The following is a 72,089-nucleotide window of genomic DNA, read 5'->3' as shown; positions in this document are numbered from 1 at the left end:
AAGAATTGCATTGTGGTTCCACTCTTCTCTGCTCGCTTAACATCATACCATGCCCCTACCTGCTCACTTTCACAAGAACTTGAGCTCTACTCATTGCTTTGTGCTCACTGCTCTTGGCTCGCTTTTTGACCACCCCCTCGCCTGAGAATTCTCTTTTTAATCCCTTCTCACACCATCTCACACCATAGGACTATGCCATAAAATTAACAAAGTATCCATCATTGAAAAAAACTCGCCATCAAGCTAGCCCATGGACCCTCACGCACACCGCATGTTTTATGTATTTAAATGCATCCCTAGGTGTGTATGTATTACATAGATACAACGTCATTTTGATCATCGATCTCGAAATTCACCATTTCGATCTCATCGATCCTAAACTTCACTATTTTGTGATTGTAGATCCCAAGTCTCATATCGTCATACTTTCAAATCCGCCGACCTTAACATCATCTCATTATTTTTATTGACGATCCTGGCTCACTAATTTGGATAACCGATCCTGTTTTCAAATCATCTCATTTTCATATCATCTCGCTTTTGGATCGTCCGAGTCGCAGATCATACGACGATGAAAGGGAACGAGGCCCTTGATTTTATTGATGAACTTAATAATAAAAATTACTTTAATTATCACAAGTTGGGAGGACAAGACCCCAAAGGCTCTTGCAAAGATCCTAGGGATGCAAGAAAAGACACTAAAGAAGGGGACAGGAACCACCCTATTAGCTTAAGTGAGGGAGTGATTGAGCTAGAGCGGAGAGGAGCTTCCTAGCTTAACCATCACCTTTTGGAAGATTGAGAGCAGAGAAAGGGCTCAAACAAGAGGGATTAACACACCTCTTGGCCTCTTTTGCCTAATCTCCTATTGGGACTTCCATGATCCAAGGTAAGTGGTTTGGCCACTATCACTATGATTTCTTGCAAGAGGGCAAGAAGGTTCTTGACATGAACAAGGGAGGCTTGTAAGGCTTCTTCTCCAGAAGATTTGGTGCACATCCCTTGGGTTCTTTCTCTGAGAATTCGTCATTCAAGGTCATCTCCCTTATCTTTAGGCTTATGGCTTTGAAACAAGGCAAAGGCCTCATATGCCTCATCCACAGAGATGTCATGTGGGTAAGACACATGGATGGTCTAAATGGTGGCTTTACCGGCAAGGGCCTATTTGAGGTAAGAGTAGACTATATGATATAGTCAAAAGTTGCCCAACGGGTTCCACTAATTATTGGGCATGTTACAAAGGTAGTGAAAAGTAAACCTAACTGCTCGGCAAACAAGGGTTTTCATGGCTATCATGGCTGAGTGAATTGAGTTTGCAGGTATGGGGAAGTTGTGGCGACCGACTTGTGCCGTGAGGTCAAAGAAATGATCTTCCTTGATAAAGAGTGCGGAATTCATGAACAAGTAGAGCAGTGTAGTGCCATGAAAGAGATGGTGAGGGTGGGTAGCAACACGATGTTGATGTGGTCTAAGATGGTGTAGGTGGGGGTGAAAATGGGTTCGATAAAAAAGATATTGAATTGAATCAAAAGTAGGGTCGGGTGTAGTTGAGGAGAACGATATCCACGAGAGATTGGCTCATGGTTGGAAAAGTGTCGAGGTCTATAGCCCGTGAGAGAAGCATGTCTAGCTTCTTTTGGTCTCGCCCTTCTCATCTAAGGCAAGGGTCCCCATTTTATGAATTTTAGCATTGCAATGATGAGGGTTTCTTTGTGGAGGAGGAGGCAGTATAACCATGTAGCCACTTTGCTCACTGTATGGTTATACTCCTCTTGGAAACCAGTGAGAGCTTTTGTGGCCTCATGTATTATAGCGAGGAAAGTACCACACTCCTTGGAAAATTAGTTAGCTGCACAAACCATTTAGGCCTCTTTGGCTTTAGCTGGCCTTGAGCTCATCTAGGAGTTATTCTCTTTGGGTTTCATGTGCCTAGGTGTTATGGCAGGTTAACATGAACCCTAATTGATTGCAACAAGATTAAATATCATTTATAAATAGAATAAATAATTACTCAAGACACAAGATTAGGTCCAATTTTTCCCCACACAAGAGTGAGCCTACGCTTCCTCTTGGTGTACTTAAATATATTCTTTGAGATAGCTTTTGGGGCTCAAAATGGTGTACTTTACAAATATGTCGACTTCTTTAAGAATAGCTTACTTTAAAAATAGCTTTCTTGAGCGTGCAAGCTAAACTATTTCAAAAATTGTGTCTAAAACCATATAAAGGTGTACATATCTTGAAGAATTAAATATGCATAAAGGAGCTTTCACATGTTCCAAATAATATATACATTTTTAATAAATATGGATGGTGCCCAAAATGAATTAATGGCACTTGTTATCACAAAATTGAATATTATTTATTGATACTCAAAATTAATTATCTCAAAATATTCATGACCACCACCCACTTGCCTCCATTATCCAATCCGATAATCTACATTTACGTCAACTAAGACAATCAATTAATAAATCAATTGATTAAAAATATAGACAACCATTCAAAACTCATAACATCAAGTCGATGCAACTAATACTCTCATGCATGTATAGATTCACCCGTGTATGTGTAAAGTAACCTACGATCATGCCCGGATTTAGAAAAGTGTCCCAATCTAAACCCATCTAGGAGAATTCATAAAAGTACAAACCGTGGGAATAGATATTCCATGGATTAACTCGAATCCATAAATAATAGAAAATTTGGGAATGTATACTCCATGAATTAACTCCTCAAAACATGCCCTCGGAGTGATAAGCAAGTGTTCTCAGTTTGTCAAAAAATCATAAGTAATCATCATGGGCTAGGTATTGTAAGATGCAATCAAGGTGGTGGAGGCATGATTAGGTAGCCATTGAGAATCTTCCATGGGGTGTCCTTTATACTTGACTAAAAATCGATGATAAGAAATTCCATTTCTTGTTGTTATTTGCTCACGGTCTAGAATAATTTCTGGTTTTCGAGGATCTCTAATATTAGAGGATCATCATAGACTGGATATGTAAAATTTTACATTTTCTCTTGCATAGGAACCTCTCCTTATACACACACACACACACACACACACACATAAAATTGAGGAGACGTCAACACCTTGCTGACCCACCCTCGAGGCTATTCTTCTCGTCATTTTTCTCCATTACCCATGTTGTGCGGCTTTCTCCCTCTCCTGCTTGTCTCTTCTCCCACTAGCCCCACCAGGCCATTGACTTCTTCTTCTTCTCCTCTCTCTCTCTCTCTCTCTCTCTCTCTCTCTCTCTCTCTCATGCACATGCATACCAGTCCTCCCACCTTCTCCCCTATTTAAACCCCCTCTTTAGTCTCTTCCACAAGAACCCCTCATGCCTCTTTCTCCAACTCTCTCATAGCCTCTAGAGTGAACCCCTCTCCTCTCAACGCACCCCCCTTCTCTATAGCCCCTCCCTCTCTTGTGACTCTCCCTCACCCTCTCACTCCCCGTAGATCAGCCCCCCCTCTCTCTCTCATCCTCTTATCAACCCCCTCTTGTAACCCCCTTTGTAACTCTCTCCGTTCACTCCCTCACCACCTACTCTCTGCCACCCACTTCCTCACCACCCTCTCTCTCATTCCCTCACTAGCCACTCGCTCACCAACCCCTTCCCAGTCACCCCCTCACCACCCTTTCTCACTCCATTGCTAGCCACCCCCTCACCACCCTCTCTCTCTCACTCCCTCGCGCGACCCCCACCCTTACCATCCTCACTCTCTGTCCCTCACCACCCACTTCCTCACCCGCCTTCTCTCACACTCATAGCCTCCCCCTCACTTGCCCTCTCATTCCCTCTCCCCAACTGTCTTCTCTCACTCCCTCTTCTTGTCTCATTCTCTCTCTCGCTCTCTCTCTTCCACACTCCTCCTCTACTGGGTTTTTCTCCCTCCCTCTCCCTCATGAGATGCGATTCGTATCACTACAGTAGCTCTTGGTAGTAATGGCTTCTTCATCTTTTCCTAGGTTGCCGCTCTCATGGAGGTGCTACTAGAAATTTACGCCCATGGTAGCTGTCACGTGTTGCCTTCTCATTGCACACATGCCCACTTAAGAGAGTCTCTTGCACACCCACATGAGATGGCTTCATGGCAAGCTATCTCAAAAGGTAATAATTTCAAGTACCCCTATCTAGATGAATTAAACTATGGATCGCTTTAACCCTGAGGACACTCGAACGTTCCAATAGCACTACAATGAGTTTCTTGACTATTTCATTGATACTCAAGGTCTTGTATTCTTGGTGATCCGTGGAGAGTCATCATGTGGAGGGATAGGTGATGATGATGATGATGACTACCTGGTAGGAGAACTAAGAAGAGGAGAATTGACATTACTAGTATAAGTACAAGATGGGTTGATGTGAAAACACGAGGTAAGAGGTAGACTATGTCAAGGAAACATACAATGTGAATGTAAATTGCCAACTACTACTTGCATTCAGGTTAGATGTCTTCATTTCTATTCGGAACTACGAGTAAGTCAATCTTATCTCAAAATCTTTTTATTCACTACTTGGGATCATAGTTTAAATTGATTTTATTTTTGAAAAGTAAGCTAAGTGATTTTTTTTTGGTGAGGACTTGAGTTGACTAATGAAATAATACAAAAATGAGATTTCTGTTAGGTGAATCATCTTGGATTGTGACCAAATTTTCCATAGTTGGCATGCCCATCATCACTCACAGGATAAAACCTGATTTCTTATGGGGGGGTTAAATTATACTTAAGTCTATGTGATTTTCTAAGACCTAGGATTTCTCTTGAGAATACCAGTGTTCCTATCTTTGTCTCTACATGACTTGAGTACTAGGACAAGATCTTAATTATTAGTCATTGATTAAAAATTAGAATTATTTATTACATATTATAGAAAAGTGATTGTCCTTTTTATAGGTGGTTGTCTTATATGGGATTGTTTATTTTAGTTTCATAAAGATGGTTGACAAACATGGTCTCAAAGTGTGAATGATGATGATGATGAATTTGTAAACTAGGAGATTTTCCTTAGGGTAACCATTCCGACAAGATCGATTTGGGACAACCATTCTGATGTGATCTGTTTAGTGATCAATATGGGACAACTGGGTACTCCCCACCTAGCGAAACCGACTCTAGAAATACTTGGAATAGAGGTCGAGGAAATTACCTTCATTGGGTAACCCACCACAGTGCAAAGTCGAGGGTTCTTTCTAGTAAGTTAATAAGCCTAAGTTGGAAAGGTCTTCCATAGCAAGAAGAGGATGAAGGGAAACTTCTCATTCTACTATGTGAGTGATTTTTTGCCATGATGGTTGTAAGCTCTATACTATTTTGTGACTCGGATGTAGCTCCTTGAGCCGAGGGATTGGAGATGGATGTAGCTCCTTGAACCGAGGGATTGGAGATGGATGTAACTCGGGATGCTGAGGGTTTAAAATTATGGTTGTTCTTAAGATGAATTTCTTTCTGTGTGTGGAATGAATTGATTAGAAAAGAATGTATTCATCAAGGAAAGGACCTATGCACAAGAATAAATAAATGAATTGTGTTGTAACTTGCATCGGTGGAAGAATTATGTTGTAACTTGTATTCATTCAGGGATAAAGGAACCTCTACACAAGAATGTATTCATTAAGGGATAAATGATTTGATTTGTAACATGAATTAGTGAAAACAATGTGCTTAGTAACTTAGGAGAAACCTCATAGATGAGTGGTTCTAAATCATTGGAAAAAGCAGGTGGTTGGGTGGACCTAATGAGTCAGGTGTTTCTTTAGAAGAGACTAGAAACCAAAATGAGATATTTTGACATATTAGATAGGACCCCCAATAGGATCATCTAAAAGAGGCACCGGATGAGATAGCTCTCACAATGGGTTGGGATTGATATTGTCAAGTGGGGTGTCCCCCTATCCCTAGCGATGGATGAGTATCTTACAGGTAGTATTGGAGCTTTGGTTTGTGGGAGTAAGGACTCTTAAATTTATAGTTTTGAATTGATGAGTACGGCCTTATACTAGCATTGGTGATCACATTGGTATAGTTTAAAGGGATCTTTGACCATTTGGCAGTCAGCCAATTGTTGAATGAAAGGCCTAGGCAAAATACTTATTGGACCATTACAACCATTGTCTTAGTAACTAGAATGAAATTTTTATTATCCCCATCTACTCGTTAATATAAGTAGGGTTAGGAACTTAGATGCTAAAATATACATGCTACGCGTCTTAGAAAAAAATAAGGGTTTTAAAATACTTTATATGGTATTGTAGTCCTCATAATGGATGAGACCTTAGAGGCAATTGAAAAACCAACCCATGACTACTTTTCACAACACGATGGCATGGGTTGGTTAGAATTAAATAATGCCAGCCTCAATTATGAGACTGGAAAATTCTCAAGAAGTAGTAACCTCAGGGAGGGAGAACTGGCAGATCTAAGTCATAGTTGATAAAAGCAGACAAATTGTAAAAAGGCCTTAGGAGAAATCAAAGGGTGTTCATAGTTAAACTCATCAAAGTCAATGATGATACTAAAAAGAGAGACCCAAACTAACAACAAGAGTTTGAGAATATCTTCCTAGAAGACCTTACTCCAGATGCCATCCACATAGGGAAATTGACTATGTGATAGGGCTTATTCAAGGAGCACGAACAAGCATATAAAATGTCGGTGCTTGAGTGCATAGAACTCAAAGAATATTCTAACAAATGGGGAAGCAAGGATTCATCATGAATGAGTGTATCACCTTAGGGAATTCGGACCCTATTTTAGAAGAAGAAGGACATAACCTTCTAGTTATGCAGTGTCTATAGGGGTCTAAATCAACTCATTTTGTGAAAATAAGTATACAGTTACTAGGATGGACGAACTCCTAGATTGACTTCACAGATCCAAAGTCCTCACAAAGATTGGTTTGAAGTCTGCTTGCTATTAGAATAGAGTCAAGGAGGAAGACATCCTAATGATAGTATTCAACTCTAGATATACGCGCATGAATACACCGGGATGCCATTTCTGTTGATTAATGCCCCAGTAACTTCCAGCAAGCTCATGCACGATATATTCAGGAAGCAACTAGAAAATCATGTCTTGGTGTTATTTGATGATATTCTGGTCTACTGTAAGGATGTGAAAGAGCACAAAGCCCAAGTTAGAGAAGTTCTAGAAATCCTAAGGGAGAACCAACTCTTTGCTAAAAAGAGTGAGTGTACCTTCTTTGTAGAAAAATTTAAATATTTGGGATTCATTTTCTCCAAAGATAGAATTTTAATAGATCCAACAAAGGTATAAGATATAGTGACATGGCCTCAACACTGATGCTAGTGGACTGGCTATCGGGCAGAGTCCTCTCATAAGAAGGGAAACCAATAGCTTACACTTCAAGGAAACTCAAGGATTATCACAGAAACTATGCTACTCATGATCTAGAACTTTTAGTTGTAATTCATGCCCTTAAGCTATAACAACACTACCTACTAGGTAGAAAGTTCATACTTACCAAACCATAAGAGTTTAAAGTGGATTTTTACCTAGCCAGATCTCAACATGGAGGTAAAGGCGCTGGATAGAGATCTTATCATAATTTAATTTTGAAATCAGTTATAGACAGGGAAAGATAATATAGTTGCAAATGCATTCAATAAGAAGTCCTTGTGCATACCAAACATTAAAGAGCTAAAAGATTGAGTCCTCCATGAAGCTCATGATGCAATATCATGAGCTTCATTAAAGAGCATACCAAATATTAAATAGCAATAAGAAGTCCTTTGTGCATACCAAACACTAAAGGGCTAAAATATTGAGTCCTCCCTAAAGCTCGTGATGCAATATCAACCACCACAGACATCCACGATATGTGATGATGCTGAATGTTCTATAAAAGAGTTTATTTTTTTCCAGAATTGAAGAATGATGTACTCATGTATGGCAACACATAGAAGAGGAATGGTTGGAATTCAAGGACAAGCCATGTCACTTTTACGACTTGGATTGGGTATGGATGAATTCAATCCATTTTGTCTCGAATCGACATCATCGAGCACATGGCCATCTCCCACCTTAGAAGTCAATAAAGAAGGATCATGTGATGCTAGCTCTTATTGTGCCAAGAAAGCACAAGGTCAAGAACATGAATGTGTACCTTGAACCTTTGATCGACAAGCTTGAAACACTATGGCAAGGCATCCAAGTGCATGATGTGTCTCGATCGCTTACATAATGTAGCATAGAGGTGAATGCAATTTTAATGTGGACAATGCATGACTTTCTGGGATAAGGAGAATGCTCTGGTATGTTTCTATGCTCAATCGCCTTCCTATGATTTGAATCATCAAATATAAGTTGTCTCTAAATATAAATTATTTGACCATTGTGCAAAATTAGGACTCACAACATCCTGTCACAATGCTTGTCCAATTTGTGGACCATTGTGACCATTAGGACTCACAACATCCTGTCACAATGCTTGTCCAATTTGTGGACCATCGCTTGTTACATCATAGCTGAAGCATCTCAAGAAGGTTGTATATGAATACCATCACTGTAATGATGTGGGAGGCCAGACACATGTAAATATAATAATCATAGGCTATGGACCAGATGAAGAGGACAAGGCCATGGGTAAATGTCTTGGGACAAGGCCAGGTGTGGGGAGAGGGGCCAAAGGCTTAAGTGAGTATGAACATGGGGCTTGGTATAAAGGATAATTTTGTAAGTTACTAATCATTATTAATCAATACTAATCACAATTATAGCTTTTCAAGATTTCATGGTTGTATTGGCCTCCCTTTTCGCAAGGATGGTAACCTATACCCATGCCTACTCCATGCCCTGAGTAGCCCTTCTCTTGTAGTGGTATTAAAGCTTGCTCTTGATCCATTTTTTGCCAAAATTTACCCAAAATTTTTGCACATTTTCATGAATTTTCAGCCCTTATTTTGTGCTTGGAAACCCTAAAAATACATCACCTAATGCCTCCATCTTCACACATATGCTAATTAGGGCAACCAATGCTTAATCAAGTGGATGATTTAGCAACATAGTCACTATGTCCATAAAAGCCCATGTTAGAGAGAGAAATCTCACATTGGTCTTTGATGGAAAGATGGAATGAGCATAGTAAAGATGAAGCTTTGATAGCTTATCCAGTATTCTAATTTCTACATGTAATGTACAAATGTGAACTCTCTCTAGCTTTATAGGAAGTATGGGATCCTCAGGCATAATACATGGTTTACCCTTGACTTTGGTTGTTTTTGTTGACTTTCCCTTGCTCCTGGTCTTGGAGTTTCCTTTAGCCTTGGTTTGGTCTTCATCACTAATTACTTTCTTTGTCTTGTCTTTAAATGGAGGCTTCGTACAATCAATTTTGAGGTTGTACCATTCCAGACAGTTCATGCCTGCCATGCAATAGAGGCATGGGTATGCTGATCTAAGAGCACCACACACCCCATACATGCACTTCAATGCTTTCAAGTCAGCATTCATGTGCCACTTAACTGTAAAGCAAGCTTACAATCGCTTCTCTCAAGTGATTGAATTTTTTCTTGCATTTCTTGGTGGTTTACCTTGCATTTTGGTGGTGAATGCAGGGCTACAAAAAGCTGCAAATGAGGCATCATGCTTTTCATCACAAGAGACTTGAATCTTTGCCTCCTTCAAGCATTGGAGATTTCTAAGTACCATTGGTGAGTTTCTCTCCCTCATTGGAGAATTGAATTCTTGTAAGTTCTCATGGAGATTTAGGGTTTGACTCATAAAACCCTAATTTCTTACCATTGGAGACTATTGATCATTTTTTCATGAGATTGGCATGCTATTAGAGCCATTCCACAAGATATTGATGGTGTTATGCAAGTCTTTTCTCTCACATAAGCCATTGACCAAACCCTAGGTGAATATTTTGGGGATTTTGATAAATGCCAATCAATTTCATGCATTCAAGAACTTCTATGGCTACATACATGCTATTGATGATGCCACATACTTGATTTCATGTCATTTGGATGCCCTAGTTGCCATTCATAGCCATCCACATGTTATGGAATGACATATGACATGCATATGTGATGGCAAGAGATGGAATGAGCACATGTACTTGATTCACACGCTTGTGGGATGCAGTTTTTGATGTGTTGGGACTATAGAGCATGAGTTCATGCTAGTTGATACATGTTACGATGGTATTGGCATGAGTTCATGCAAGTCATTTGAGTCTCTTACTCCTTTCTATATAATTGATCTTTTGTAATTTCATCAAGAAAATTAGAATCTATTATGGGAAGAGGGTACCCTTAGCATGCCAAGGAGGAACCTTTTATGTCGTAAGTGCTGTAGTAAAGCAGTACAAAAGGGGATTAGGTACCCAAAGTGAAGAAATGGTCCCAACTCTTTCCTTGGAGTGAAACTCGATAAGAGGGTGGAAAGGCGTTGCAAGAGATCAATAAACAAAACAAAGCGCGTCATCAACCCAATCGGCATTGATTCCATTTGGTTACATTTGGGCAATGGGGCCCTAGTATTCTATTCCATTGGCAAATGTAAGACAAATGCAAGGGTATTACATTGGCATTATGCAATAAATATGGATGCTATTCGATGTGATTTGGTTCACTAGTATTGTAGCAAGCTTTATCCATTAGTTACACACTTATTTGATGCATCTAGATATTTGAGATTTGGCACAAATTCCAAAGGAGGCGTCAAAATTTCTGCAAAATTTATGCATGGCTGCAACCAAAAATCTAAATTTAATCACAAGTGTTTTCAAGGTCGATTGAAAGCTATACACCATTGGAAATAGCGCAATTCAATCACAAGTGTTTTCAAGGTCGATTGAAAGCTATACACCATTGGAAATAGCTCAATTCAAGCTTCAAGAAGAGCTAAAGACATCCTTGATTAGACTTCCAAAGGGTGGTTAAATTACGTTTTTTAAAATAAAAAAACCTAATTTAGTTTAGGCACATTCAAGATCTTGTCAAGGCAAGTACACGGTCTCAAAACACTCCTTTGGGGCTTTCATTTGAGCTAGAAACCACTCAATTATGACACCAGCCACCCACCACTAGGATATAGTCGACTTAGATCAAAAAGTCAAAACAAAGAGTACTTAGGCTTGGACTGAAGTGAAATGGCTCATAGAGGTAATTCTCCTTTGGCGTTACATCATGTATGGCTGTAGTAGGAGTCCTGTTCATGATATAAACTACTGTAGACACAGCCTCAACCCAGTAGCTATGTGGCATATTCTTCGCTGCCATCAATGCTCGTGCTATCTTTGTAATGTGCCTGTTTTTTCGCTTAGCAACTCCATTTTGCTATCGAGTGTATCTACATGTAAATTGTCTCTAAATGCCAGAGAACTCATTGGAGAAGTATTCTCCCCCTCCATCTGACCTTAGGCACTTCACATGCTTTCCTCTTTGTTTTTCAGCCATCATTCTGAAATTCTGAAAATTAGTGACACTTCACTCTTCTCCTTCTTGAAATACACCTACACTTTCCTTGTGTGGTCATCAATGAATGTTGCGAAGTACCTACAGCCCCCCATAGACATAGTCTTGGAAGACTCCATACATATGAATGCACAACATCGAGTACATTCCTGCTCGCATTTCTGTCATGTGGAAATACATGCTTTGTTTGCTTTCCAAATTGACATGATTCACATACTTTCTACATACCTTCAACCTTAAACTTAGGTAGGCCTATCACAATTTCTTTAGTCTGCATAGACTTTATTCTTTGCACATTTACATGCCCAATTCTCTTATGCCAAATGTCTGTATCTCCAACAACTCCTGAACCATTTGCAAACATTGCAGCACTCACTTCATGCATATTTACATTCAATGTAAACATTCTTCCCACTATGTCACCTTATGCAACCAACCTGCACTTATCTTTAAAGTCTTCTACATAACACAACCATCAGGGTTAAACTGCACCTGCAAACCTTGCTCAATCATCTGGCCAACAGAAACCGGATTCTTTGAAATGTTCGGAACATGAAGTACATCTGTAAGGTACTTCATCTTACCATCCTGCATAGACAATGGCACATCTCAAACATGGGCAATCGGATGAGTAGTGTCATCCCTTGTTTCAACAAAACCTGGTCTTTCAAGACTCTTCATTTCCTTGAACCATTCACTATAACTTGTCATGTGGTTTGAAGTACCTGAATCAACATACCATACATCATCCTTGCATGCTGCTACATCATTTCCAGACACAGCATTAACTACATGTTGTATAACAAACAACCTCTTATTATCCTCATTATTTCTACTAGAGAATGCATAGTTACTTCCAGACACAGCATTAACTACATGTTGTATAACAAACAACCTCTTATTATTCTCATTATTTCTACTAGAGGATGCATAGTTATTTTGGTGCACTTTTCCATTTCGCATGTCACTCTGCTTCTTATAGCAATCTGCTTGCACATGTCCAGGCTTATCATAGTAAAAACAGCCTCATGTATCTTTTTCAATTACAATGACCTCGTTGACTCCTTATAGCAATCTGCTTGCACATGTCCAGGCTTACCATAGTAAAAACAGCCTCATGTATCTTTTTCAATTACAATGACCTCGTTGACTCCCCCTACCTCTAAACTAGCCTCTTCCACCTGTGTGTTGTTGTTGCGAATCCTAGGAATGTTGCTGCTCTGCTGACCATAATTCTGATTACCTGTTTAACCACCACCTTGGCCACGTCCATGACCTCTACCTTATCCTCTCCCTGCACTTGTGTAGAGGGTTTGCTGCTCTGAACTATTTTTGTTTTGTGAAGACTGTTGATCTTCACCCAAATTCTTCTCTTCAATGATCAGCATTGACACCAAATCTGTGAAGCTGGGAATGTTCTCTTGAATTTGAATAGACGTCTTGAACGCCTTGTATTATGGCCCGAGACCATGTAGACACACTTCCACCTTATCATCATCATCAACAGAAACACAAATGATGCAAGGGATTCCACAATGCCCTTGATCTTCAAGGCATAGTCATTCACAAACATAGTTTTCTTCTCCACAATATAAGCTCATTCTTCAACTTAATCTTTTGTGCCTTAGTGTTAGTTTTATATACAGCTTCACCAAGGTGTCCCGTGCCTCCTTAGGTGACTTGGCATCCTGTATATGCCCAATGATGGTGCCTTGTATACTAATAGAAAGCTGATACATTACTTTTTCTTGCTCTTTGATTCCAATCCTTAAATTCTTTTACATTTGCAATAGTTGGATTAATCTCCGGTATCTTTGATGCCTCCTCATGTTCACCTTCAATGTAGTCCCAATAACCTTTTCCCATCAGGAAATTTGTCAATCTAAACCTCGAAGCATGGAAGTTGTTCTTGTCAAGCTTCTCTGCAACAATCTGGTTTATTCTATCATTCAACATATTGTGCAACTCAAATTTACCAAAAATAACACTCTTGTTTGACCTGCACAAATTGCTGTATTCTTTGGAGCGGTACTATATTGCACCCAAACTGTCACAGCCGGTGACCTCAATTTGCATACATTACCCAATGGCAACTTTAAGACTTCTTTGCAGTACACACAGTGTCTGCATAACCAATCACCCTTCCTATAGTTCCAGAAGTAGAGTTCTGCTGCAGAGATTCGAAACTTACCCGTAGTGCCCGCCGTGAACGTATGCGAACTAAAAAACGGAGGTCTAGGCGTGCCCAAAACGTGATTTCGGCCTGAAAAATTTTATCCAATACAAAATAAATAGTATAGTTGCCCTATATCTCTGCTCTTATGAAGAAAGCTCCTCAATCGGAGTTTATTTTTTGGTGCCTCTTGAAGAGCTCTTGACAAGGGTGTAGTAGCCAACACAAAGGGGAAGAGTAGATGAAGCTCTTACCCTCGTACCACTTCCTGTGTTTCTCTTGCTTAGCATGAACCAGGCTCTCATACCATGAAAAGATGTAGGGGAAAAGAAAGCTTGAGCTCTTGTAAGCACACACACACTCACACAAACCCTAACACCTCAACAACATACACCCATCAAGAATGATCTCAAGCTATACCAATAACACTAGGTAACCATTATTTAATGCGAGGTCACCCATGATAATAACACTTTTAAAACTTAAAAAAAATCTTTATGCATAAAAATAATTTTTTATAAGAATATCGCCAAATAGTTAGCTCCCCATCCCTAGTGAAGAGGTGGAAATCCGAACGGAGGGCTCAAAAATCCGGATCCGCGGCCCTGACCGTTTGCAAGCCCAGGAACCAACAAAATATTTTGAAGCGCCAGCACCCATTGGTGAAGTGGGCAAAGAAACTGGTAGCAGGCAAAGAGGCACCAGTAGAGGAGGAGTTATACAAGGAAAACGAGCAGCTGCGGTGGCAAATTGAAACTTGGAAAAAGAGACTTGCCATTTTGAAAGGAGAGAGGGAAAAGCTAGCCGCGCAACCCGAAGGGAAGGGGAAAGAGATAGTTCTATGGATTGGATCCACAATGGATATCATCCCCAAAAATGGATTAAAGGAGCATGCATGGGCAGCCATAAAGAAATTAGAAGAGAAAGCGAATGATGAGGCCACTCTCAGAGTCCAGATAGAAGAACTAGATTGTGTAGAGATGCAACATTTTCTCTTCTGGCTCTTTAACCACAATTTTATTCAACTGGGCGGCTCACAGATTTTTAAACAAACCAAAGGCATTCCTATGGGGTTCTCATGTTCCCCTGTAATGTGTAACATATACTTTGTTTATTTTGAATATTGCTTTGTCACATCTCATGCGAATAGTGTTCACAAATCCATGCTAGAAGGTATCACACATTCCTTTCGATACATGGGCGATATTCTCAATCTTAACTACCCTATGTTTGCTTCTTTGCTCAAAGAAGTTTATCCAACTAACTTTATCTTAATAGAACCTACTTGGATTCATGGGATAAATATTGATGATACTCTTTTCATCACTAAAGTAACTATTTTAATATCGAATTTTCCCTCATAAGCCCTTATACGAGTATTTTTGTGACGAGGTATACCTGGAAACGTGAAAAACTCCCTATTATACCTTATGAGTTTGTGAAAAGAAAAAGGAACTATCCTTTTGTCCAAAGCCTAAAAACAATTCTTGGACCCTTTCACCTTGTTGTTTATTCTTCAACTAACCCATTCGTTGCCTTCAAGGAGATATCCAAACTAATTAATAAATTCTGTAACAACGGATTTAGAAAAAAAGATGTACTTAATGTAATCACTGAGAGTCTAGATAGCAATAACTGGAGTGGAGCTAGATTTAATCCTTCTTTACATATTAATCTTTTGAGGCAATAGGCCCATACTCATGGGATCTATTGCCTCAAACATTTATGAGTATGGTTCTTGGGAATGGGAGGGTGTGCACACACACATACACACGCACACACAAATCTATCATAAAAATCATGAAACTCTTCGCCCCCCTGCACCGGTTGTAGAGGGGAAGTGGTGGCTATGCAACCGAACTGGGATTTTGCAATATATAATCTCCTAGGTTTATTATGGACTGTCTGCATATTTTGACTCCTTAATGTTAAGTGTCTTCATGAAAAAAATGCTACATGCTCCTTTGGGTCAATGATGGATTAAAGATCCACAACATGCATGTAGGCTACGATGTTGTCCAACAACTGGATAAAATCTTTTGTGGTGATTTACATGGCTTTTTGCAACCTTATATTTCAAGGTTTGAGACTAGATTACTATGCCTATGGGCTTTTATGCATGTTGCTTAGGGTTGATGATGATGCAGAGACCCTTGGCATGCATAGCATTTGAATTAATGTCCATTGATTGGTCGGCGTGCTGGGTAACGATAGCTTTTAATGCACTACCTAGGGTGTTGGTTGTGACTTTTACGGGCTTAAGCCCCTTACTCTTGTTCTTGATTAGAATACGGATATTACTATTTATTATCAATAATTCATGTACTACAACCAGTGATAAAGGAGTTTTTGCTAGTAACACATTGGTTGATGTGTTGTGTATGTATTCCTTGGAGAGGAATCTCGGGAATAGGTGATGTTTTTTTATTGATCATGGTTTTGGATATGGTAAATGCACGGATACTTATGATTATGGTGATTTATTGCGCTACGCCTCTGCGCCTTGTATAATAAAGTATGGTATGGACAACTTAACATAAAATAAATTTTGACTTTGGTAACTTAACAGAATGATTTGCGATTTCCTTACATATAGCCACTAGACTTTGCAAGATATCAGCATGCTTCCTTATGCACGGTTGGATGCTCTAACAACTGGTTCTATGTCACCTGAATGAATGCTATATGGGGCTTCGAGCATTAGGACAGGGCGCTACGATGCTGGGGTCCGAGTACAATATAGATATATGATTATTGGATTGTTAATATGAATCTGTACTGGCTTTTTCTAACATATATGTTACCTTGACTAAGTACCTAGAATGGTGACCGTTGATGGGGCTAATTTGGTCCATATTAAGCATATTCTTCTGATTACTATAGGTTTGTAAACATGATTTTGTTTTGGGCTTTTCAAACACATATGTTGCCTTCACTAGGTACTTTGATAGTTGACCACTGATAGTTCCTCTAAAGAAAATAGTGTGAAACTGACTCCTTTCTGCTGGCATAAGTCAGTGTTGAGATCTGACTCTACATATGTTGCCCGGATCCATTACTCACCCATTTTGATGATAGCGAATATATCACAGTATTTATACAGATTCCAGAGCGCTATATTATTATTTTTGTTTTGTTTTTTTTTATTTTTTACGCCTATGGGGATGTTGAATTAAATAATTTTTAGACACCATGGCTATGAATTGGTTTGAGAAATTACATATTAGGCTATACCTTCTGATATTTATATTGGACGCATAAATTGGCCACAATTGATTGGCTGGTTGGTTATTGTTTAGAATATTGAAGGATTGATTAGCTTGGAAAGATTGACTTGGGTGTCCCTGATTAAATCCTAGCCTGATGAGTGACACTCGCTTTGGGAATCATTACGTAATACATATCTACTATGGTTTTAACCTGGGGCTACACTACATCCCCAGAGGTTGTCTATACATAAATGGATACTAGACTATGAGCCTAACTATAGCATAAGACCAAAACTATTTTGTGTGACATCTATAACATGTAGTAGATCCCATGACACCTACAAAACACACACGGACTAACAATTTGTTTTGTCTGTCTAGATGGATGTAGGTAACAGGATCTACTCTCTCAAAATACTTTGTGGTCTTTGCTCTACTTTAAATATTTTCAGCAAATGGAGCCACAGACTCCAATTATTTGCAACATGATTTTTGCATACAAATCTGTTGTTATATAATCATGTTTAACATTTTCACTGGTAAAGTTGGATAAGGTTCTTGGATTTTTCTGATTGCTGATGTAGAAGACTGAAAATACACACTGTAACTACATCATATATCTCTTTAAAATGGGAGATATATGGAACCTCTAGCTTGATATTCTTGACCTTAGAAGTCTAGCTCTCCTCACTATCATTATGCTCAATGAGCTGATAGATTTCAAGTAGGTGGCTTTACTTTTGGGCGAGATCAGGGCTCACAGCAATTTTGCTTTGCATGCTAGTTGAAGGTAGTCCTTATCTCATACTCATCTGAAACTCTAATAACTTTCTTTTGATTTAGATCCTACCACTTCTAATAAGGGGTGTCAAGATTCCAATGGGACGTACCCTGTCGAAAGCTTGCCAGTATGTCTTGGCATGCATAAAGGATGAAGAGGCTCAGTGGCATACTAGATTGTCTGGCAAACATTGCCAGTAAACTCCAACTGGAGTCTTCACAACTTAATGCAATTGCAGATGTTGTACCTCACTTATTTATGGAAAAAATTAAATAGATCCCCAAGAAATGGCTGTCAAAAGATGGCTCTTGGATTAATCCCGACTTTTTACACTCAGTAAAAATGTTACTTGACAAATTCATGGTGATTGGGTTGGATAAAGAAGCACCCAACAATGTATCCATCATTTGTAAAAAACTTGCCTACATGGCAGGTAGAAGGCGATTATCTGGAGATGAGTTTTACAAACTCATTGACAATCCATTCAAGATTGCCAATGATCTACTAGAAGAATTACGCAACATGAATATTGATATGCCTAACGTTAGGTTACCAGTATTAGTCCCTACGTTCAAAATCCACAAAATATATTTAGATGGATTTCTAATGCGACTAATTGCATTTTCAGATATTACCAGCAGCAGCTGAAAGATCCATGCTCCCTCCGCGCAGCGAATTCGGGGGTGCTGGCAGCAAAAGTAGCACTTCTTTTGTAGGGCAGAGCCTCTCACTCGGGGCCTCGCTCCCACGGATATCCGGACAAGAGACTAATCCCTTGGTTTATTCCAAAACTGAACTTGGAAAAACTTCCCTCGCCCAGAAAGCACGGACATTCCAAGATATTTTTATTCTAACGTAGTTAAGAGCCTTAACTAACCAAACTGATCCGACTGAACTAGTATAAGTCACCTTGTTCCATTTTCTTCCTCGACGCACGCATGGGTATCTTCGGTGACCCAAAGCCCGAGCACCGTATGGTCAGCACCCTCTAGGATCCTTCATAGGTCACCTAGTGCTTCACTCATAGGTTGCTTCCTTGGTCCCTCATCCACCGTACCGGGAGCTCACCATTTAAATCGAACAAAGGCTGGTCAAGACCTCGGTAGACCTTGTTACGTGAGACGTCCTCCATTGACTCTCCGTCAACTGTTGCAACTTTATCACTTAGGTCTCCATGACCTCATTCACAAGATGGTCAAAATGATTCCCCAGCATTCTTGACATAAAACAATCATTTAAAAACAGGTCATAAATACAGTTTCTAACGAACTCTCATCTTTCCACATTATTCCACATCATTTCTCGTTATTTCACATTCTTCTACATCAATTCACATTGCTTAATCCACATCCAATCATATGTATTCCCATCGTCCTTCATCCATTCTCATCTACTCACATCACATCATATCTCATTCATTCACATCTATCCGTCTATCCATATCCATATCACATCACATCACATCCATTCACATCTATCCAAATCCATCTCATCCATTCATGTCTATCCATATCCATATCACATCACATCACATCCATTCACATTGCATCCATCCATTCACATCTATCCCGATTCACATCACATCACATCACATCCATTTCACATCACATCACATCTCATCCATTCACATCTATCCATATCCATATCACATCACATCACATCCATTCACATTGCATCTCATCCATTCACATCTATCCCGATTCACATCACATCACATCACATCCATTTCATATCACATCACATCCATTCACATCATATCTCATCCATTCACATCTATTTACATCACATCACATTCACATCCATTTACATCACATCACATGTCATCCATTCACATCTCATCGCATCCATTCACATCCATCTCATTAATTACATCCACATCACATCACATACATCCCATCCACATTACATCACGTCCACATCTCATTCTCATCCATTTACATCACATCACTTCCTTTCACATATCATCACATCTCAATCTCATCTCATCACATTCACATCCATATCCATTTACATCACATCTCATCACATCCACATCCATTTACATCACATCCCATCCACATCTCATCACATCTACATCCATTTACATCACATCACATCCCATCCACATCTCTTTACATCCACATCCATTTACATCACATTCACATCTTATCACATCCACTCACATCTTATCACATCCTATCACATTGCATTCACATCTTATCACATCGTATTCTCATCTTATTCACATCGTATTCACATCTATTCACATATAGTAACATTTTTTTACTTTTGATACTACTGATGAAAATTTTTCTAAATTTCTGCCAATTGCTTGGCCTAGTTAAAGGTACTTTTTCTCGATGGATATTTTGATATTCTTTCTCAAATTTCTCAAGTGAAATATATTCAATATTCTTCTTTTGAGTAAAAGATTCATGGGATTTACAAAAATCAATTCTACCCATATTTTCCAATAATGCTCAAAATTTCACTTTTGATAAATACTCATAATTTGAATTATGCTAAAAAATTTCTCTTTTTCCATTGAATTTATTGGATCTCAAATATCATGGAAATTCTTCTTTTTGCATTTTAATGATTGAATTTCAAATGTCATGGGAATTCCCCTTTTATCATAAAATAATTTATCTAAAATTTCTCTTTTCTTTAATAAAAATATTCATTATTTCAAATATGCCAAGAATTTCACTTTTACCATTTAAATGATTGAATTCCAATTGTCATGGGAATTCCTCTTTTATCATTTAAATTTTCTCATGCATAAAATAAATTTATCTAAAATTTATCTTTAAATATTTATTATTTTAATATACCAAAATTTCTCTTTTTCTATTTAATTACATGGATCTCCATTATCATGGGAATTCCTCTTTTTGCATAAAAATAAAAATACCAAAAATTTCTCTTTTCTTTAATTAATTATTTATGCATAAATACTAAAAATTAGTTTCCCATGAATTTGATGAAAATCATTCTTTTAGCATAGGATGTCCAATCCTAGAATATGGTAGGAAGTCCTCTTTTCACATTATGCATAAAAATGAGCTATGTATTAATTTCTAAAATTTTTGCCATAGCTTCGCTTCTGCTATTACTGATAATTTTTAATATTTCTAGAAAGAATAAGACTTTGTAATACAATTATGATAGAATACTATCCTTAAACTTAAATCCAATTTATGAAATTAAATCATAAGTTTACCATAATTTTATTACAATAAAAGCATAAAAAAGCCATTTTCTTAACCTGTAGCTTAACAAGCTTAGAGATTGATTTTAAATTAAGAATTTATCAATGAGAAGCATTCATTTGCTAAAGAATTAGTCATACGAATGACTACTCTTTTGGGGGGAGAGAGATATACATAAAAAGCATCCTAATTAAGCATAAAAACTAACTTTTTGTGATTAATCATTAGAATTCTTTTAAAAATCTTGATTTGCATTGAAAATAATTAATTTGAAACTTCTCAAGCTTGAGAGGGGTTGAGAAGTGAAATCTTTTGACAATATTAATGAAAACCATGAAATTACTTCTTACCTCTAGATTTGGCTTGCTTCTTTATCTTAGAAGGAAGCCCCCAACCAATCAATTGGTTTAGTATGTTGAGAAGAAAGCTCCAAGGATTTTTGGAGAGAGAGAAGCTCCAATCTCTCCAAAAGTAGAGGATTTTTAAGGGATAATAGAAAATATCATTATTTTAATGTAATACTGGCATGGTATAGCTCATAGATGTTTTTACAAAATACTAAGGATCTATTTATAGGTGAGGGAGGCCACTAACTAAGTCCAACTGGATTCTAGAATTTTCCAGGTTCAGTTTGACTCAATTTGGACAAGATTTGGACCAGTTTGGCTCCCTTTTTTATTTGGTTTAATCCAGGAGAGATAAAAATATCACAATTTTTTTGAATTAAAAACTCATCCACGTGTCTGAATTAGGCACCTACCTCAAGAGCCTCCCCCTCCTTACCAAGGTGTCAAAAATTCATCATTTCTCTAAAATATCTCATTTTTTTAGTAATATCTCTTAATTTTTAACTAATAAACCTTGTACTCAATCAACTCTTCATCTTATGTGAGTATTTACTCATTTTTGGGTATTTTCTTTTATTCTTTGGATTTATCTCATCCCAACACTTGGATTAATCCTATTGGCCCATAAAAACCTTAATTGGACCATAATCCAAAAATTTTTGAAAATCTAAACCTAGTACTCCTTTGCCTCCATATGTGAAACTCAGTGCTATGGACAGCCCACAGTCAGATAGAGACAGGGCTGATATGGCCAAGATTCCGTATGCTTCAGCTTGTGGCAGTCTCATGTATGCCATGGTTGCTACTAGGCCGGACATTGCATTTGCAGTGGGAGTGGTTTCTAGATACATGGCCAACCCTGGCAAGAAGCATTGGGAAGCAGTGAAAGGTGTCATGAGATACCTGAAGGGCACACAGGATTTGTGCATTTGCTTTGGCAAACAGGATGCATTAGTGCATGGTTACACGGATTCGGATTATGCCGGTCATCCAGATAACCGGAAGTCTACTACCGGTTATGTATTTACATTCACAGGAGGTGCTGTGTCATGGATATCCAGGATGCAGAAGTGCACTGCCTTATCTACTACAGAGGCCGAGTATATTGCAGCCACAGAGGCGAACTTTGTTTCAGGGGAAACCATTTTAGAAACTAGGAGGATTTTTATATCCGAAGATATCTCAATTTTGGATTACCTCTCTCTAGACATTTTCTCTCTCTCTAGGCCAAAACAGGGTAAAACAAGATCTTTCTTCTATTTCAGAGAGGGAAATAATTACAAGAACAGAAGGGAAGGTTCTTACACCTTTACACCTCAAAAGCTGGAGGGAGGAATCTTACACCGTTATCATTACCAAAGTACTTTAACATGGTACTTGATGTACTTAAGGTAATCACTGATAATCTAACTTGCGACAAATAGATTGAGGCTTTTGAGGTAGTAGGCCCATACTCATGGGGCTTACTGCCTCAAACATCTATGAGTATGGTGCCTGGGATTGGGTGGGTACACACACACACATACACAAAAATCTATCACAAAAATCATGGTTTTTTTTTGTTTTCTTCTTTAACACATTTACACACACCATGCACATTTACACATTTAAATCTACTTATCTACCACATAGCTACATGTTACACTAACTCTTGCATTCAAACTCTCTCATCTCGCGCGTCGATTATGGGACACGTACCTTGCTAGGTTTTTGGAACATTTATATTGACACATGAGCTGGTTATTGAATAAACACTCTCACATGTATTAACTTCAATAATAATTGGGCTATGGTGAGCCGCCCACGTCAAAGGCTCAATATATGAAGGGTTTTGGCTCTTTACGAGCTTTAGCCCTGCATGGATATGGCTTTGAAGATTCGCCTTCATAAGGGCAACTGGTGTGAGAACTACGACTCTGCCTATTTAAGAGAACCAACTGGTGAGTCATCCTGCTCACTTAGCGTGTGGTGTTTGGTGTTTTTCTCTAGCATGTCTATGGCGCTCGTTTACTGTTGCTGGGAGTCCTTCTCAGGTAGCATATTTGGATGCTTCGATTTATCTATTGTGTATTACCTTGTATTCACACAAACTCTTTGCCCTTGCACCGGTTTGCAGAGGAGGTGAAGTCGTGGCTATGCAACCAAACTGGGATTTTGCAATGTATAATCTCCTAGGTTTATTATGGACTGTGCATATTCTGATTCCTCTAGCCACTTCAATTTTGTGCGGCTATGCATATGGCTAGGGACACGTAACTAGATCCCATGAGTATAGCCGCAGGCATAATCGAATAGATTAGATCTACTTCTCTCTATCTCATTTTGTCCCCCCCACCCATTTTATTAAAAAAACTAACACATGTATGAACAATACATATTTATGGAAAAAAAAATACACATTTACAACATATTATAAAAAGTTTCATTCAAAATACAAACATATATTAAGAGTAGACCACATCAAGTTAAACAAGATGGTCATATTATATTATGAATAAATATGTACAAGGTCAAATTATTACTTCAAAATAAACAAACTAAGATTCTCCTCCTACATATTATATAATGAAAAGGAATACACATTCAGTGCTAAAACACGCTCATATAAACCTTTAAAGAAATTAAGTACATGCGCGATCAACTACTCACACCGCATAGTTGCACTAGGTTCTGTGGATATCATCATCGGCCACACCACTCTCTCTTGTTTAAGTAACTCCCAAGTTTTGGCTTCAGTATGATGTCTATGATAATTGTTCTTCCTTTCTCTTGGGATGTGACCAATTGTCATTTCCTACAATTTCGAACATGTAGCACATAAAAATAAATACATTAAAAATATGACACATATTTAATAATACATAAGAAACTACATGTGTTTGAATATGAATAACAACTTATAAATATGGTGATCCAAGCTACCTTTCCTCCAAACCCATATTTTGTGGCACTATACTTCTCCAATTGCAAACAAAATGCTACCTTTTGTTGTGAATACTACTTATTTTCCTTGACATCCTTGATCGCCTTCTCCCACCTTTTCATTGAGCATTGAGCATGCATACCTCTTCCCTCACGCATCTCTTTATGCATGACCTCCTATTGCTTAATATATCTTTATGATAACTCCTTTAGCCTAGTGGGTGGTCGATAAAATGCATAGCAAGGGAATTAGGAAACTTCTCATGCATACATTGGACAACATAAACAAAGTCTTTATCTCTTTGTCCCCCCACAATTTGAAGGCATTCTTGTATGTTTGATTCACCACTTGGTGGAAGCTATTATAATAAAAACTCCCTCCCATATAATCCATAAAAGGACCACCATCATCACCCAAGGAATAATAAATATTTTCATCCTCGGACTCCTCAATATCACATTTAGGTGAAGGTGACTGCTCACCCAATCCAAAATAACCAAGGCACCCCACCTCCCATCACCTGCACTAGAATGTTGATGGCTCTATAAACCACTCGCACTACTACCCACCACCACTGCTTGAGTGGCAATAAGAGGAAAAGACACATGTAGGAGATAGCTAAATCGATGTAAGGAGGGTCTAGCACATGCAGTGGGAGGGTTGGAGGGGGTAGGGGTGTGCCAAGTTGTTGGAGGACAGAGCGGAGACAAGTTGGCATAGTGGGTCTAAGAGGGGTAGGGAAAGCAGTGTGGTGAAGGCTAAGAGACAGAGGGCTCTGTGGAAGTGAAGAAGTGCCTGGCACATAGATCAACATAAAAGAGGGGGATAAGTTGGAGCCACGTACTTTTCTCCATACCACTGGCTCAATTGATTCCAAGTGTCGTATGCTGCATAGAAACTTTACAAGTCCGCAATGACCCTCCATAAGATAACCACATCCATATACAGTTAACATACATACACCTTAAGCTTAACAAAAAGAGACTAATTCATATTTATGATATCAAGACTTGTCTGTAGATCTATACACTTGATTGAGTTTGGGATCATCCTTAGGTATAGAAAAACCTGCGTGCCATGGCCATACTCCATGGCTACATCTAGCAACATATGAGAGTATAAGCATTCATAAAGCTCTATGGCCATATTATTGCATAAGATATGAGAGTATAAGCCTTATGCTTTAGGCTATACATATGCACAAGCCTTATGCACAAGAGCTTATACACAAGCATTATGCATGAGCCTATGAGCCTTTGAGGTATATGCACAAGCCTTATGCGCACAAGAGCTTATACACAAGCATTATGCATGAGCCTATGAGCCTTTGAGGTATATGCATAAGCCTATGAGCCTTTGAGGTATATGCATAAGCCTATGATGCATAAGAGCTTATGCATAAGCCTACGAGACATATGTGTATGCATAAGAGCTTAATATGCATAAGCCTATAAGGAATAAACCTTATGCATAAGCCTACAATACATATATGTATGCATAAGAGCTCTCTTTATGCATGCATAGAGCATACTAACCCTAGACCCTAGTACCCAAGGGTGCAAACAAGAAAAGTATAAATAGAAAAAGAGCTTGTGTATAAGAGCTTACCTCAAGTGGTTGAGAAGATTTTGGCTCAAAAAGGTGAGACCTACAATACAAAACAAGAAAATGAGGTAAGCATATGAGGACAATGCTAAGGCTAGTCCTTAATAAGAGCTTAATAAATGCATAGGTTAATATTAGCATAATGAGAGCAATGCTAATATTATGCATGCTCTCTTTATGCATGCATACCCTTATTTATGCATACATAGAGCTATGCATACATAGAGCTATGCATACATAGCACATGAATAGAGATATGCATACTAAAAGTGAGCATACATAGATGTGTGCATGCTTTATGTATGCATACTCAAAGTGAGCATGCATAGATGTATGCATGCTTTATGTATAGTTGTATGCATGCTTTATGTATGCATAAAGAGAATATGCATGCTCTCTTTATACATAGAGCAAAGCTCTCATGCAAAGAACTTTATGTATAGAGCTCTCAGTAAAGTTCTCATGCAAAGAGCTTTATGCATAGAGCTTGTTCACATAGCTAACCCTAAACAAGGATGCAAATAAGAAAAGCATAAATAGTAAAAGATCTTGTATATAAGAGCTTACCTTGAGTGGTTGAGAAGAGTTAGGCTCCAAAAAGGCGAGACAACACAAAACAAGAAAATGAGGTAAGCATGAGAGAAATGCTAAGGCTTATTCATAGAGCATGCATAGAATTATGCATAAAAGCATTATGTATGCTCTCATTATGCATAAAGCCTAATTCTTTTATAGGGTTAAGCATTATGCCTAAAAACCATTCTACATATAAAGCTCAATGCATAAAAGCTTTATGCTTAAGCTTAAAGCATACAATCCTTTATGCATTAGAAATGCATGCTTAAGTCTCAATGCACAAAGCTTTATGCATAAAGCATTATGCATGCTCTCATTATACATAAAAGCCATTATGCATAAATCCTAATGCATAAAAGCATCAAGCTTACGCATTATACATAAGCGTAATGCATAAAAGGTTTATGCATAAGGCTTTATGTTTAAGCTTAAAGCATAAAAGCCTTATGCACATTAGGCATGCATGCTTAAGCCTTAATGCATAAAGCTTTATGCTTAAGCATTATGACCGCTTTCTGCAAAGATATTGACAAAAGCATTTCTCTGTTTGAGTCTAAGGACAGCTCCGGCTGTCCCTAATTCCAAATCAAAAAACAAAACAAAAACTTAAGCATTATGCATAAAAGCCATTATACATAAGGCTTTAACCAAAAGCAATGAATCAAAACAATGAAAGAAGAGAAAAAAATGATTTTGAATAAAAAGAAAAAATTACCTCTTGATTGGTTGTTGAAATGAAGCTAAGCATAACAAACTGTAAACCTGAAAAATAAGAAAAAATAATAATGTTAATTAAAAAATCATTTAATATGTTTACCTACCAAAAGGATATTTAAAACAAATAGTTCTAATAGAGAAGTGAGAAGAAGAAGAAGAAGAAGACAAGAATCAAGAAGATGGAGGTAAGTCAAACCATATCCTTCTAAGCTTACATATGCATATGCTTTAATTGCATATTTTCATTATTACTTGAATGAATGAAATTAAAAAGAAGTAGAAGAATAGAAAGGAGAAAACCTTACCTTGGGCATGGGTTTCTAACTTGAAGTAAGGGAGATGGAAGTACATTAAGGGAAGAGAGCATGGGTTTCTAACTTGAAGTAAGGGAGATGGAAGTACATAAAGGGAAGAGAGCATGAGTTTCTTGTTTGAGGTAGGGGAGATGGAAGTACATAAAGGGAAGAGAGCATGAGTTTCTTGTTTGAGGTAGGGGAGATGGAAAGAGGAGAAATATATCTTTTCGATGCAGGTTTTGGAAAGAGAGGAGAGTCCCTAAGATTGGTAAGGCAAAAGACTAGGTGTAGGCTTTAGGAAGGGAGGAGAGGTGCTAAGATTGGCAAGGCAAAAGACTAGGTCGCACATAGTGCAGGGGGATTTAGTACGTGACTATACATGTGGCTATCAACATGTGTATAGCCACGCCACTGATAGCCATGTATTGAGATTAGAGAAGGCATAAATAACCTGAGAGTGAATGATCCTCTATTTTTGGGAGCCATGTCTGATTTTGGGTAATTTGTAGGTGTCTACTATAAATGATACTTCACTTTCATTATCTAGAGATGGCGTGCTGCTTGTGAAGAGTTGACATGAGTGGTTGTGCCAAAATATTTTGTGTCCATGCGAGAGATACAAGGGAGTGATCCGATGAATCATAATAACGCACTTATGGGAGTATAGTCAATTCGAAGAAGTAAGGCATCCAAATTCTTCGGTGTGTATATATCTTAAATTTCTCTCCCTTGCATCAAATTCGAAGAAAGAAGCTGTGTGAATTCTTCTATGAGTATATATGTTAAGTTCTCTCTCCTTATATACATTTAATTGAAGTGTTAATATGCTTATCCATTTACTTTAGGATGATGAAATGGAGTGATCATAAGCTGAGATTTGGGACAATCATCATGCATTAACATGCAATTGTTGGAGAAATCATAGTCAAAGAGTATGTTCTAATGTGTACTAGGAACTAGTTTATGAGTCTTTGTGTGAGAGAGTGCCAGTGTCACTTTGGGAGTTATCTCATAGGATTATGGTACTTGAGTGTGTGAGTTCACTATATAAAGAGTGATGTACTTTCTTGTGTGTCACATCAATCAAATCAAGCTATCTTGGTCTACATGTAAGTACTTGTTCATTGCATTCATTTCCATTTCATTATGTTTGCTATCTTTCCTTTCTGCACCTAGAGTTAGCTTGCTCTCCTGCTCCAACATGGTATCAGAGCCATGCTTCTCCATGGGCAACTCTTGGGGGGGAAGGCCGACCCACAAATGGAAGTTGGTCTTCCTCCTTTGTTTGTCCATCTCCCATAGCTTCCACTGCTGCTGAGCGTAGGTGAAGTGCCACATCCATACCACCATCTTTGGTCTTCTGTAAGAAGAAGATGCCGCCTAGCTAAGCAATACCTATCCCCTATCTCTCAGTGTCGGTGGGTACCTCCTCTTTCTTCTCATTGCCATTGTGGAGCTCTGTTTTTACAGACGCAGGAGATAAAGAGCAAAATACATGGCAAGCCATAGGCGACAGCAGCGTCACCAACGGCCACCAGGCCACACAACAACGTGAGATCGCTCATCAGCAGAAGGCAGTGTGTAAAGTAACACTCTCCCAACTCTGTGGGAAGCTCTACGCTTAGTTACTATGGTGGGAGGCCAGAGTTCAGGCTTGGCTTCTCACAACTGGGATGCTAGAAGTGGGGGGTGTGTAGGCTGGCTAGACTAGGCCAACCTAGTCGTGGCCTTGACCAAGCTGCACAATGCTAGGGCTCGGAGATGTCTCTCTCAACTTCTGCTGAACGTAGCTCACACCACCAATCTTCTCCAATAGTCGTCTGCTCACGCCAATCTCGCAGCCCAACACGATCTTCTTCATCGCAGCGCAGGATGAGGCGTAGCTCTTCTTTTGGTATAAGGTTTTCATTTCTTCTTATCTTTTTGGCTTCGCACTTCACCACAAATAGGGGGCTTTCACATGAAGCTAAAAACTCCCTACCCATATGCTGCACCTTCAAGCTTTTGAGCTAAAGTCTTCAGTTCAGATTTGAGTCAAGACTTCGCTATCTTCTAGCACATTGTTCATGGATAAGTTCAAGGGGGAAGGCTTTCCCACATGGAAAACCAAGATGCAGATGCTACTTATGCGTGAAGGAGTCTCGAAAGTTGTTGAGAACAACACATTTGATGCACTTGATCAGCCCACAAAGAAAAATTTGGAAGCAGTAAAATGCCAAAGCCTTTGCCCTCATTGGTCTTTGCTACCTGGCGGACTCTCTCATTCATCACGTGGACTTTACATCCACGGCTAAGGAGATCTAGCATCGATTGGAGAGCATCTTTGGTAACAAGGTCACTAATTCCAAAGTTTTTCTGAAATTAAAGTTTTATGAGCTAAAAATGCAAGACAATGAAGAGCTAAGTGATCATCTCTCCAAATTTAATTATCTTGTTCAACAATTATCAAGTTTTAAGTGTTCTCCAGATGATGAGGACAAGATGGCAGTATTAATCAAAAGCATGCAAGGCATTTCTCGCTTTGAGCAGACCATTGAAGTATTACGCCTGGCCGCTACTACATATGATGACTTGGTTGCTCTTCTCATTGAGAAAGATCGCCGGAATAAGGAAAAACCACTTGTACATCCTTGACCTCAAGCACTGAGAAGGGTCGATAGATAAAACTCGTAAGCCCATCCTCACGAGCATAATGTGAATTTGGTACGAAAGGTATCCACCAAGAGTCTCAAAACTCCTGGCCAGAATGTCAAATGGTCCTAGTGCAAAAGAACCCTTGTGTAGGCCAAGACTGAGATATGTTATAGGTTCATTTGAATGTCGAGCCACATATCCAAAAACTATGCTCCTCAAGTGGCAAAGAATGCATCCAAACTATGCTCCTCAAGTGGCAAAGAATGCATCCAAAGGAAAATGTCATGGCTCCAAAGAACATAGGCTCGTGTTAACACCCATGGGAGCCAAATGAACATAGCTCGAGGTCGGCCTCATGTAGAGTCAAATGTGAACCCATGCCATCATCCCATGTAGCACCACTCGAAAAGTCGAAGGCATGATCCACCACATCAATGTATGTATGAGTATGATCCGACCCATGCACAATATCTCCATGTGCAAGACACTTGTGTCCCTCTAAGACAAAAGCTGGATCACCATAAATTTAGATCACCATCGCTAAGCACTAACAAAGTGTCTACATAAGAGAGATAAGTGGTATCACAACCAACTCACTATCAATGGAATCTCCAAGGCCACTAAGGTCATCCCCAAAGTTATAGACAATCTCCATCAATGATGTCCCTATATGATCTAAATCCCATGATAAATCCATCTCCAACAACACTGGATCTAAGAAAATACCTAGATCAAATGTAAAGCTCTCGAGATTGATGTCATAGTATATGCTAGAAATATGATTGATATGCATACTCCTACGATATCTCACCTCCACAAACTCATCACTACTCTCATGCACTATCCCTGACTACTTAATCACAACAGCTCGATCCACACGAATGCTGCCAAGAATGCTATGAAAACTAGGAGTAGTGGTCGTATCTGAAATCTCTCCACATGTGAAAACTCTAGAGGAGTAGCCAAACACGTCTAATACTAGAACCTTGGGTCTATGCTCCTCATGGTCTATGATATGCTCATCAACATGTGAAGTGTCATCCCCATGTGTAACTAGGGATGTGTGACTAGCCGAATGATCATGACTAGTCAAATGCCCATCAAGATCATCGGATGCATCACTATGGTCATGTAATGTATCCCCATGATCACTAGGAATAGAGATAGGTCGCTCTATGATACTCGTAATGTTGAAATTAGGACATTGTGATGAGCTATGGTGGATCAAACACTAGAATTAACATCATTAACAAAGTGATTAGCAAATAATTAAGACGTAATTAGTGGGGGTAATTAACAAATAAATTAATGTAGGCATGGATACTCAAAAACCAGCAAATTCTCATTAGGGCAATGCCTCAATTTATAGAGTTTACATCAAGCATCAAATCCCACTGATGTCTCCATGATTCACTCCACCTCTTTTCCCTGATTCTCTCCACCTCTTCACTTTTCCCAGAATATCTCCCAGAATATCTCCACACTTCCCAGAATATCTCCACACTTCCTAAATCTTCTCATGCTACCCTTTATTCTCTCCCAGTAGATTTTTCTCACCTTTTCACAGGTTTTTTCACATTTACACATCCTCTTTTACAGCCTCTAACCAAGGGCTTGTTCCCGCACACACCCTATTCACTTGTATTTTCAACACCTCACCTCAAGTGAATAATCCTAGCACACCTAGACCCTATACCAAGTTTGCCTCCCCTTACTTGATAGTCCGCGACTAGTGTCTACACCTCCCCTCAAGTTATCTTAGCACACCTGGACCCTGTATCAAGTTTCTTTCTTATTTGATAGTCCGCGACCAGTGCCTCAAGTCCCTAAACTCTATAGTCCTTGACACTCTCTCTCTCTATGTGTCCAAGGCTACTATAAGTGCCCGCGACCTTGACTAAAGTGCTCACACATACATCTATCTACCACGTGGCCTACATCATCGGTGGCTCAGAGGTGGTTTTACTTTGTTGGGGCAGGTTACATTGGCTTGTGGGGTCTCTCTCTCTCTCTCTCTCTCTCTCTCTCTCTCTCTCAGAAAAGATGATCCGACTCCACTTCTTTTGGAGCCTCCATGAAGTTTGCCGATGTCGTTCCTTCTCCACTGGGTTTGCTGTAGCAGTCTCTCGCCATGTGTCCTGGCTTTCCACATTTGTGGCAAGTGAAGGTCCTTCCTCCTACTCTCGTCCTCGTCCTTGAGAGAATCCTCCTCGAGTGAAGAATGCTTTTTCTTCTCCTGCTGTTGAGTCGAGCCATTTCTTCTCTTTGCCTCTGCTCTCTTGCTCTAGTAGAGCTGCTTCTATCTCGTGTAGCTTCAATTCAGGTACATTCTTTAGTGTTGCTACAATGTTTTCATATTCACCTTTGTCCACACTCTTCACAAGTACAGCTAGTGCTTCATCATCTTCTACCTTTTTGCCAATAGCTGCTGCTTAATGCTTTTATATTTGTTCAAGTGTGTGATTAAAGGTTCACTTTCCTTCATGTCCAATTTGTAGAATTGCATTAACAGATTTATCTTTGAATTTTTTGCTTGTGTGCCAAATAATTTATTTTCATCCCATGCATCTTTTGCCCATTGTATCCCTGTGATGTGATGAATGATTTCATCATTTAAACTGAGTGCAATAAGTCCCAATGCTTTTTCATTCCTACTCTTCCGCTCATTTTCTCCTCTCTCTGGGCATTCATCTCTTCCCTCAACTAATCCCCACAGATTTTTCCTCATGAGCAAATACATGGTTTTTGTCTGCCATGTATAAAACTGCTCCCCATTAAATTTGGCTATTTCTTGTGCTGAACTCATGGTGATGTGAAGGGGGTCTTACCTCTTGATCCAATTTCAAGATTCAAGGGCAGTGTCTACCCTTTTACAACTCAATCTGGTGTTTAATAGATGATTACAACAAATTTATCAGCATAAAATCACCAAAAATTACATTAAATCAAGGGTAACTAATTTGTACGGGATGGTTGGAGTATCAAACCAACTCCGAATTGCAATCTGAAGTTATAGGGATCTGTATCAGATACCTAATGGTTAATCTGAACCCTCAATTGCACCAAAATATAGTGATGAGCACTGATTAATCATTGATTAACAAATTAATCCACTGTTTTGTGTGCAGAAAACAGAGTATGCGGGGAGTCCAGATCTGGTGCCTTAGACTTCAAATGAGCTCAAATGCTTTCAAAGGCATCAATAGCAATGAGTCTAGTAGAGGATTAAGCCAAGAAACACAAGATTTGACCAATTATTGAAAGCTTAATCTCTCTTTTACCAAAGTCACCTGCAGATTTGATGAAGAGCTTGGATCTCACTGTAGACTTGATGAAACTGAATTCTGTCTTCACCAGCTTGTAGAGCATGCTTGAAAACACCTTGGGCTAAGAGGAATTAGAGGCATTTGAACTGAGCAAGCAGAAATCTCAAAACCCCTTCAGAAAAACGACGCCTGCTAAATTCATAATTTCTGCTGCATCCGTGCGGTTTGCTGCGTGGAGTTGATGAGCTTGAAGAGTATTGAGGTGGCTAGCTATGGTTAGAAGCACTAGGGCTAATTTTAACTGTGCAAGGAGAATGAACTCCTCCACTGGCTGGGGGTACAGAAGCTAGTTGAAAAAAAGAGGGAAAATTATAATTTTCTACTAATCCTAATTAGCAAAATAATTAGCAAGATAATGGGCTCACAAATTAGCATGGCTCTGATACCATGTTGAAATTAGGGCATTGTGATGAGCTATGGTGGATCAAACACTAGAATCAACATCATTAACAAAGTGATTAGCAAATAATTAAGATGTAATTAGTGAATAATTAACAAATAGATTAATGTAGGCATGGATACTCAAAAACCAGCAAATTCTCATTAGGGCAATGCCTCAATTTATAGAGTTTACATCAAGCATCAAATCCCACTGATTTCTCCATGATTCACTCCACCTCTTTTCCCTGATTCTCTCCACACCTCACTTTTCCCAGAATATCTCCCAGAATATCTCCACACTTCCCAGAATATCTCCACACTTCCTAAATCTTCTCATGCTACCCTTTATTCTCTCCTAGTAGATTCTTCTCACCTTTTCACAGGTTCTTTCACATTTACACATCCTCTTTTACAGCCTCTAACCAAGGGCTTGTTCCCGCACACACCCTATTCACTTGTATTTTCAACACGTAATAGCCTTTCAACAAAGGATAGAAACAACCTTCGATAAGCCTAGGTTGAAAGCCATGAGGCTCCAAGAGTCACGATGACTCATATCAAAAGATATCCAAAAGGTGTCAAAAAGGTCAAAAAAGGTTAAAAAGGGTTCAATGATAGTCCATGAGCACCCTTTTATACTTGAGCCCATGACCAAAGTCCTAAACCTAATCTAAAGGTGTTGCTTCATTACAGATGAGGAGGAGGAGGAGACATGTTACTGAATGAGAGATTCAATGACTTATTACTCTATAACAAGTGGACGGGTACATAGAGAATTTAGAGATCTCCATGAAAGAATTGGTGTGAATGAGGTCATGCGTCGGCATCCTATGCATGATCGAAATGGAGCATGAGATGTAAGATGTGTCATATGCACAAACTTGTCACCTATAATGTTATTCCACACATAGATTTTGTAATAAAGCATTTCAAAGGGGATTCTTAGTCCAACGAAGGCTTCTCACTTGTCACACGTATATACATGATGTCAAAAAGATTTCCTTGAGTGCATGTAGAAAAACTAGGTTTAGTGTATTTGCAATTGCTAATATTTAAAAAAAAAGCTTAGTTATGGAAAAGCCTTTCACTCTTTTGAAATAGTTGGTTGGTTGAATATTGGCTTGATCTCTCCACAAAAAAAAGTTTAGTTATGGAAAAGCCTTTCACTCTTTTGAAATAGTTGGTTGGTTGAATATTGGCTTGATCTCTCCACAAAAGCTAACATTTTGTCTCTCTAATGACAACACCAATGTGATGGTTCAGCTTTTGGTGTTGTCAAAAACTAATAATTGCACACCCCCATTTGTCCACACACCTACACATGTTGCGTACCCTTGAGGAATTGTAGATCTCTTTTTAAGAAGGCCTTAGGAATTGTGTAATTTAATATATTTAATAACTTTTTTTAGTAGGCAATCAAGGTGGTGTTACCTTATGAATTCATCCTCTCTCCCTCTCTCTCTCTCTCTCTCTCTCAAATTGAAGGTCTTCTTGACCGAGGGATGGGGTCATTAGGTGGGAGGTGCTTGGTGTGGGGTATTTTCTCATCTATGGATAGATACTCTCCCTTGTTGTTAGTTTGGGGTGCTTGTTTTTAGTGAGGACCCCATGAGCGTTGCCAGTCGGTTCGTCGGGAGAAAGCAAGTTATTTTTTAATATATGACCATTACTGAAACTAAAGTAGTGCTTGACCATGCTCTTATACAGCTTGGGAGGCGAGGACGGGTCACGGGGGGGCATGTACTCTCTTTTTTATTTTTTTAAACTTTATTTATTTTGTGGGAGCAAAAACAAAAAGAGACCAATACATATATATACTGGGGGTACTCTCTTTTTAAAAATTTTAACTTTATTTATTTTGGGGGAGCAAAAACAAAAAGAGACCATGTTGGTGGATCTTTTCTTTTCGTGAGCATCTCTTCCTGGCCGGCTTGTGACGGCCACTCACACCCACCACGAGGCACGAGCGTCTCTCTCTCTCTCTCTCTCTCACACTCAGGCAGGCTTCGTTCGACTCCCCCGCCCTCCAAAAATGTTTTTTCTCTCTCACTCACTCACTCTCTCTCTCACTCTGTCACACACACACACACACAGTCGGATGATAAAACAAAAGAGAAAAAGAGTGTCAATTATCAATTTTGACGACCATCATCCATCCAGCTTCATGATGAGCTCTTCTCCTCCTCCTCCTCCTCCTCATCATCTTCTTCATGATGCGTGAGTGCGCTCTACACCACTGCAGCAGTTTTCTTGGTCGTCGAGACCAATATAATATATTAATGATATCAATTGACTATGCACCACCTTTTCAAATATATATCGATCGAATCTTTCTGTGTGCCTTCTTATATTAAAAGAAAGGAAATTCGGCCATGGCAAAGCTAATGAGTGGGCTCATTGAATTTGTCTAGCTTGCTTTGCATCCTTGATGCATTGCGTTGGGCGCTTTGAGTTTTTAATTTTGCACCGTATGCTGCGCTATCAGCTCCACCTCCACATTGATGCTGATCAACAGGTTTCGGATTTAATGAAGATGGACATGCAGAAGACGTCCGGCCAGGTTAGAAAAAATTTCATTTCTTTTAAATTTTAAATCCCAACTTTACTCTGCCTTTGTAATAATTATCCCCCACAGATTAACCCACCATTGCAGCAGCATATTGTGCTTTGATTGCGAGGCACTACATTAAGGAAATGCAAAGCATTGGCAGATTTTGCAATGATTGCAAGCCAGCAACTATGAGACTCAACGCTTCTTACACCCTTAGCAGCTCCCAAGAACTTGAAGACAATCCTGCATTCTGCAGCGAACATGCTGCAGCTGGAGCGGTCATGACGGGCGCCTGCACAGAGACACCTTTCAATGGGTTTCCCCCACTTACTTCTTATCAGGATATTGGCATGCAAGAGTTCTTGTCTCGCTCACGGAGCATGCGGACTGATGAAATCGGCAGAGCATTGATCCAGTTGAGCACACCTGGATTGAAGCAGCCTGACTACATCCTAAATAAAATTCACCGGCCACCATCGGTGCGTTCGACTCTTAACCTTTGATCAAGTGTGCTGCTTCATCCTCATCTGCTTGGCATCACACATGCAAATGCTGCTTGGCATTGCATTCAGATGGTTGCATCAAATGCATTCAAATGGTTTTGGCATTACATCAAATATTGAGGGACTACTGCATGCCTAGTCAATGTTTTTGAAAAAGGGGGCGACATTAAGGTCCACTCTACTTGGCATGCTTTTAAAGTGAAAGTTTCATTACTTGCTCAGGATCGCTCTCCCCTGATTCCCAAGCAAAGTCATGGCTTTCTATGCTCCGATAATTACAGTGTGACCGGGGGCGAAAGCTGTCAATCTACTCCCAAAAGGCTCGAGGAGCTGAAGGTTAGCCGCCTCTTGCCCCTTTCCCTGCAAATCTTTGGTTCTATTGCCTCAACATAGTGTATTCTGCAAGATGAGGAAAGACAGCAGCTGTATGTATGATGGATTGAATTCATTGTTCACAACATAGGATCACATCCATTCAACAATCAAGAGGTCTGATCAAATTTAATCCCAGACTAATGGTGTTTAGGAAATATTTTGCGTTTTGGGCTTAAGCAATCACTTTCTGGCATTTCAAACGGAAATTGGCATTGCAGAATTGGCTCTGGATGAAACATCAGCAACCATTTGTTCTGCGCCCGGGTCGCTGCCTTCACTCAAAGTGGGTAAGTAAGAAACGACGGCGATGTTCATTTTGCAACAAAGACATAATCGTATCTTCTTAGGGCCTTCACAAACAGATCCCCCTGCCCGCCCATCAGAGGGGATAGAGGAAGATCTACCATGCATGAGGGACGATTGGGGTTTCTGATTTAAAGACCCTTACTTGAGGTTCGATTAGAAGAAAACAAATGGCGTAATATACATGAAAGGTAAACTTGTGAAATCAAATAGAAATGAGGGAAGAAGTGATGACAAATGTGGGAAAATTCAAACTCAAAAAGAAACATTTTTTTTCCTAGGAAACGGCCGTTTATTTATTATGCAAATATTACTTCTCTATTTTCTTTTGCAGTTGGATAGAAGTCTTGAACATTTAAGGAGTCTCATCAAAAGGACACCCATCAAAAGGTGGTTCAAAGATCGAAGGAAGCAAAAAACGATCCTGCACAATGGACATATACAAGCAGCTTTATCTGTTGCAAGTGTAGCTTCAGCCTTAGCCACTGTTGCAGCTGCAACTGCAGCTTGTGCAGTTGATGAGAAAGAATCAAAAACAGGCATAGCCGTGGCCTCAGCTGCTGCACTAGTTGCAGCACATTGTGCGGATTTTGCAGAGAATGTTGGTGCAGATCACAGTGCTGTAGTAGCAAGTGTAAGCTCTGGTGGAGGGGTAAAATTTGCTGCCGATATAGTAGAGCTGACTGCCTCTGCTGCTTCTTGTGAGTGCTCCTTTTGCATGGCTTCCCAGGCCTTTTCCTTTTGCGTTAAAGTTGCAACTTGTTACATGCTGAATTACAATGTTCTATTGCTGCTGTTGTGAATTTGATTTAAGGAAATAATGCATAGGGATTGCTTTATGGTCTCTTGGTCGTAAGGCATCGTTTTTCGTACACGTGCAAAAGTTTTGTGTCTGTTACATATAAGCCCCACACCAGATGGTGGGCACTTCACCTGGTGAAATAGGACACAGCTCCAGCAGAGTATACTTGATTCAAGAGCCCTACTGAGTTTTTGTTGGCCAGTTGAAGAGGACAGGCAGGTCAAAGAGTGAGAGAGAGAGAGAGAGAGAATCCAGGAAGACATCCGCCCGAACTTTAATGAAGTGTGGATGCCCAAATGAGTAGAAAGGTGCTGAAAGTGGGCCTTCATGTTCAAAACATTCCCCTGGCCTCTTCATATATGTCAAAAGAAGTGCAAAATACCCCTATTCCACATGCACAATCAACATGGCAATTCCATTAATTGACAGTGCCAACCTCAAGAAAACTGCAAATGACATACACATGCACAATAAATATAGCAATTGCATAAATTGACCGTACCAACCTCAATAAGGAAAGCTTTGCACAATCAACATGGCAATCACATTATTTGTTAGTCCAAAAAAAGAAGTTGCTTTCATTACCCTTTAAAAAAGGGAAAAAAATCTCTCTCATTCATGGTTGATACCGTTCATATTCAATGAAGCACGCTTCATTGCAACACTGCTGTGTTAGACTCATGGAGTGGTGCTAGCTGCCACTATGGCAAGTAGAAGAAATCAGATCGCTTTCCCATTTTAGACGTTCAAGAGTCAAACGTTCAAGCTAGCACCCTTGGATCAGGTGGACATCATCTTGGGTCATCTATCAGGGGGGACTGTCTGCAGCCTCAGTGGTTCAACCAAGACGTTGTGGATGATGCCCTTTGAGGCCACCACCATCTAACAACATGGGCATTTGATGCCCATGAATGGTGCACTGGCACATCACTATGTCATGCCGTCCAAGAACAACAGAAACACGGTTTGACTTGGTTGAATGACGAGCGCCTATGGTACATGGGGTTGGTGGGATGGGAGCTGGTGGTGATGCTGCTGAAGCTGCAGCAAATGCCTTGGCAACTGTTGCTTGGGACCCAACCTCCTTTCCCTTAGCAGTCTTCTTCTTTGGACTCTTCTGGCAGAACTTCCCAATGTGCAAGATGGAGTCGAATAAAGCATTGACTTGCCAACCTCTTGGCTTGTACCTCTTGGGAAAGCAACAGGAAAGAGAGTCTCCACAAAAAACAAGGTTCTATACTTGGTCTTGTCCTTATCATGCTTCTCCATGGATTGCCCTCCCTTGTCGTTGCCCTTATGAGGGTGCTATTGTGTCCTTGGCTCAAGATCTTTCCGAGTCTTGACTAAGCAAACCCCCTCTGATTCCAATCAGTCACTGTCTCACCATCCACCTTGCCTTTGAACTTTGGCGGCTTTAATGTCTAGGACTGCTCTTCTCTTGACAATGCAGTCTTCCTTGTGCCGCATGAAAAGTCCATTGATGCTTATTGCAATTGCGACCAAAAATCTACCATGTGGGCATCTGCAGGATCCACCCTTCCCTTGTCAGCGCTTCAATAGGTCTTGTACTTTTCTGGTCTGCCGAAGTGTCCTTCCCAAAACCTCTTGAATGCTGCTACTAGAGGTACCTCCTCTTGGCCATGTGATAGATGACCTTGGTAGGGATCATTAGGTTCATAAGCTTGATTGGTGATCATAAAAAACTGATTTAAGCTGCTTGTGAAAGTAGTGTTTGTTTGTCTTCAGTTGGGTAAGTATATTGACATTGCATCTAAGGGACATATCTGTCCGTTTGATTTGGGTTAACACGTGCAATGCTTGCGCCGGCTCTACTAATGAACTTTCCATAATACCCTCAAACAAGACTCCATCCCTCGTCTCCTTTTCTGGGTCATAGATCCCCTCAAGTTTTCTCTTCATCCCTTAGATTCTCGTTCACTGTTCATTGTGACCACTGAGAGGTTCAAGGCATTGCAAACATTTTCTTCCGTTAAAGGGATGATGAGAAACGTATCCTCTTCACTTAGTATATGCCTTGTTTTGTTGTTGAAGGTTGTGAGGTGCTGGATGCACCTAAGAAGGTCAGGCCCCTAGAATACAGTTTGTGCATGGTGGCCAAGGCCATTCTTCTCCATGGTCCAGTCCACATCCCAAAGACACGCATGCCCCAACCATGCACCATAGTCACCTAGATTGTCATTTATGCAACTACCTGATGTGCTATTCAGTAGTTGGGACATTGGAAGGCACCTCTCCCAAGGTTTGAGTCTCACGAAGGAACTCTCTTAATGTAATCCACAACGCAACTTCATAATCCAATAATCTAGTTCACAATACATATGAACAGCCTCAATCCTATATGAGGGAAACGGAAACGGAAACGAAAATTTTGAGGAGAGCTGAGACAGAAACAGAAACGGAAACACCACGTTAGCAAAGAAGGCTAAGGGAGGGGAGGGGTTAAAAGTTCATGATTGTTTGTACGCACATGCGATCCCATTATGACATGAATTTTATGGTTTATAAGAATAAAAGGGGAATAAAATGGATATTGTTGTAGTGTGACATTTTCTTACTAGTTCATGTTGATTTGGTGGAAAGATCACCGAAGCGTGTAGTGTTGTGGGAAATGGCAAGCTGAAACGTTTTCCCTGTTAGCTGAAACATTTCAGGTAGCCGTTTCGGTGACCGAAACGCGTTTTAGTCCCCTACCTACCCTGAAACGCGTTTCGACCCTCAAAACAGCCGTTTTAGGTCGTTTCCTGTGTAACTATGGCCTCAATGCTATTCTCATTATGTTTAGACAATGGAACATAACATTTTCCTCTTCTTAATGAGAGTAATACTGGTAGACAAAATTTGGAAACTGCCTTCGGAGTGAAGCAACATTCTATATCGTGTTATCTTCATCCGCACAATCTATGTATTTAGACAACCACTTAGAGACAGTAAGAGTTCGTTCAACAATTGTAACTGGCTCATGCAGAACATCCTCAAGTCTCTCAAGCTCCCATGCTATCTTGTGCATCCAACACCTTTTTCAATCTACTAGTGAGCAATTCATAGTGATGATGATATCTATTCAGAGATCATAAATCTCTTAGGGATAGCTCCTTGATTATTATTTTTTGCTTGTTACCACTCCAACAGATGAGTGGGGGGTCTAGTTTAGAGAAAGAGTATGTTATGTCCCCAAAGATCATAACATGTCTAGTATGTATTTTGAGGCTAGGATTGTATCTAGGGTGGTCAGGACGGGATGCATAGAGAATAAGTGAGTGAGACAATGGCACCATATCTGTGTTGGATTATATATGTGATTTGTCTTGCAGGAGCTACTTGGGAGATAAGAGCATTCAATTCTTTTTGAGGTAGGCCAGAGCTGAGGATAATTGTCACACCCACATATTGGTGTAAATACTTGATCTCTTGGGAGCGAAGTTCTGAGGATAGTTCAAATCAAAGGATATTATGGAGCTATGTGGAGGCAGGTGTAGAGAGAGGAGATTTTCCAGCACTGTCACATTTCATGATCAGCATCATCCTAGGTGGCTGGGTATTTTCTGGAGGACAGGAGTGCCATTACAGGTGTTAGGCTTGTTGGAAGAGGATGGAGGGAGATCGTGTCTTTTATTCTATCCTGCTAGGATGGATGTGGTACGCAAGAGATTATTCCAAGCACTTCCATTCATCCAGTGAGAGTAGTTAGTCACTCAGGGAAGCACTAGCATACTGACCCTCCCCTTGATATTGTGACCCATGGGTCTTGGTGCTTATGGCTGTAGTATCAGATATCTTCATTGGGATCTCGGTGAGAGGGAGTGGGTTGATGCAGCCAATCCAATGAAGAGTTAACCTTTTTTCAGCTACACTGTCTGTAATGCTAGGCTTCTTTTACCTGTACAGATTCAGAGCGCTCCTACACTCATACGGCACAGGAAGAGTTATGACATTACCCCAAAGACATTGGCACTCATACAAGATGAGCCAAATCTCCCACTTCTTTTGGTTACTCTTACATGGTGGCCTCCCTATTAATCAGTGGACGGCTATTTTTGGTGTTGTAGCCCGGATTGGTGGAATTCCACTTTCACACACCGGATCAGTGGAACACCACTTGTCCCCTGCGAACCCCACTTTAGTGGACCAGGTGGATTTCAACGGTGTCTCGTAGGGCCATCCAACTGAACGGCTACTTCAAGCGGCACGCATAAATTATTCCACCGCAAGTCACTGCTGTGGCGCTGGCGCAAGTCAGTGCAGGCCACTGCGGAGTGTGCACGGTGTAGTGAGTAGCCCCTTCTAACAGTGTGAGAGGTTAACGGAATGAGTTCTGAGTATTGTGACCCCTCTGTGTCTTGTCATCTTGTCTGTGTTATTCAATGTGTGAGAGAGCTTCTATGTGCTAGGCTGTCTGACCTCCTTGCAGTGACTCCTAGACACATTGTTCAGAGAGGAAGGTACTCCTTCCTAAGGCCGAAACGCCAGCCAGTGGGTCACACGCTGGATTGAAGCCGTGTTGCCACCGTGCAAAGAAGCCCTACGCCGTACGCAATGCGAGGGGACTCAGCTACATGACCCAGTCTGACACCGCTGGCGAGTCGAATTCCACCTGGTAGTATCTGCGTCCGAGAGGGTGAATATCGGTGATCTTCACAGGTTCGCCAATGAGGCTGGCTTGAAAGAGAACCCTGAGCTGTCCGCGCGCAGGGAGGCTACCAGCAATTTTGCAGACCAGGGTGGAGGCCTCAAGAGAGGCAACTGTTGTGGGTGGTGAGAACCTGAAAATCCGCTTCAGAGAAGGAAATGCAAGCAACGGCGGCCTTGGTCGGGGATGACGGAGCGGCTGCCATTGAGTCCTCCTAAGGGCGAAGACCAGAATAGGCCGAAACTTGCTCTAATAGAGAAAAAACCATAGAATTCTAGGGCACCAACCTGCACGGGAGGGGCGAAAGGGGAGAGGTGGAGAAAAAGACAAGGGAGAAAGAAAAAAGGGGGGGCTGATTTTTTTAAAAAAAGAAAGAGGGGGGGGGGGGGTGTGGAGGGCTAGGCGGAGGAGGAGGCAGCGGGAGAAAAGAGGGAGAGGAGAGGGGCGAAAAAGGCCGCCCGTGGGGGGGGGGGGAGACGGGCAGCGGGGGCAAGAAAGGGGCGGCGCTGGAATGCGCACATAGAAGGAGGCAGGCAGTGGAAGAAGAAGGGCGGGGGGGGGGGAGGATGTCAGGGAAGTATGTCGCTGCTCATTAGCCAACGACCATAGCAATGAAATTTCGTTGTTGCTAAGCAATGAAATTTTGCTAGTATACTATAATTTCGTTGCTAAGCAGTGACAATAGCAACGAGATTTCACTACTATTCTTGCTGCATAAAATTCCAAAGAGTTGTTGAGTGCTGAATTTAAGTTATACATGTCATATACATACAAAGAATTATTTATAGCTTTTAAAAAGCATTCATCATAACCCTTTGAGCTATGTTTCGAGTAAAAAAATAAAGATAGTTGAAAACTTTTGAAGGGAAACAATGTCAAGATCATGAATCTATCCCATCTTGTAATAGATCCATATGTGTTGCTTTATCAATGTCTATACCTAATGGAGGCTCAATGAAAAGATGGGGTTCCATATCAATATCACTATCCATTATCCAATGAAGCATTATCATGATCGATAGGTGACTCATCAGCTTCTTTGGATTGATGTTCCTCATACTGTTGATCGGCCTCCTCTAAATTTTTGGCTTCATCATCTTCTTCCAATGAGTTAATTTGAGGTAGAGATCAAGATGTGCTAGATTGGATCTTTTACTACCTCAAATCTTGATCTTGAAAGATATGTTAGATTGGATCTTTTACTATCGCAAATCTTGATCTTGAAAGATATGTTTTGAATGAAAGGAAACTTGTATAACATACCACCAATTTGTATCAATTTGATTGACGTGAAACACAACCTAAAATCACAAAGTAAAGGGGTCACACTTTTATTATAGTATATCAAGATTATTGGTGATTGGTTGGGTTACTAACCTATTGAGAATGTTGAGGTAGTACGAAAGTATCTTTTTCATCATTCCAAAACTTGGTGGAATCAATTTAAGAGAACCCATTTAGATGTTTCTTCACGATTGCTTGAGCACCTCTATACATCACCTTGAACCATTTGAGATCAAAGATGAATAGAATAAATGCTCTAAAACCAATCCCAAGAATATCTTGAATAGTTCCACAATACTCAAGATTATCCTCTATGACATTGGTATCATGTCTACTAGCTTGAATTTGTTGCTCAAAAGTTGCCATCACACCACATGGCGCAGCAGCACGACAGAGGGGGGGGGGTGCAGGCGACCCGAAGGGGTGGGAGTTCAGGAGCTCGCGCTAGATTCAACTTAAAAGATTTTGGTTCATATCACCATTGGCTTTTATATGACAGATGCTGATTGTGTTCCCAACCTTCTCAGTGTAGGATCTGTTGAAAGGGAACCAAAACTGGAGTGACCCCTTACGAGTTGTTGCAGCTGAGCCCCCGTGTCCTCAATGTACTGTTAGAGAAATTGGATCATGTATCACACAATCATAATGGTGGGCTGTCACCTCATTGACACTGGCACCCAAGTTGTAGGATGCATGGGAGAAGGGCGAGGTCATGTCCCGTCTTTGGATATACTGGGGCCGGTGCTGACTTAGAAGCCCAAGCTACCGTCCCCCAAGTGCTGGTGCAGGCAGATGCTTGGTCCATGGGGTGAAGATACAGTGGATCTGCAACCCAACCTGCTGCGCCTTGGGACAATCCCAAATGCAGTGCCGGTGTGACTGCTGGGGAGTGTCCACACCTAGAATATAGGGCTGGCCGACCTCCAACTGCGAGCAAGGTTCCCATCTCCAAGCTCTTGTGAGCTATCTGCCAAAGGAAAAGAGTAATCTTCCGTGGTCGGAAGCAGTCCCACAGCCGTTTCCAAAAATCACGGCGGATGCCTTGAGTCTGCCAGTGTACTGCTGCCCTTCTGGCATACTATCAACCTCTGGGGGATATGAATCCTACGGCCTAGACAGACTGTGTACTCAAAGAAAGGGATGTCGGGGGTGCCCTCGGGGGCGAAGATCGTGCCACTTCCCCACTGCAGCCACTGATTCACATCAGTGGTCGGCCCTCCCATAACCACAATCTCCACAATCTCTCTTTGGCCATTGTGGCCAGGGGAGGGTCGATGTGCCATCTGTGGTCATGAAACCGGATCACTCTCACCGTCTGTAAAGTGGAGCTCTGCTGAGATCCTTTGTCGAGGGGGGGATCGACTCAACCTGCCCTGTGGCCCTATAGAGAAAGTCACGAGGGTGCCTCCATCTACACCATGGACTGCTATTGGGATATCATGTCTGGTAAAAACTCCCACCCACTCAAGGGGAGGCGGGTCCTGGATTGGTGTGAGCCACTTTAGAGGGATGGAAGAGTCAATGTCGAGGGTGAGCTTGTCTTTGCCTCGGAGCCTAGCTAGGCTCCGCTCTTGGTCCTCTGGCAGGATCCGCCTGAAGGTGAGCCACTCTCCAAGGGATTGGGCCGATCCCTCACACAATGTGCCCCATGAGACATGAGGACGGGAGCCTAGCATGTGGCTGCTAGGAAGGGTAATCAAGGGATTCAAGACCAGTGGCTGACGAAGTCTCTCCTCGTCTAGGACTGGGGAAGAATGGCGAAGAGGAGAACGATTGTGGTCCAAGTCTCGGAAGAGTCTGGCCACAAAAAAAAAACGGTCCTCGTCAAAGGTTGGGCTCAGGCTGCGAGTCCTCATCTCTGTGAAGCTCCATCGCGGGCCTCGGGGCCAGGGACTGCCAAGAACTGGAATGCAGGTGGAGATGTACGCCAAGAGAAAGTCCTTCCAGGGTTCATCACCTGGGAGGAGAAAGTCCTACCAGGGTTAACCATGTGGGAGGAGGCCCTTGACGATCAGCTTGCCCAGAAGGGCTCTGCTTTGCATGAAAGGATTAATAATACGCAAGCCGCCTGTGTGGTGGCGAGCTGAATGATGACTCTCCAAGCCACCTTGGCCGTGCCGGCCTACCATCGCTGTGCTTGCCCAAAGGAAGTTGCGGATCAACCACTGTACCTGGCCAATCCACGCCCTGGAAAAAGCGTGCTCTACTCTGCATGGAAGGATCAATAATACCCAGGCCGCCTTTGTGGTGGTGAGGCTGAATGATGACTCTCCAAGCCATCTTGGCCCATGGTGGCCTGCCATCGTTTTTTGCCCAAAGGAAGTTGTGGATCAACCTTTGTACCTAGCCAATACATGCCCTAGAAAAGGTCAAGCAAGGGGTGATGTACCACATGGTAACAAGGACTTGATTCGCTACCACTTCTCGACCAACGAGTGAGAGCTTGGTCATGCTCGAGTATAGAAGCTCCGAATGCTCAGAAGGGGGAAAGCTCTTCCTCTGAGGTGACGTCAATCCTGACATGGCAGTCAAGATAACGCACTGGGATACCCCTCAAAATCCACCAGAAGGACTCAACTGGTCGCCAAGCCAGGGTAGGGATGAGCTAACCCAAAATCCACACTTGTTGTCGCTGTCCAGTCAACACTCAATGCCTTCAGTGGTTCTGGACCACGGCATCGCCTAGCCAGGCTATCCGACTGTGCGTGATAGAGTAAGGGGCAGAAATTACCCATACCAACTGCGTTTCGGGGGGGTGTCTGGAGTTATTCTAGACGGCTAGAGTGGATTCATAATCCAGAGAGTAGAATACAGACCAGTAATCCAGACAGTAGAGTGCATACCACCTTCCGAAAAGACTACTGCTCGTAGAAGCATGCATGCAGACTTAGTTAAATGAACTTAACAACATAGAACTCCAGACAAATTGATTGACCATCAGGACAGTACATATGTGGTGGGAATAACATGAACACCAGAATACAACACTGCCTTCGGCAATTCTCAGATGCTTCTCCTACTAAGCTCCCTCTATTCTCCTAAGTGTGTCAACCCCCCACTTCCCCGTTTAGCATTCCTTCTATTATCTCCCATGAGACCCAGAAACAAGATTGTTGGCTCCAGCTCATGATGCTTCAGTTTCCGGTCAGGAACAGTTGGCACTCATTGGCAGTGAGAACTGTGGGGCCTGTTCTCCTGCCAATACTTGTGCGAGTTGATTTGTGCTCCTGAGGCCCGACAAAAGATCTCAATCGCATCCGCAAACCTCTCCATCGGTACTGAATGAAAAAGAGTTTCCTTGGGCCAATAGAAAACAGACTGCTGGAAAGTGCCCGAGAGGTAGCATCTTCCGAATCGAAATCAGCTTGTCAATGAAGTGCGATGCCAAATCCGAGGGCAAAGCCGCTAGAGTCCAATCCCGGGCTTGAGAACGGGAGGGTGGACACCCATAGATTCTGCCAATAAGGGTAGTCTTAGTTTCTTTGCCCAGGTCAGCGTGAAAGGTGAGGAGCTCGTCTTGAGAGAAAGTAAGGGTTCTCCCCGCCGGTGGGGGTGGGGAATGATTGGCCATTATGGCAATCTAAAAATGGACAGCTGACTTGAACCCTGATAGGCTTCTTCTGTACTGTGGTATGCAGGAGGAAAAGGCAGGGGCACAGGCTAGAATCTCCGCGTTTGCTTGGGCCAGGGACTCTATGAGGAGGATGGCGCCTTTCAACTCACTCTTTTGGATCTCAGCTGTTGCTTCCTTGGGAGACTGGAATGAGCCAGAGATGGGAGCTCATTAGTTGCTGCCTGGCATATCTGACGTTCTAGACGCAAAGAGGCAGTTGATGGCTCCGCCACACCACCTGTGGAGACGATCCACTCCATCTAGACAGAATCATCCACACATTGCGGGGACGATGGGAGTGCCTCATAGGCGACTTGGAGCAGATGCAGCAGCGTCACACATAGCCTTCTTCCACATATGGAGCCCGAGCCCCTTCCTCACTAGAGGGCGTGATGAATTGGTCTAGCATTAAAGGCCCAGTGTGGCTCTTTCCATTGTAGTCTTCCCTCCAAGAGCGGCCAGCTGGAGAGGGGGGCCCTCTAATGAGAGGGTGATTTTTCGCACTGCTTCAACCTCTGCGGAGGGTTCTAGTCTGCTTCGTGCAGATGCTTTCTTTTGACACGCTTGCTTGGGAAAAAAAGAGTTGAAACACAAGTTTCTACCTCTTCTTTTTGTGCGTTTTCAGTTTCTGCATATTCATCAGGGTTTCAATTAGTTTTAGTTTCAGTGCTAATCAGGACGCTTCCACTTAGCATGTCACAAAATAAGTAGACAATTAGAGGACCTAGAGGCTAGGGTCCAGGGAGGCCTACAAATCATCTGCACTTCTACTGTTTTATTCTTGTCAAATATCAAAACATGGTATGCTATTTTAAAACAATGAAGGAAGGTCATCGCCAGTTGAGTCGAATTTCTCGAGTGTGATCATTGAATTTTTATAGTGATTGTCTAAGATCTTTCTCAGATAAGGAACTATCAGGATCTGGGTGCAATCTTGTTGACTCTCAACTTGCTTTTTGGTAAGCAGCCCTACAAGCAGTGAGACACACATCAAAGACTCAAAAAGAAGCTCGCATGCATGCAGTGGTCTCACCATGTGATACACAAATGAGCCCATTTTCAGCTGTAAGTACTTCTCTTGTTTGTGAGGATAGCCAGGCAGAGTGCTTCTACAGCCATGAGATTCTTGCTAGGGGCGGCGATTTTCTTGTGCGCTTTAGCACCAGTAAGTGAGATGCAACCAGTGTTGACATTTTCATTGTCTACAGAGATTTTATGATTAACGCCGTTTTTGTGAACATAAATTTGTTATGCATGATTCCAGGTAAGCTTCATTGGAGATTCATCTCTGTCTTTATAGACAAACATAAACAAGTAAGATGCTCAACATTAACAAATATTGGGCTTTCTTCCTCTTGATTTGATTTTATGAAATACTCTTGGAAATTTATCTGGTTTGAATTTTACAAACATGTGACGAAATCATAACAATCTTCTTAAAGTACTGTTCTCTTAAGTTACACATGTCAAGCTCTGTGTAGCAACATTACACTCACTGTGAAGAACTCAAAATACAAGGTGAAGGTTGGGAGATTTATGTCAGATATAGAAAATAGGGTTGAAGCTCTTATAAGCATTTTCCTAATGTCAGGTGAGTACATGTGTTTTTGAATCTTAGCATGAACTTTCGAGAATGTTGTACATGGCTACCCTTTTTAGAAAATAGGGTTGAAGCTCTTATAAGCATTTTCCTAATGTCAGGTGAGTACATGTGTTTTTGAATCTTAGCATGAACTTTCTAGAATGTTGTACATGGCTACCCTTTTTACAAAAATTCTTGCTTTTGGATTCAAGTAGTAGTGATTGTTAGAATGTGTAGTTGAATTTTGTAACTTTATGTAGAAAGCTTGCCCCCATGGCCACTACTAGTCCTAAAATGGGTTAGTTCATCCTTCCTAGCTTTTCTCATTCTTTTTAAGTCCTAGGGGCTTTTGCACTTAATTTGTTATTTCCCAATTCGGTGTTGGACCCTCTCAGCAACATATGGAAATACTTTTCAAGGTCGGGGCAAGAATCTGACTGATAAGTAAGAGTTGAAGTAGCAGCAGAACAGTAAGAGATTGTTTATCATGTTGGTTGAAATGCCTTCATTACAACTCTTCAAGCTTTGTTGAACTCAGATTTCCTCCTTTCAGATGGTTGGAGCTGAAGATTCATTGGGTCGTTAGAGTTCGGTTTGCACCTTGTGTAGGGCAATATCATTCACTGCACCCTTGCTCCTCTTGAACTGGTTAGACACTTTCTACAAAAAGTCAAACATCGCTTTGTCAAAAGCTGAAAGTGGCACAGCTCAAGTCCTATTTTCTTATGTAGATTGTTCAAATGTGTCCCGTGATGATAGTCCTTTTTATTCTGCTTTGGAAACTGTGGAAATTATTGGCAATGTGAATATGATGTTCTTTATTGTGTTCTTAAGAATGACGTGCAATTCAATGATAGTGTATTTGCATCTTCGCTTAAGAAAAGTATGAAGCATTCCTAGATTTAGAATGTTCGTTCTTTGCTAGTTGTTTTCCACAATGTGGAGTTGATGTTATGCGGGCATCAACTTCTAGGGCTATGAGTTTAGCTCTTGGAAAGGGAGAAATGAGTGATTTAATTCTTCTTGAGGTTGGTTGTTGGAGACCAGTAAGCTAGTTCAAATTTGGTGAGCTCGAAGGGTGTTGACCTTCGGAGTGTTGAAACTTGATTCTCAAGAAGGGAAACTCTTTTGAGAGATTATGTCCAAATATTCTAACGTGTTTCCAAAGGAACTTCCACATGGTTTACCTCCAAAGAGGGGTGTAGACCATAAGGTTGAGCTTATACCTGGGGCAGCATGTCAGGCCTAGCAAGTCACCATGGGGAGCACCTGTTCTACTAGTGGACAAGAAAGATAAGACAAAAAGAATGTGTGGACTACAAGGCTCTTAACAAATTTACTGTTAAGAATAAATATCCTTTGCTGAGGATGGATGACGTTATTGATCAGCTTTGTGGAGCTCAATCCTTCACAAAGGTTGATCTTAGAATAGGTTAACATCAAATTAGGATATTTGAGGGTAAGCATCTGAGAATTGTGTTAGATATTCTCAGAAAAGAAGTTCTATTTGCTAAGAGAGCAAATGTGATTTCTTTAAGCAAGAGCTGACATATCTAGGACATGTTATTAGCATTAACAATCTCCACATTGATTATGAGAAGATCAATAAAGTGTGAATGGCCAATTTTAAGGACATGTTATTACCATTAAGTGTGTCCATATTGATTATGAGAAGATCAATAAAGTGTGAGTGGCCAATTTTAAGGACCATCACCAAGGTCAAATCTTTTTTGGAAATTTATAAACTTCTTCTAGATATTCATCTAGAATTACACAAAGGTTGCTTTGCCTCTTTCAAAAATTTATAAAGGAGTGGAGAAATGCAAGTACAATAAGTACAAGGTGGACAAATGTTTCAATGAGTTGAAACATGAGGCTATGATAGCTCCTATGCTCCAAATTGTGGATCAAAGTAAAACTTTTGTGGTTAAAACGGATGCCAATTTGGAAGAGCCTCAGGAGAGGATGAATGGATGAAATCCCTGCTACCCTGGCTACCCCGGAAGCAACAGATTGGGGGGGTCCCAAAACCTGACCAATCAATTGTCAAATGACCAAATGATGGGGAGATACTTTCTTTGGAGCACTGGGAAGCAGACTGTGATAGGGAAGCCGGATACACCTTTGAGGGGGAAGGGAGAATGCGGGGTCGAAGCTGTGGTGACATTGCGTATTGCGATGGGGCTGTGCTGCATCACCCGGAGCCGCTGCTGCGGGTGAGTCAAATTCCACCTCAGAGTAGCTGTGCCAAAGAAAATTAATATCAAAGATTTTTTCAGGCTCGGCAAAATGAGGGCTGTCCAGAGCAAATCCCAAATCTGTCTGGGTGCTATGGGTGGCACCCAACAATTTTGCAAACCAAAGAAGAGGCCACGAGGGAGGATACTACACACGCCAAGAGCTGGAGGTCCGGCAAGGGGCAGCGGCCTTGGTCGGGGATGACGGTGCAACTGCCATGGAGTTGTCCCGAAGGGGTGAAGACCAAAGAAGCTACTTCTTGCCAAAAATATAATAGCTCGAACGCAGGAACCTTTTGGGGAATGGGACGGGAGAAGACCGGGCACGGGTGGCGAGGGGAGAGGGAGGGGAAGAAGAAAAAAGACGGACAGAGAAAAAGCAGGAAGGCCATGAGGCTTGCTGAAAGCAATGAGGCAACAGTGGGAAGGCGGGGAGGCGGAAACATGGCGCGCTAAGGAGGGCGGGCAAAGGAGGAAGAAGAGGCGGGGATATGAAGGCCAGCAATGGGATGGAGGCTTCGCGAACATCAGGCAGGGACTGAGGAGAAGGCGGGCGGGAGGGGCAAAGGAGGGAAGGCGGAAGGCAGAAAAGAAGGTGGGGGCATGAAGGCAGGAGACTGGCTGTGGGGGCTAAGGTAAGGCAAGCGGGAGGTGAAGTGGGAAGGAAGGTGAAGGTGCGGGAGGCAAGGAGTGTGCAGGCCATGCAGGGGAAGGGGGGAGCAACGGCCGAGAAGACAGTGCAGGAAGGGAGGGAGACAAGCTCGTGCAAGGGCGGGCTCCAACTATGAGTACGCTCTAATTGTGCAACCACATTCTTCTTTGTTGATAATGCTTATCACTCCACCCTTCCCATTGATTCCTCCTTTCCCTATCCAGAAATGATCTCGACGTATTATGCTTTCATGAGCTAGCAACGTATGGTCACTAACTGCAATTTAATACAAACACAACACATCAAACAACACCTTTTCTTTTCGAGGATACGTTGATGCCCATGTGGCATCCAAGGTAGCACTTAGGGGTGCCTCGGGGGATCCATTGGAAAGCCAGATTTGGTTTCTAAACGTGGGTGGGGAGGTGCTTTTCTAGAATCCGTGTAGCAGGGCAGTTTGCGTGGATGTGTGAGTTGTAATCATGATTGTAATTGAGAAAGGAGAGAGAAGATGTGTATGTGTGGGATGCGATGGCGGCCAGGGTGTTCATGTGTGGACATGTGAGACGTGTGAATTGTAATTGAGAAAGAAGGGAGCATGTGTGTGTGTGTGAGTTATCCCATATACATATGGGTGTTGCCAGAATGAGGGCAGCCATGGGGTAGGTAAAGAGCCCTCAGGTGACTATCATGGGGTATAAGGCTCCCAGATGCTCAGCCCAACAGCCATGGTACAAGGATGAAGGGAGGAACAAGGGGTCGCAAGATTCCAAGAAGGGATCTAACTCTCAGCCCAAGAAAAGTACAACTCTTCAGCCCAAGAAAGGGACAAGAAGAACAGATGCACATAGAACAGAGCATTAGAGATTGGAGAAATCAAAGGTTGCAAGAAGGTTTTCAAGACAAGATCCAAGTGGTCAAGAGTGCCTCAAGTTTTGGAAGCATGATGCCAAGGATGGAGTCCACATGGAGTAAAGGGATGATGTCAGTCATCCAAGATCAGTTGGATTCCCGTCGTCAAGCTTAGCAGGAGGGGCACAGGTGTGGGCATACTTAACTCTTCTATTTTTGTTTTTTTAGAGAAGAAACTTCTATTAAGTATAAAAGAATATACAAGAGGGAGATTCCAAACCAAACAAGATGGAAATCTCAGCCAGTCGAGTGCCTTGTGGTACCAACAAGGTACTATATGAGTGGGAGTGAAAAAGATGCCATAATTCCACTCTCTCATAAATTGGTTGTGTTTTCTCTCCATATCCCTTGAACATCCCTGGATTCTGGCCCAAATGGCCATGAGGCTGTGGATGATATCACTCCAAATCTTGCAAAAGCATTGTGACTCATAAACCAAATTGCCATCAATGGCCTCAGTGCACCTAGCCTTCCAAATGTGCTAAGTTGTAGACTGTAGTACTGACAGTAATCTCCCATGCATTGCCCAACCTTTGTGTTGGGGGGATGTATCTTGACTCTGGCATGTCCTGAAGACGGCACCGCTGAGCAACTCCCTGACTGGTCATAATGAGCATATCCATGGCGTTCCCCTCATACATGAGCTGCGGGCCCACTTGTGTCAGCCAAATGATAGCACCAAAAGAAATGTAAGTCCGTCGGAGCCCAAGAAACTGAGGGGATGTGACAAAAGTTGCAGTCCTCTCGAACTAGGTTCGAAGTTCCAATGGTATCAGAAGAAGAACAGTTTCCTGGGGCTGAGAGGAAACAGACCGAAAGATCTCAAGAGTCTGTGAGGTTGCCTTTGCCAAATCGAAATGTGCTTGGAAGAAGCCCCTTCCAAGCAAGGGCATCAATAAAGTGTGAGGCAAGCTCTGTGGGGAGTGCCACTAGGATCCAATCCCTAGCCTGAGAGCAGGAAGGATGAGAACCGAAAATCTGTCCAATGAGTGTGGTCTTGACTTCTTTATCAAAATATGCTTGTAAGGCCATAAGCTCGTCTTCGGAGAAAAGGATAGTTCCCGTGGCCAGTGGGGGTGGAGGATGATTTGCCATAGTGCTAATCTACGGTGGAAACACAGGTGATAAAATATACCTGAATGTGTTGACTTGAATAGAATTAGGGAAACAGAAATAGGGGTAACACTAAGAGGGGTGTAGGAAGGTGAAGCAAGAGAAAGAGGCGGGCAAGAGGAGGGAGCTGGAGTAACTGATGGATTAGGCAACAAGGATTTTATAAGCAAGCTACAGGCAAACAGGGAACTCACTGTCTCAGATTGAGACATCCTCCTAGATGAAGGAAGAAGACTTGATGTGTGTAGTTACCTACAATTTTGCATGTTTCAGCGCGATTCAGGCACGTTTTGGGCCCGTTTTGGCTTTGCAAGTTAACCGCAGGCACTCTCTGAAAGTGTCGTTTTTGACTGTATGCCCAATTTCAGGTCAGTGCCAAGTTGCTGTATTAAATTGGTTGCAAGACAGTTTGTGCAGAGAATCTGAGATTTGCAAGAAGTTGGTGGATTTATGTTTGTGTAATTGTTCCATATACAATTGCTATATAATACATGTATAGTACCGATGTGTTGAAGATTGCAGGTTTGTTGTATATGCAGCAGTTTTTTGCAAGTATTATTTGGTAAGTTGCTGCAGGTAAAGATGTCTGGCAGCTTGTCACAAATTGTGAGAGCGAGAAGCTGGACAAGAATAATTTCCAAGCTTGGAAATTCAGGATGACCAATTTCCTTATGGGAAAAGGATATTGGGAGTTCATCACAAGTAATAAAAAGGAGTCAAAGATTGCTGAAGAAAATGCCACCCCACAGCAAATGTGGGCATATAAAGCATGGCATGAAAGAGCCAAAAGATGTTGTATTGGTTAACTATCGGTGTGTCAGACTCTATGATTGTGCATATATAGGATGCACAAATACCTAAGGAGGCTTGGGACACCTTGGTGAAGATGTACAATACAAACACTCAAGCTCGAAAGATGCAGCTAAATCAAGAGCTGCATAATGTGACTAGAGGAAACCTGAGTATAAATGATTACTCAGTGAAAATAAAAGGGCTTGCAAATACCCTCGCTTCTATTGGATCACCACTAGATGACAATGATATGGTATCGATGACCTTGAATGGTCTTAGCAAGGAATACAGTCAATTTCAGATCTCCATTGTACTTTCTAGATTTTTAGGAATAATTGCTCTCCTCATCCATAAGGAGATGAATATTAGGGGAGGTTTATCCTCCATAAATTCACATGAGAAAGCCTTCTGCTCAGATACAGGTAGAGGTAGAGGCAGATTATCATCTAGAGGCCGAGGTGCAAGCCGTTTTGGAAACAAAATCATGGGCAGTAACAACAAGAATCTGATGTACAAACGGGTGAAAGAGGCTACTCTAGAGGCAGGGAGAGTCAAAGAAGCCCAGGTGGTTGGCAAAGAAATCAAAAAGCAAATAGCATGGAGTATTATTACTGTGACAATCCACGATACATTGCAAAGGACTGCTATAAAAAGAAGAATGATATCAAAAGTGGCAAGTTGCAGGCAACTATGTATCATCAAGAAAATAGGGTGATAACAGAAGGAAACAGCTGTTTGTGATGCAGCACATACTCAGTTCCACAACATGAGATGTGTCAGGATCGTGGTATGTAGATTCTGGCACCTCTAACTACATGACCAGTCATGATGAGTGGTTTAGAGACATGCTATGCAGGTCCAAAATATTATTTCAGGTTTGCCGAAGTTTAAGGTTGATGGTATGTACAAAGTATATGAAGCATGCCAAACATGCTTTCCCGCATGAAAAGCATGTCAGTGCAAGGCCATTGGATGTTGGGATCGACAAAGACTATATCAGCTGTGAGTTGCAGGTACTATGTCACGTTCATTGATGATCACACTAGAAAAGTGTGGATTTACTTAATGAAGGAGAAAAGTGATGTGTTTGCTCACTTTCAGAGATTTAAAGCTTTGGTCGAGAAGAAAAAAGCTATGCAGATCAAATGCCGTAGATCAAATGCCGTAGATCAGATGGTGGAAGAGAATATTTCTCCAATGAGTTTAGTGATTTCTTGAGAAAGCAAGGAATCAAGAGGCAATTCACATGCAGGTACACTCCACAACAGAATGCTGTTGCAGAAAGAAAAAATAGACACATTGTAGAAGTTACTCGTGCCTTGATGTCTAAAAAGAATATGCCGGATTACTTTTTGGACAATTGCTCTTGAGATCACTTATGGCATTTTGCTGTTACAGAGGCAATATGGCTTGGAGATGTTGTAAGTATGGTATGACAGGTTGTAAGCCTCTTTCAGTGTCATTGGAGCATAACACTAAGCTTTCCGTAGATATAGGTGAGCTTTTCAAGGACCCCACTATGTACAAGGGTAGCTTAATCTACATGACCATTACCAAGGTGGAAAGGTATGGTAAGGTATGGTAAGATATGGTAAGATAAGGTACGGTAAGGTATGCATTCAGGTACGGGTTGAGATTTTGAGGTACGTTAAATATGTAAGATCCATAAAAACATAAAAAATATACTATATAGTGTACATATATATATAGAAAAATGAATGAAAAGACAATTCATTTCTGAACTTTCAACCACAACACAATTACCAAAATGAGAGCTCCATCTGTCAACATGTTTCCTTTGCTATCATACTCTCAGTTCTGGCTCTGCAATGGCGGTGACCGCAAGTCTACGTACCCATGAGTGTTTGCACTAGACGAACCATGGCTATAATTTTAAGAACTATATCAAGTTCCATAGCCCGACATTTGAAAGCGAATAAGGATGTTGCCTCCTCCTTGATTTGCACGATTAGGATGAAGAGCGGGTAGAAAACCTGTATGTATTTTTTCTCTAATTCTATTTTCTAATATAATTCCAGTCTTAAAAAAAACTAAATTCTAAGGTCGTCGATATGCCTTGCCTCCCCCTCGACTAACACTAATTAATTGAAGAGAAAAAATTATTTTGGCCCCCATAGGCTGGCACCACATAATCATCATCTCTCACTGCAATGTTTGTATCAATGAGAGGAATGGCTATGTTCGCACTTTGCATAAGTCGGCTAAAATCGGCGACGGTGGCCGGCCTAGGGTTTCTTTGGCCCAAAATGTTTTTAAAAACTGCCACGTACTTACCAATGAGGTGATAGCTCAAGTGGTGAAGGTGTTTGCCTAGGACCAAGAGGTCTTGGATTCAAAACCCTCCTTGGTGCTTCCTTGGCAGCATCGCCTACGAGTGGATAAATAAGCGGTTACAGGCGGGCGCCTATGGGTGGTGAAAAAACGGTAACTATGGGAGGATCTTGGGCCAAAGGTCAGTCGGGGGGGAGGGGGGACCTACCAAGTACGGATCGGTACTGTACTCTACACTAAAATGTACCTTATAATAAGGTACGTATGTATGGATGCAACCTTGACCATTACTAGGTTAGTTTTAAGCTATGCTATGGACTTGTGAGTCAGTTTATGCAAGCACCCAGGAAGCCACACTTGGATATGGCTAGACGGATTCTTGGATACTTAAAGTCCAGTGTTGATTATGGAGTTTTCTATGAGGTTAGCAGAGAGATAAAGATACATGGGCATGTGTGAAAACAGCTTTTTGTTCAGCCCTAAAAAGGGAATTTACTAGGCTTTTTATTGGTTTTATTTAGGATTTTTGTGTCTTTGCTGACCGATCAGCAGTCCCTCACCATATATATAGGTTAGCCTCATCATTCATCAGAGTGTACCACTTCTTGACCATATCCGGTACCATCTGCCTTGGATTGTGGCCACTCTTTGCTACAGGCCACACCGTGGGACAGCAACCCTCTCTGCTACATTCAGTACATCAGCATTACATATCTGTTCATGGGACAGTAGCCCCCTCTGCTACATAGATCATATTAGCATTGCATATCTGATCATGCCACAGCAGCCCTCTCTACCACAGTAGAGCATATCAGTGTTTTACCTTCAGCTCATGGGACAGCAGCCCTCTCTGCTACACAGAGCACTTCAGCGTTTTTCTTCATCTCACACCATCAGGACAGCAGCCTACTCTCTGCTACATCACACCATCGGGACGGCAGCCCACTCTCTACTTATCTTCACCATCGGCGCCACTTGGGACGACAGCCCTCTGTGCTCTTCACCCTTCAGGTACGCAGCACCCTTGTCACCAAAGCTTGCACCACTACACCACTTGGGACAGCAGCCCTCTCTGCTCTTCATCTACCACCTCAGGTACCATAGCGCCCTTGTCACCAGAGCCTACATCACCTCATCTTCGGCTGCCACTACCACCTCGGAGTGCCTCTGCATCCACCGACGCAAGCCTTTGACACCGACCACCTCTCAGAGTGCTTTGCGTCACATTGACATGAGCCTTCGTCACCGACCGTGCTTCAACTCCGACTTTATCTCTGCTTCTGCACTGGTCTTTCTACTCAGAGTCACCTCACATCAGAGAACTCTTGTACATATGTTCACTTACCATTATATATAGACTCACTCACCTATTTCATGCTGTGTTGTTTTGCTATGATCTCTCGTACATATGGTCCTTTCGTCCTTTTGTCCTCACAGGGTATACAAGTACCGATAGGGTTGGTGGTATCTTAGACAGGAGATCTGCCAACGCCTTTTTGTTTTCTTTTGGAAGTGTTGTGGTGAGTTGGAGTAGTGTCTTGTCAAGTACAGAGTACAAGGGTGCTCCTATGGCAACTTGTGAGGTAGCTTGGTTTCAGATGCTACTTGGTGATAATGGTGAGTCCGTGAATAGGTCTGGTGAGTCCGTGAATAGGTCTGTTGTCATTTATTGTGACAACATGAGTAGCATATACTGGCCAGTAACCCAGTCTATCATGCTAGGACGAAGCACATTGAGGTGCACTATCATTTTGTGAGAAAAAAGGTTCTAAGCGGGTGATGTGAATTTGTTATATGTCAACACAGAGGATCAGGTGGCTAACACCTTCACAAAGGCAATTGGCACAGAGAAGCTCCATGAGTTTAGGAGCTTACTTCAACTAGTGATGTGGACATTGATGGCCAGATGATAGCTTCCATATTTACGCCACTAGCATGGTTGGTAAGATTATAAGTGATATGCCGCCAGTGGTTTACAGGCTATGTGATAGTCACTTTGGTGTACTAGAGTTATGGCATAGTTACAGCACCAGCTCATATAATCGGGTTCACACTATGGACCGACCATTGTTTGTTATTATAGTAGAAGAGTACTTTCCCTTATAGTATGTACTTTTATCTCTTTATGTTATGGTTGTAGAGAAGAGAAGAGAATAGAAGAAAATTCAACCGTCCATCTCTCTTGTGTGCTTGTCTACAAGTGTGTATTATACCGTATTCAAGTGGGACACCATGCCGTCTCAAAATAGGCACCCGCATTGTTACTACAGAACGATCTATTCGTGAACAAATTTTTTTAAAAAAACTGCAACTATAGTAATATTCAGCTATGAAAAGAAAGTGCAATCAATCTCTATCAATTGTAATCAACAGATTTTACAATAAATGAATGATTTCTGATAAAATATGAGATTCAATGGTAATCAAATTATTCACTTGGTTAGCTTAATTGCTGAATTTAATCTGTCTATAGATCATAGGCATCAAACACCCAGAGATCTAAAGTACTATTTTGCTTTATAAGCTTATTGCTTGATGTCCTTGCAAAGAGGGAAGTCTTGGAAGACATGTATGGGGGGCTGCATATCAAGTTGCACAAGCCAGGTGGACCCTAGATGCCAGGAGTCAAATGGATCTTCACCACCACCAAGCTTCTCTAAAGCTAGACTCTTCTAGTTTACAGCTAGCCTTCTGAGCACTTGTCCAAACTCAAAAAATCCCCTTCTTGGAGACATCCTTGCAGAGAGATGGAAAGTTAGCTTGGTGCATTCCCTTGTGACATCGAAAGGGTTTCTGCTCCTGTATCAACATGGAAGCCTCGGTTCAAGCTAGCTTGGTTTGACAGACTCCCAATGCTTTGTGCTTGGGCTATGCATAAATCTGCTCAATATTGAGATCTCATACTGAATGTCAATTATGGTGTTACATAAGAAGATAAGGCATCCAACAGCTTCTTGATACAAGCCAGAATCAAAAGGATCACATGCATCTTCAAGACTAAGTCGCAAACTAGGTTCCATAGGTGTAACAACAGGTTTGTTGTCTCCAAGATTGAACCTTTTCAACAATGCCTCTATGTATTGTGTCTTCAACATAACAATGCTATCACTACACTCCCGAAACTCAATGCCCAAATAATAGTGCAATGAGCGAAGATCTGACATTTCAAAAGACCTCTGTAAATCAGCTATAAAAGTCGTCATCAAGGCGTGTGAGCAGCATGTTATCAACATATAGCACGATGACCAAAATTTCATCTTTAGTCCTCTTAATGTAGAGGGCACTGTGAGTAGTGTTGTGCAACCAAATATGTATGTACCTTCTCGTACGATGCTCTGGGAGCCTGCTTAAGACCATACAAAGCTTTTTTCAATCTGCATGCTTTTGATTCCTGACCTTTCTGAACAAAACCACGAGACTGACATACGTAGGCCGCCTCATGCAAACCTCCATTCAAAAAGCAGTTTTGATGTCCAATTGACGTACATTCCAACCTTTATGTATTGCTTAATGCAATGATAATCGCATGATAGTCATACGACATGTGGGTGCAAAGGTCTCACCATAGTCAATGTCTTTTTCCTATGCATAACCCTTTGCAACAAGCCTTGCTTTATACGCTTGACACTACTGTCAGCTTTACGGGTAAGCTTATAAACCCATTTAATGCCAATGGCCTTCTTGCCATGAGGCAAATCATACAACTCCCAAGTACCATTTTTTAGTAAAGGATCATTTTCAAATTACATAGCACTCATCCATTTTTATGATTCCTTTGCTTTCAAAGAAGACAGGTTCCTCTTCATTACATAAACTGGCAATAAGAGCATGACCTGTGTCAACATGAGAAGCGTGATGAGAACCTGCACGTGTTCTGCTAGGAGTGGCCAATTTTCTGTCACGTAGTGTTTGTACCAGCCATTTTGGCATACTCTTTGACTCCTCAATTTCGCTTCTTTTCTCATCAACTGCATCATCATTTGCAGCAGCGAGAAGAATTTTACCAACTCTTTTTACATGATATGAGGAGTGGTTTGCACATGTAACAGTGTTTCGTTTGTCAGAATATGTAGCGGAAATGATAACCAAACTTGGATAGACAAGAGCAAGTAGACTGCAGAAAATAGACAGCACAAGAAACACAGAGAGATAGGTGTGTAAACTCTTCTCTATACACAAGATCCCGCAAAAGACTAAATGAGGAAGTGGTGGGGGCATGGGGCCTATTTATATGCCCCATGTGAGCAGTCGGCCAGCACTGGTTGCCCTCCACGACTGCATGAGCAGTCGGCCAGCAATAAATGAAGCCCACGACTGCATGAGCAAGTCGGCCAGCAACTAGGTGAAGCCCACGACTGCATGAGCAAGTCGGCCAGCAACTAGGTGCTCCTGCCAACCTTTGGCATCCCTCCACACCACTGGAAAATGGAGAAAAATAGGAAAAAAATACGGGGAGTGAGGAAAAATGATAAAACACCTCATAAGGGCGGGCACACCCACAACAAAGGCCCTGGTGTATAAAAGTAGACAGGAGATGACTTCTAACACCCCCTCTCAGCTCCTGGCTGTGAAACCAACCCAAGGGAGCTGGAGTGCTGCCTGAGCGTAGCCTGAGGTAGAGACTTCGTGAAGAGGTCCGCCGCATTGTCCTCCGTCGAACAATAAAGTAGCAAGATGTCACTAGCCAAGATCTTCTCACGTACAAAGTGATACTGTATCTCTATATGCTTGGTCCGGGCATGGAAGACTGGGTTCCGAGCAATAGCTATACAACTCTGGTTATCGCACTGGATGACTGTGGGCTCCTTCTGTGGAAACCCAATCTCGCCTAGCAGCCTCCGCAGCCACACAATCTCACAAGCAGCACCACAAGCAGCTCGGTACTCTGCCTCTGTCAAAGAAAGGGCAATAGTTGGCTGCCTCTTGCTGCTCCAAGAAACTGCTCCTGAGCTGAGGGTGAAACTGTATCCTGAAGTAGATCTCCTCGTGTCTGGATCTCCTCCCCAATCTGAGTCACTCCAACCTTGGAGCTTGACTCCATCCCCTCCTGTGTAAAAGAGTCCTAGATCCTTCGTACTCTGCAGATACCGCAAGATCCGCAATCCTGCGTCCCAATGAGTCTTCAATGGCGTTTGCATAAAAGAGCTCAACAGCCCCACAGAGAAGCTCAAGTCCAATCTGGTGTTCAGCAACCAGATCAATGAACCAACCATCTTCCGGTACTGCGAGGCATCAACTGGCTCACAAGGATCAATCAAACGGTTAACTTTGTGTTTGGGTCCATCGGCAAAGTAATAGGCTTGGAGTTCTCCATCCCAAAGGCAAGCAACTCATGAACATACCGCTGCTGAGAGACGAAAAACCCCCTCTGGGTCTGCCAGATCTCCAATCCCAAAAAGAAGTGGAGTAAGCCTAAGTTGGTCATCTCAAACTCCTTTGACAAGGCAGCCTTCGTCACTCTAATGTGCTCCACATGACCGCCGGTGAGAATGAGATCATCCACATAAAGGATGATAAGCGTGACCATGCCGTGTTCTCGAAAGAGATACAGGTTCGGATCTGCAACTGATCTCTGAAATCCAGTCCGAATAAAGAAGGAATCAATCTTCTGATTCCAAGCCCTGGGAGCCTGCTTAAGACCATACAAGGCCTTACGTAACCTGTAAACCATCCCTTCAGATCCTGGAACAATAAAGCCTGGAGGCTACTCAACATACACCTCCTCCTGCAGGTCACCATTAAGGAACGTAGATTTTACATCCATTTGATACATGGGCCACCTCTGAGAAGCAGCAAGGGCTAGAACGGTCCGAATCATGGACATCTGCGCTGTCAGTGCAAAGGTATCCTCGTAGTCGATGCCTGGCCGGTGAGCATAACCTTTAGCCACAAGTCTGGCTTTGTGTTGTGTGTCCACCGACCACCCATCAGACGCGTATTTGGTCTTAAAGACCCATTTGACACCAATGACTGACCGCTTCGACGGCCTCGGTACCAACTCCCAAGTGTTATTCTTCTCGATGGCATCAAGTTCCACCTGCATGGCTTTCCTCCAAGTATCCTGTGAAAGGGCTTCCTTTACGGAAGTGGGCTCTTTGTTCCGCATGATACGAGACATCAAAGCATAGTTCACCTGAAGAAGCTCCGCTGTGTTGCTTTTATCTCGGACTTCATGTGATCTTCGAGGGCCGTCCTCTGTGGTCCACTCGGAGGGTAGCTCCGTGACACCCAACTCCCGAAGAGTGCTAACAACCACCTAGGTACTCGACCAGATTGTGGAGCCTCCTGTGGTCGCGGGGGCTCAACTCCAGCTGTGGGCTCAACCTCCTGTACTGACTGAGGTTGATCAACTGGAATGATGGTCTGGGAATCATCATCAGACTCCTCTGGATCTCCAAGAAGTGGCGGCTCCTCGACAGTGGATACTAGAACATGCTCGTCAAAGACCACATCCCGGCTGACAACAATCTCGTTCTTGTCTGGATCATACAACCTGTATCCCTTGGAAAGAGAGTTATACCCCACAAATACAAGCTTGCAGGACTTGGAGTCAAGCTTCCCCCTCTGCTTCTTCGGAATATGTACATACGCGTCACTCCCAAAGACACAGAAGTGTGAGACATTAGGTTTCCTGCCAAGTATGCCTCAAATGGAGTTATATGGGATACTGAAGTCGTCGGAGATTAGTTGAGGGTATGGACAGTCGTTGCCACAGCCTCTCCCCAAAGTGGACAAGGAAGATCACAATGCGCTAGCATGGTTCTCGCCATCTCCACCACAGTCCTGTTCTTGCGTTCAACAACTCCATTCTTCGAAGGCGATCCTGTATTGGCCAGTTCCCTTTTGATGCCATGATCTGCACAAAATCTGAGAAATACAGTCGAGGAGAATTCACCTCCTTTATCAGCCCTGAGAGTCTTGACCTGAAATCCAGACCCTTTCTCCACCATCACGTGCCAATCCTTGAACCGAGCAAAAGCTTGGTCCTTCTGGGAAAGAAAGTAGACCCACGTGAATCTGGTACAATCATCAACAAGCAGCATAAAGTAGAGAGATCCTCCCAAAGATGGTGTCTGCTGAGGTCCACACAAGTCAGTGTGAATCAACTCCAATGGTTTCGAAGCCTGCCTAGAAGCCTGCTTCGAAAAGGATTCCCTGTGCTGCTTACCACGTATGCAAGAACTGCAGCGCCCTTGCCTACTACCAACATTTGGCAAGCCAACCACCATCTGGTCTCGGAAAGCTCGCCTCAATGCATCCACATTTAAGTGGCCAAAACGAAAGTGCCACAAATCTCCGACCTGAGAACCTGTTAACGAGGAGAGTGCAGGGAGCTTGTAGATACCATTCTCCACACCTCCTTCCCAAACAACCTGGCCAGTCTCACGGTCCCGTAGAGCAACTGAATGCTCCTCAAATTCCACCCGAAAGCCAGTCTTGCATACTTCATGCACTGACAGAAGATGAAAACCCAGAGCAGGGACATAAAGAACACGGGAAGCATACTTGCCCCCCTTGCCGTCGGGAATAATCTCCATCCGGCCCTCACTATGTATCGGAATAGTGGAGTTGTTGCCAATAAAGATGCGACCTGACTGCCGTTTAAGATCCAGAAAGAAGTCACGGGATGGAGTCATGTGCCTGGAAGCACCACTGTCAAGAATCCATTCCCGAGTATCCTTCGCGGTGAAGCCAACTGCCTCCTCTCTCGAAGATGATGAAGCATCGGAGTCCACCATCTCTAAGTGCACAAATGCCGGAGTCTTTGCAGCTGAGGCTCAGGAATCAGTACTCTTCCCTGTCCACTTAGGACACTTCCTCCAATAGTGGCCTTTCTCGCCACAATCATTACAGGATCTTTCGGCCTTCAGCTTCTCTCGTTCTGAATCAGGCTTCTTCTCAGAAGACTTGTCCGGTGAAGCCTTCCCTTTGCCCTTGTTGTTATTCCGGCCTTTCGACCGTTGGCCAGGTAAGGCATCCGAACCTCCGCTGTGAGGAGGGTTCGTGAAACATTCCTCCTGGTCCAAGACCATTGGCGCAAACTCCTCCCAGGTAATGGTGCTGAGCCTGCCACTCGTAATCAACGAGGAATAGAAAGCAGAATACTGAGCAAGCAAATGGGACAGCAAAGTGATGGCCATGTCTTCAGATGATATCTCTTTCCCAGCTTGTAGGACTTCCTGCTGAAGGGCCTGCAGCTTGTTAATGTGTTCCCGCATCGTCGAGGACTTTGCAGGGTTCATAACCCGCATCTGCACTTCCAAGGAGATCCGTTTCATGGGTGATACCCTAGTGCTCCCATATGCCTCTCGCCAGCGTCATGTGCTTTACATGATTGATTACTTGTGGTGTGCAGTTGAGGAAAATAAATGACCGGACCTTGGCGTTGACACGATCCCACATGTGTGCCTGTGCCTCTCGGTCCTTCCTTGTCGACAGTAACTCCCCTTCCTCTGCTTCCGGCCGTGGAACCCCGATGATGATAAAATCAGCAAGGTCATATGACTCCAGCACAGACTCCATCATGACCTTCCAGATGCTGTAATTGGACCCATCCAATTGACGATCCACTGGGAACGTGGGGAGAGTCGGAATCTTCACGTGCTTCTCAGCCATCTCTAGTAAATCTGTCATCACGGGGAGTAAACTGAAAGGGTGGGTGGGTGGTAAAAAAAAGCTGTAAAACCTGCAAGTGGCTGTCCAGCACCTTTAGCCCGCCTTTCTCTTGCACCTTCTCTTCCCAAACAGTCCAAAACAGTCCACCAATCAGCAACCTAACTCTCCCCCTCTTGCTAAAAAAAAACTCCCAAGATCTATCACGAGCCTAGGGCTCTGATACCATGTCAGAATATGCAGCGGAAATGATAACCAAACTTGGGTAGACAAGAGCAAGTAGACTGCAGAAAATAGACAGCACAAGAAACACAGAGAGATCGGTGTGTAAACTCTTCTCTATACACAAGATCCCGCAAAAGACTGAATGAGGAAGTGGTGGGGGCATGGGGCCTATTTATATGCCCCATGTGAGCAGTCGGCCAGCACTGGTGGCCCTCCACGACTGCATGAGCAGTCGGCCAGCAATAAATGAAGCCCACGACTGCATGAGCAAGTCGGCCAGCAACTAGGTGAAGCCCACGACTGCATGAGCAAGTCGGCCAGCAACTAGGTGCTCCTGCCAACCTCTGGCATCCCTCCACACCACTGGAAAATGGGGAAAAAATACGGGGAGTGAGGAAAAATGATAAAACACTTCATAAGGGCAGGCACACCCACAACAAAGGCCCTGGTGTATAAAAGTAGACAGGAGATGACTTCTAACATCCTTGTGGAGCAAATTCAAGTGATGAGAACAAACTCTGATGAGAAGTAATGTGCTTACTAGCACCACTTTCAAAATGCAAGACATGTACATCTGTAACAACCATGATACATCCTTATGCAAAGGATCAAAACTACATTACGCAATGAAACATCATGTGCATAGTTTGAAGATTCTTTGTTTTTTGCATTAGATGCTGACACATCAACTACAGCCATATCTGAGTCTTTCTTTTTCTCCTTCTCCAATCGCTTTCTGTACTCATTAACGTAGTGACCGGATTTCTTGCAATAGTTACATTTACTATTTTTCTTTGTCGTGCTGCCTTCCTTGTCTTCGAGTTACCCGATGACTCTGATTTTGGCTTGTAACTATCTTGAGGAAAGGATTTAGCTGTGCCTCTTTGTTGACTAGCAGCAAAAGCCTGATCTCTTGTATACTTGACAGATCTATTTTGTTTGGATTGCTCTTCTTGCAAGAGCACATAATCCAACTCCTCAAACTAAAAGGCATTTGAACTGCCTTTCATCATGAGTCTAATGGTAGAAACAAAACTTTGATACAAGTTGGAGAATGCATTCAAGACAATAGGCACCAATGAGCTGTCAGGATATACTTCATTAACACTAGCCAACTGCTCCTTAAAATCCTTGATTTTTATAAGAGCCAATTGCTCCTTAAAATCCTTGATTTTTATAAGGAAACTGTCCATGGAGTCTCCCTCATTCATATGCTCTGACTCTAATTACTTGTATAGATAAGCAATATGTGCTTCATTATGTACCCGGTACAATGATGCAAGTACATCCCAAGCATGTTTAGCAGTCCTGCATAACCGAATGTGAGGAATGATACTCCTCTTGTCTGACAAAGCAAGCAACACATGTGCCTACGCATCTCTTTTATCCCACTTTGTTTGTGCGTCCGTAGAAGGTATACTATCATATGGTAACATACCATGTGAAACTAAGTCCGTGTCTATAGATGTGTCTTCTGTATCATGTTCATCAGAGAAACCAGGATGTTCTCAATACCAACCATAACATTCCATAGCTCTTTGGCTACCAATACATGCCGCATCATATAGGACCATAACGGATAGTTGGTTCCATCAAGCTTATCCTTAGCAGATAACATCAAAAGTACATCATTGTCTACCATTTCTAATAATATCCAAGCAAGTAATCACGCAACTTGCAAGTGCTAAGTGATCCTTTGATGCAACCAAGGTGGTTGCTAATAAGGCCACTCACAATGGAGATCTACAAGGTGTATGAAAGAAATGCAAAGTAAAATGAGTAAAAATTTTACTCGTAGGATGTAGAGATCGATGTCGCTAAAGTGTAGCTCGTAAACAAGATCCGGTGTGGTGAGTGTTTGATGATGCTTTCACGTGTATCTGCACACCCGATTGTAGTAGATTTGACAATACTACTTTAGAATCTAATGAAGAACAATGTAAATTTGGTTTCTGAAGATGTCTGCAAAAAAATAAAAATCACGTGAACGGCCCTCAAAACGTGCTTGGAACAAAAATCTGACCGCAAAACTGCAATACAAAGTTCTACACACTTCACGGTCCTCTTTCTTCTCACAAAAAGGATCCTTGATCCAATTCAAGGAGACAGGCGACTCGGGGTGAAGGCTAGGCAATAGCAACAAGGACAAGGAACGTATACTCTGATACCAAATGTTGGAAACAAGGTTGCAGAAATGCGTGCCCACACACACACACACACACACACACACACACACACACACACACACACACAATGGAGAAGCTCAAGGGAGCACACAATGAGATGATAAATAGATAACGAATGTGTGCTGTACAAAGATGATAAGATAGGTGTATACTAGCACAGGGAAAAAAACCTCCTAAAGAGGGAAAGTGTCTCGGCTGGTTCTAGTGTGTTCACACACATCACTACCAAATATGGCTACACAATCATGCCAGCTATCAGATGATGCTTATTTTCCTTCACACCCATCATCTCTCTGAAATACTAGAACTTAAGTTTTTCCAAGTAGTTTTGTGAGAATATTTGTGATCACCTATGGAGTAATCAACAAGTTCCCACTTCTTTTGCTCGAACGTTTTCACAGACAATGAAAATGAACTTCTGTATGCTTTGTCCTGGCATAAGCAAGTTAAATAGAGCTTTGACTGTCACAAAAAACTTGAGTTGGATATTCTCGATCTTCCATGATTTCACTAAGCAATCTTCTTAACCAAACACATTCATAAACTGCATTCTAAGCTGCATTATATTCTTGGAGAAAAAAACAAGCTCTACTGCTTTTGCTTGAACCTTTTTACGGACAAAATGTTAATGAACTTCAATATGCTGTGTCCTGGCATGAAAAACATGGTTCTTTGCAAGTTGCATACAGCTTCGACTGTCATGGAGGATAAAGAATATCCAACTCAGGTTCTTTGCAAGTTGCATACAGCCTCCATGATTTCACCAAGCAATCTTCTTAACCAAACACAATCACAAATTGCATTCTTGATTGACTGCTCCAGTAGAGTTGCTTGCTTTTATCTCTTCCATGAAATGGATCCTGAACTATGTAAGCAGGAATTGACTTTCAATCATCAATATCACTTGCCCAATCAGCATCATGAAATCGTGAAATAATCAAATTGCAAGATGTTGCGTACTCATTCTTTAAGGTATCTGAGCACATGCTTTGCTTCTCTCCAATGTGACTCATCAGCCATGCACTGGCTTATGGTATTCACAGCACAAGATATATCGGAACAAGTAATCGTCGTGAGGTAGATCGAGCTGCCCACAAGTTGTCTAGAGAGAATTCTATCAAAGCTTAATTCATGTGTAAAATCTGAAAGCTTGTGATTTGGTTCCATTGGGGTTGAGATAAGCTTGATGTCCATCATGTTGAATCTTTCAAACGGCTCTTTAACATAGTGAGTAAGAAACATGCTTAATTCTTGTTTCGACAGTTCAATTCCAAGACAGGTAGTTTCAGTATTTCATATCAAACTCTTAAAAGACCTCTATACTTTGCCAGTAAGAACATTACAGCTTCCCATGATGATTAAATCATTCACCTAGAAGGCCTATAAAGGCCTCCCCTAGCATGCTCCAAAAGAGGCACACAACAGGCCTTTGAGGTGTGCAGTGGAGGATTTACAGATTGACTTTGCTATTTATCTCTTTCTTTTTGTGGCTCCTCTGGTACTATGATAGGCTGGCTTGGAGTATTTTTCGATGATTGGAGTCCTTCACCAGGTTATTGCCTTCCATTAGAACTCAGATGGAGAAACTTTAGATTATGGTGAAGAATTGCATTCCTTATGTTTCATATAAGGAGAAGAGTCCAGTAGGGATCATCACCTTGGATAAACAATGAGATGTGTAGTAGGGATCATCAGCTTGGATTTGCTTCCTCAATCGCGCTGCCGAAGACACAAACTGGGAGATTATTGGAAGTCTGCACTGCAGGTTTGGAGATCCTGCTATACAGAAGCCACCGAGGGCACCTTTGCCTTCCACATCATTTATTTGGTCAAATATTACTCATACCCTTGCATCCATCTTGAATTGTAGAGTATGATTCAGGGATCTTCCTGGACAGCCCAGTACATACTCCTCATGTGCCTTCATGTCTGATACCAGTTTAGCATTGTTCAGAACCATTGTATTCCTCCTTACTAAAAACCAAGTCACGCTGCTCTGAGTCGGTCCTCAATCACAAACTTCAAAACTGTATTGCAGGTCATTCTAAAGCTTCGGAGTAGACACTTGGCTGGTGCAGTCTCAAAAACAGAGAGAAGTAGGTTGTTTCCAGCATGTGCCTTTAAGATATCGAGAAAATTACATATGCATCCTGATTGTGAACATTCTGCTCATGGCTAACATACATACCTGTGTACACGAGCAGGAATAGTTTCTCAGATTTTGATCAGTGTACCAGCTTGGCCAGGAAGAAGCCTGCTCCATGATGGAGAAGAAAGATGTTACTTTGGCCTTGTGACTTCACATGGGACTATCGAGTTCGAGTCTGAGAGTGAATTCGATCACCAGTCATGGACAGATGGCATCTCTCATCTACTTTTTGTGGCAAAGCAATAGGTGGGAAAATAACGTTTCGCATTTCCACCTTTGTAGCATAAGAGACCTGATACTATACACACACACACACACATAGTAGGAAGGCTTTCATGAAAGTTGTCATGGGACGTGATGTAAATAAAAGATTTCAACACAAATGTCATTTGTAACACAAGTTTAACAAAGGGTGCTCGCTGATGTCGGGCAATCTCTCAAGGATGAACAGGCAGGGCAGCGCTGCCCCTGACTGCATGCACATTGTTACCCTCTGCATGGGTGGAAACTATGTAATATCAAAGTTGATGCCAAGGCCTCTCTCTCTCTCTCTACATCGGTAGATTCGAGCCATCATTGCCCGCCACCGGAGAAGTTTATCGCTACAATTCAGCGGTTTAGCTTTCAGCTCTTAGCTCTCTTAGGATGTTACTATTTTCATTCTTTCTTTCAGATTTGTATGATGAGACATCATCATCATTAGTTGTACCTTGTTTTGGTCTCATGGGCCATTTCGACCTTTAGGAGACGTTAATATATCTTTCTTTCTTCTTTCTCTCTACACTGAAGTACTCACATGACATGGCATCTGGCACACATGGGTTTTTTTATTTACTATTTTTGTTTAAAAATGTACAGGGATTTCATCAAAAGATTGCAGAAACCTTTTGCTCTCCGTAAGTAGTCAAGAACGCATCCACAATCTCACTCCACAAAAGTGCTTTCAAAATTCAATGTACTGACTGTATCTTCAAGCCTTGGACGTACTTAACCCAGCGAGGGGTCTAGCTTGCCATTTCTTCAGCTTCTTCCTCATGTAAATCAATGGTGGGATGTTTTGGTGACCCTTGTGCAGTAAAAAAAGCTTGCGTGGGTACACTCATTGTTGTTGGATTGTTTCCCATTAATTAATTAATCGGTAGCTTTGTGTTTCTAGTTGGTCGTCCCTTGGAAAGATCACTCTTTGTGCGGACTAGTTTACACTTACCTCTCAAACTCCAGTGCATCTTCCGAAAAATGTTTAAAAGTCTTTGTGAAACTTACCACTTGGGGATCAAGAAGTAAGTCTCGTGATCGAACCTACCCGGTCATCATGCAAAAGATCTGATTTGGCTCGAGTCACCTTTATGCAACAGTGTTAATGCAAAAGTGCTCATCCAAATGATCGCCCTTTTTAACCACGGAGGGTGGAACACTTTGTCTCATCCCTTCTCGTATGCTGACACGTTTTCCTTCGGCTCAATGGATGCCACTATCATGCAAAGCCTATAAGATGCAGTCATCGCAGATCTTTAGACCACCAAGACCAACCCCTCTGATGAACTCCAACCTTCAACACCAAAGAAAGTCTTCTCTGTCTGGGTCACCCTCCCCATGGATCGTGTGTGCCTTGAGTTCAAGCACACAATACACTGTGGGGCGTATCTG

At 41.9% G+C, this 72,089-nt stretch overlaps 1 protein-coding gene across 4 annotated transcripts; it reads left to right on the top strand.

Moving 5' to 3' along the window:
• Positions 1 to 35,560: 35,560 nt before the first annotated feature.
• On the top strand, positions 35,561 to 71,223 carry LOC147626189 (uncharacterized). Of its 4 annotated transcripts, XM_086816316.1 has the most exons (10): positions 35,561 to 35,827; positions 36,022 to 36,170; positions 36,302 to 36,640; positions 36,887 to 37,000; positions 37,258 to 37,326; positions 37,677 to 38,043; positions 48,657 to 48,854; positions 48,954 to 49,003; positions 70,332 to 70,389; positions 70,498 to 71,223. In XM_086816316.1, the coding sequence occupies exons 1-10, from the start codon at positions 35,821 to 35,823 to the stop codon at positions 70,686 to 70,688; spliced, it is 1,542 nt and encodes a 513-aa protein (XP_086672442.1). In that variant the 5' UTR covers positions 35,561 to 35,820; the 3' UTR covers positions 70,689 to 71,223. The 4 variants fall into 4 exon arrangements, with proteins under 4 accessions (XP_086672442.1, XP_086672445.1, XP_086672444.1 ...); XM_086816319.1 differs by having other exon boundaries at positions 35,566 to 36,170; positions 36,267 to 36,640; XM_086816318.1 differs by having other exon boundaries at positions 35,566 to 36,170; positions 36,264 to 36,640.
• The last annotated feature ends 866 nt before the right edge of the window (positions 71,224 to 72,089 follow it).

The sequence above is a fragment of the Cibotium barometz genome, chromosome 22, assembly GCF_041138505.1.
Source record: "Cibotium barometz isolate CiBa-2024 chromosome 22, ASM4113850v1, whole genome shotgun sequence".
Classification (NCBI taxonomy): domain Eukaryota; kingdom Viridiplantae; phylum Streptophyta; class Polypodiopsida; order Cyatheales; family Cibotiaceae; genus Cibotium; species Cibotium barometz.
Note: the sequence above shows the minus strand (reverse complement) of the source record. Positions and strands in the feature narration are given on the sequence as shown.

Excerpts from the sequence above, each read along its gene's own strand:
- LOC147626189 (XM_086816316.1), top strand. Across the intron at positions 36,171-36,301 it reads TGCAGAAGACGTCCGGCCAG|GAAATGCAAAGCATTGGCAG; the intron begins GTTAGAAAAAAT and ends CACTACATTAAG. Across the intron at positions 49,004-70,331 it reads TTATAGACAAACATAAACAA|GTCATTCTAAAGCTTCGGAG; the intron begins GTAAGATGCTCA and ends ACTGTATTGCAG.